Below are 72089 nucleotides of genomic sequence, written 5' to 3'. Positions count from 1 at the left end.
TCGTCAGACACTCCCCCTTCTGGGCGGCGCTTGCGCGCCGCCGGAGGCTCGCTCCCGCTGTTTTCATTCACAGCGGGAGTCGGGCCAGGGGAGGAGCAGCGGCGATCGCCGCTGCTCTGCCCCGATCGCCGGGGATCTAGTGTGGAGATCCGCCCGCCTGTGTAAACACAAGCGGGCGGATCTCCATAGTGACAGGGAGTGACAGATCGGACTGTTCAGCATAGCTGGACATCCGATCTGTCCATGACTCACTCAGTCACCTCCCCCCCTACACGTCAGTAAGCACCAGGCATACATTAACCCCTCCCTCTCCAATAAAATTAACCCCTTCCCTGCCAGTGTCATTTTTACAGTAACAGTGCATATATATAGCACTGATTACTGCAGTAATGTCACTGGTACCCCCAAAAGTGTCAAAAATGTCAGTCAAGGGTCCGATCTGTCCGCCGCAATTTCGCAGTCCCGCAAAAAAAATCGCAGATCGCCGCCATTACGCGTTAAAAAAAAAACACCAAAAATTACAGAAATCTTTTCCTTTGTTAGTAAACGCAATAACTTTTGCGCAAACCAATCAAAATACGCTTATTGCGATTTTTTTTACCAAACCTAGGTAGCAGAAAACAAATTGGCCAAAAATTTTTTAAAAAATTGTTTTTTACATCTTTTTTGGGGGGAATTTCATATAAAAATGTCAAAAATATTGTTATTTTTTTAAAATAAACGCTCTTTTTTTGTTTATAGCGCAAAAAGTAAAAATCGCACAGGTGATCAAATACCACCAAAAGAAAGCTCTGTTTGTGGAAAAAAAAGGACGTAAATTTCGTTTGGGTACGGCGTCGCACGACCGCGCAATTGTCAGTTGAAATCGCACAGCGCCGAATCGCAAAAAGTGGCCTGGACGGAAGACAGCAAAATCCTCCGGTGGTAAAGTGGTTAATGAAGAAATTTGATTTTTTATATTTTTTTATTGGATTTAATTTATAGCAGCAAATAAAAAATCATTGTTTTTTTTTTTCAAAATTGTTGTTTATAGCGCAAACAATAAAAACTGCAGAGGTGATCAAATACCACCAAAAGAAAGCTCTATTTATGGGTAAGAAAGGACATACATTTTATTTGGGCACAGTGTCACAGGACTGCTCATTTGTCAGTTAAAGTAACTTAGTGCCGTATCGCAAAAAATGGCCTGGTCATGAAGGGGGGTATATCTTTTGGAGCTGAAGTGGCTAAAGTGGCAATCCGTGCTCCCATTAGGGTATGTGTTCAACATTTACAAACTGGAGCTTAACAATGCTTTAAAAGCTTTATCAAAGCTTGTTGAAAGCTTTGCAATTACTTTGTAAAAGCTTGATGTTTTCACTGTCCTTACACAAGCTGAAGCCTATGTGAAACATGCCTTAGCATCCAAGGTAGGTCCTGTGGAGCAACGATTAGTGAGGCTAGTCATTGACATTGCTAGAAAACATGGTGGCATGAGTTCTTATTGGCTGTTTGCCTTTATCTTCTGAGTGTCTTTCCTTGCTGTTACTACCCAGTGAGCCTGAGAGCTTTCACTTACTCCCTGCAGCCTTCTTTTATACACAGTATCTCCTATTTTTGTTCTCCCAGGTTTTTTGTTATGGTGGCAGGTTTTTTTATTGTGACATTGTCCTCCTATCCTACATATTCCTTATATTTGTTCCAGTTGCTGATATTCTGTCATTTCATTTTTAGCACAGTCAACCCTCCCATAGCGGTTCAACACAGAAGAGCTGACTTAAATTAGAACTATAGGCAAAACGTATTTTTTTTTGTTTTGGATAAATTAACGAAGGGTTATAACCCCTGTCAGATTTCTTTTTGTTTTGCCATCTTTTTGCAGAGATTTCCCTTTTTTTCCTGTCCCATGGCCAAACAGGAAATGAGAGGGAATCACTGGAAATTAGGAACATTTCTTGGGGTCCCCCAGGCCACCAGAACTTGTGTCCCCTTTAGAAGATTTCCCCCACTATTACTATTCTAGGGACAACCCAAAATCTGGGATTTTATTTTACTTTCTCTTTCAATGATAATGGTAAACAGGACAAATAGAGAGGGTGAATCTCTTTAACCACTTTACCACTGGAGGATTTTGCTGTCTTACGTCTGGGCCACTTTTTGGGATTCGGCACTGTGCGAATTTAACTGACAATTGCACGGTCATGCAACACCGTACCCAAATGAAATTTATGTCCTTTTTTTCCCACAAACAGAGCTTTCTTTTGGTGGTATTTGATCACCTGTGCAATTTTTACTTTTTGGGCTATAAACAAAAAAACAGCGACAATTTTGAAAAAACAACAATATTTTTCACATTTTTTTATATGAAATCCCCCCCCCTAAAATGTGAAAATCAAATTTTTTGATCATTTTAGGCCAATTTATTTTCTGCTACATATTTTTGGTAAAAAAAATCGCAATAAGCGTATTTTGATTGGTTTGCGCAAAAGTTATTGCGTTTACTAACTAAGGGAAAGATTTCTGTCGTTTTTGGTGTTTTTTTTTTTAACGAGTAATGTTTACACAAGCTGGCGGATCTCCAGACTCGATTCCCCGACGATCGGGGAAGAGCAGCGGCGATCGCCGCTGCTCCTCCCCTGGCCCGACTGTGACTGAATACAGCGGGAGCGAGCCTCACCAGAAGGGGGAGTGTCTGGTGAGGTAGGTCTACGTCACCAGACCATAACGAACCACTTTGCCGCAGTAGAGCTCTAGTAAGCAGCGGTAAAGTGGTTAATGGGGGCACAGAGAGCATTAAAAAACAGGTAAGCCTTCATATCCCTCTCCACTCCATCCAAAACTAAAAAAAGTTTTGCCTTTAGTCATACTTTAAGGTTGGATATGCCTTAAAGGGAACTTGTCTTTTCTGTCCTATGAAATTATGCAATGCAATTCTGACAGTATTTTACTTTACTGGTCCTATCTTCCATCAGTGTATTGCAACAACATGTAAATAAGCTTTGCCTTTGCATCTAATAAAAATAGGCCTACTCGGCCTGGGGAGGGAACTCATCAGGTTTTCTGCTCACATTTCAATACCAAAGTGTATAACAGAAGAAAATGCCTAACTTTTCCAAGTACAATTGTGAAGAAATTAAGAATTTCGGCAAGATAACATTCTGTGTTATTGTATACTTTCCATGTTTATCATAAATGGAAAATGTTTAATAATGAAAGGATTTTATTTTGCATTTCTCTAATCACCCCTGGACAAGACTACATGCATCTGTACCTTGTCATACACCATGGAAACTCATAATATATCTTATAATTCAGTGCTGAGACTCATGGCTCCAGAGTATTAGACTGAGCAAAATATTGCCAATAAAATGCTGATTTTGACTTCATGCCCAGACAAATTGTGTTTTTCCACCAAATACACCGAGATAACTGACCCTTTATTGTTTTATAACAAAAAAGTCTGTACAGTTTTCCAGCTGATATATAACGTTAGCTTTAGTAGTAATTAATGATGATCAGAAGGGTTTTACAGTTTATCTCATAATATTATTCTATGTATAATTATTGCTATTACTGACATATTCACTATACATTGATATAATAATATATTTAATACTAAAAATGTTTTACTCTCTAATAGAATGCATGTAATATTTTTGGCAAGGATTTACAGAGTTGACATTTTAAAAGATTTAATTGAAATTCAATTTCTTTCTTTTTTAGTAACATTTACTAATAAGGTAAAAGTAGAGGAAGGATAAAACATGGGTAGAAGATTACACAATATAATGTTTATTTGAAGTTTGTTATTTTTTTTTTACTTTATAATTGCATACATACACTCACCGGCCACTTTATTAGCTACACCTTGCTAGTACCAGGTTGGACCTTTTTGTCTTAAGAAACCAGTGGTGAGAATATTTTAGCTTTGTGACATGGTGCATTATCCTGCTGGAATTAGCCATCAGAAGATGGGTACACTGTAGTCATAAAGGGATGGACATGGTCAGCAAGCATACTCAGGTAGGCTATGGTGTTTAAACGATGATCAACTGTGCCAAGAAAACATCCCCCACACCAATACACCACCAGCCTAAAATGTTGATACAAGGCAGGACGGATCCATGCTTTCATGTTGTTTATGCCAAAACCTGACTCCACCATCTGAATGTCGCAGCTGAAATCGAGACTCATTAGACCACGCAACGTTTTTTCAATCTTCTATTGTCCAATTTTGGTGAGCCTGTGAATTGTAGCCTCAGTTTCCTGTTCTTAGCTGACAGGAATGGCACCCAGTGTGGTCTTCTGCCGCTGTAGCCCATTTGCTTTAAGGTTCGATGTGTTGTGCATTCAGAGATGGTATTCTGTATACCTTGGTTGTAACGGGTGGTTATTTGACTTACTGTTGCTTTTCTATCATCTGCCCATTCGCCTCTGACCTCTGACATCAACAGGGCATTTTCGCCCACACAACTGCTGCTCATTGGATACTTTCTTTTTTTCAGCACATTCTCTGTAAACCCTAGAGATGGTTGTGCGTGAAAATCCCAGTAGATCAGCAGTTTTTTTAAATACTCAGACCAGCCGTCTGGCACCAACAACCATGGCACGTTCAAAGTCACTTAGATCCCCTTTCTTCCCTATTCTGAGGCAAGTAGTCTTCACCGCGTCTAGATGCCTAAATGCATTGAGTTGCTGCCATGTGATTGGCTGATTAGCAATTTGTGTTACCAAGCAATTGAACAGGTGTACCTAATAAAGTAATTTATTAACCTATTCATAAGTGTGGAGCTGCATTCTGCATTTGTTTTCATTTTTTGTAGGTTTTTTTGTCCTCTTATTTTCACCTGGTGATCTGGCCAGTAACACATTTCCTGGCTTATGGTCTCTCTACTCTAAGGAGAAGCAACAGAGCCACCCTTGGACAGCAATATTTTCAACCAATGGAGAAAGTAGTGTTAGATGCACTAGCAAATTTATATGTACTTAGCTAACAAATTAAAGCTGGGGGCGCATGCGCGGCGCGATGCTGGACGGAAGCTAGGAACTTAGCTCCGCTGGAGGGGACAGAGAGAGGCCGCTTCCTCTGGGCTTTAAACACCAAACTTTTTCCTAAAAATACCTCGCACCCCTGTAGGAGATAGTCGTGCATGCCGTCAACTAAGAAAGGACAGCGAGGCCGCCCTCCTAAGCACTCCTTGACTACTTACCTGCTCGGGGCCAAGGAGTCCTCCAGGATGTCCCAAGATGGCGCCGCACCATCCCCCGCGCCAGAGCCGGATCCAGCATCACCACCAGCTACGCCAGCTACGCCTGCGGCACATACGGCTAACCGTGAGTACCCCCAGTCGGTTACAAAAGCCGATTTGGATGCAGGCTTCACCGCTGTATATGAGAAGTTAGCAGAGAAGTTCCAAACCGAGATTGAAAAATCCACAAACACCTTAACGGTCGAGATTGCAGCTCTGGGGGGGCGCACTGATCTGCTTGAGGCCAAACACGATGAACTTGCCATAGCCCATAATGATCTGAGAAAAGACTTTGAACAACTTTCTGATAATTACTCAATCTTATAATCCCAGGTCGAAGACCTAGATAACCGAAATCGCAGAAATAATCTGCGCCTCAGAGGTCTCTCTGAAACCATTGCAGATTTAACCCCTGCAGTACTCAAGCTGTTTGGTGATCTTCTGCCAGACAGACCAGCCTCAGCCTTTACATGTGATAGGATCCGCAGAGCTTTACGTCCAAACCCCCCCCCCCCTAATAAGCCACCGAGGGATGTTGTCCTGTGCCTTAAGGACTTTCTGATAAAGGAAGATATCCTCCGAGCCTCTAGGAATACTCCTAATATTATTTTTGAGGGCACAAGGATTCAGATATACCCGGACATTTCCCAAGCCACCTTGGACAAACGACGCAGAATGTAGGAGGTCACATCTGTCCTGCAAGCTGCCAGGATCCGCTATAGATGGGGGTTTCCTTTTAAATTATCAGTTTCACACAATGGCACGACATATGTTGTCTTTAATCTTGCAGAGGGCAAAGAGCTCCTTATTAAATTGGGCCTCATCACGGCTGAGCCTGTGTCACACCAACACATCACTCCCAGGCCCTCGCCTATTTGGTCTACCCCTGCCTCCAGAAGAGACAGCCGCCTGGGACGCAACCCATTCAGGGATCGGTCTGTTTGATCACGTTCTGGTGGAATCATCTAGATCTACGTTTTTCCAGTTTGTGAACATTTGAAAATCTAGTTCTATCTCATTTTGAAAATTTTTTTTTTCTTTTTTTTCTTCTCTGATAATTCTGGGCTCCTGGTTAGGCGCCATTACGCCCACGTTTGTATTTTATGCCTTATATGGAGTTTACACCAGTGTGACTTTAGGGCAAACTTGTCCTGCCTTCCTTTAGAGGGGGATTTACCCTCCTTTAATGTGCCTGAACGGACTGGATTACAGGTTACAGCGGGCAAATGTTCCTGTGGTTATATGGTGTGCTATAAGATATGCCTAAATTTTACCTCTCTCTCTCCCCTTTCGCTGGTTTGTCCCCACAATTCTGCCTGTGTTGACCCCCACCCTGACTTCATCTGTGCACGCAGTGTTATCTGTGCGACCGGACGGTCTGGCTGCGGTTCTCCATAGGCAGAGGTTGGACGTAACAGTCCATTGTCACTTGATTCTATGGATGGGTTATTTTTTCTTTACCCATCCCCCGGTTTCATTTCACAAATTTTTGTTTTTTTCTCTTCAACTAATTTTTTACATTGTTATGCTGCTTAAGTTTATTTGCACTGAAAAAGGAAAGTCTAATGTTTTGGTCAATGTGTTTTCTCCTGCGATGTTGCTCCGCACAGTGTGGCCCTCCTCGGTTGAGCGGTCGCCTGGGCGGGGTGGCAGCGCTTTAAACCTATCACCAAAAACAGGTAAATTGTTCTATTCAGATTTATCTCAAGCTATTAATAGACTTCATTACTGGTCTTATTTGTTACTGCATGCTGAAGTATATCAAGCACTTAGCGATTTCCTAGGATTTCAATATGGGTCTTAAAGTTATATCGCACAAGGTGCAGGGTTTCAATTCCCCTAATAAGAAACATAAAGCCTTCAGACACTATAAACGGTTGGGAGCGGATGTCATTCTCCTGCAGGAGACACACTTCGCTGAGGCCAATAATCCTAAATACTTTCATAAAGCCTATCAACAGTTCAGATGTTCTACATTTAGCAACAAAACTAGGGGGGTTGCCATCTTCATTCGCAACAACATAATGTTTGACATCACCTCCTCATTCTGCGACCCAGAGAGTAGATTCCTCATCCTGAGGGGTAATTTAAATGGGAAAAAGGTCACCATGGCTTCAATTTATGCCCCAAACAACTCTCCTTCTGCATTTTTTAAGTCATTTTTGGACACCCTGGCGAAATTTGAATCTCCACATATGATAGTTGGTGGGGATTTTAATTTAGTGGCCCACCCGGCACTGGACAGGAATAAGGTTTTACCTTCATCTAAAACTTTTCCCAAAATCCTGACCCGCTCGCTGAGTGACCTACAGTTAGTGGATGCATGGAGGGCGCACAATGTTGGAATCAAATCATACACCTTTTACTCACACCCTCATGACAGCTCAGCAAGGCTTGACTACATTTTCTGCACCCCAGTTATCTTGGCAAGCTCTTCTGATGTTTAAATCCACCCATGCCCATGGTCTGACCACCAGATAGTCTCCTTTGAAACAAAATACATTGGTCTTATGGATTCTACTTATAACTGGAGATTAAACGACTCATTGCTGAAAGACCCCTCCTTCATAACTCAGGTATCCTCCTCCTTGGATGACTACTTTTCTCTTAATGAGAATGGTGAAACTCCGATATCCACCATTTGGACAGCCCATAAGGCGGTTATTAGAGGGAAAATCATTGCCCTGGCTTCTGCCCGTAACAGAACTAGATTAGCAGACATCACACAATTGACAAAGGACTTAGATCGCATTTACTTGCAATTCAATCAATCCTCTTCCCAGGCTCTAAGGGATCAAATTGACACCAAAAGAAAAGCTTTAAACGAGATCCCTTCTAATGACACGGAAAAATCTCTTAGATGGTCCAAGGCCAGATTCACCTTACATAGTAATTCTCCCTCATTCATGTTTGCCAGAAAACTAGCCCAGAACATTAGGTCCACTCATGTATACAAACTAAGGAGACCAGACGGCAAAATAGTTTCCCATCCCAAACAGGTACTTGATGTTTTCACAAAATTTTATAAAGATCTATTATCTAACCCCTCCTCACTCCCAGCAGATAAATTTGACCCTTGGATCAACAAACTACATCTTCCAGTCCTGTCTCAGACAGATAGGGAAAAGATTGATGCTCCATGTTCAGAGGAGGAGATTTCACAAATCATTAAATCCCTTAAAACCTCTACTGCCCCAGGCCCTGATGGCTTTTCAGCATCTTATTATAAAACCTTTGCTCAAACTCTCATCCCCAGGCTAACTAAACTATTCAACTGTGTCCTTCAGGGTGGTAGTTTTCCAAATGAGATGCTCCTAGCGAACATGTCCCTTATCCCAAAACCAGAAAAGGATCATACACTGCCGCAGAATTTCCGACCCATATCGGTCATGAATAATGATCGCAAATTATTTGGTAGACTTCTGGCCAATCGCCTTGCAGAACACATATCTAAATTGATTGCACCTGACCAAACTGGTTTTATACCGGGAAGGCAACTAACGGATAATATAAGTCTTACGTCCAATATCATCCAAGATGCAGACCGTACGAAATCACCGACTTGCCTGGTCAGCTAGGATATACACAAAGCTTTTGATAATGTCAGCTGGGAATATATGGAAAACCTCCTGTCAAGATATGGGTTGGGTGGGAATTTTGTACACGGTTTCAAGGCTTTGTATGATTCTCCCCAAACAAGGGTCCGCATCCCGGGATGCAATTCTGATTTTTTTTCTATAATCAGGGGCACCAGGCAGGGGTGCCCCTTATCCCCCCTGCTATTTGCGCTTGCCATTGAGCCTCTGGCATGCGCAATTAGAAAAAATCAAAAGATTAAGGGTTATAATAAAGATAAGGATGAATATAAACTTAGTCTATATGCGGATGATGTTCTTTTATATCTGTCAGACCCTCATATTTCCCTACCACATGTTCTAATTGAATTAGCTGAATTCCAAACGTTCTCGGGGTTGGGTGTCAACATCTCTAAATGCTCTCTAATGCCACTGCAAATGCCTCCTTGGATGCAGATATCCATTAGAGAGAGTTTTTCTTTCTCGTGGTGCTCTGGATCCTTTAAATATTTGGGCGTATTAATCACCCCCCACTTTGAATCCCTATACATTACTAACATTCCCCCTATTTTTAAGAAACTAGGAGCCCTGCTTCAATTTTGGTCTTCACACCATATCTCGCTGCTGGGCAGAGTGGCGGCGGTGAAGATGGTGATCCTCCCGAAAATCCTTTTTTTTTTTAGAGCACTCACAGTGCTAGTACCTAAATCACACATAATGAGATTCCAGAGGGAGTTATCTAGATTTGTGTGGAATGGTAGAAAACCTAGGTTTGGTAAACAGGTTTCGCACGCACCACAAGAGCGGGGGGGTTGGGTCTACCTGACTTATGGTCCTACTACCTGGCAACAAAGTATATACAGATTGCACATTGGCACTATGATGGGAATGATATTCCCTGGCTTTCATTTGAGAGGTCCTCAATCGCTCCATACTATTTACCAGCATGCCTTTGGACAAAACCTAACATACTTAAAAACCACCTTCAATCTAATAAACTCGTTCATAATCTTCTTCAATTATGGCATAAATATAAAGATTCATGCTCCATGCTCTCACAAATTTCCCCATTGGCAACCTTTATGTCAGAAGTTGACTCACTTTCTTTCCCCATAGACAGGGATCTTCTTAGACCATGGATTCTGAAAGGTCTGGTCTCCCTAAAGGCTCTTTCTACAGGAAACATATTTTATTCCTTTGACCAAATCCTAGTGATACACAAAATACCAGAATCTGAACGTGCCCACTATGAGGTCATTAGAGAATTCTTCAACTCAAACCACCCCTTAACTTTACTCCCCCCCTACACCCCTTTTGAAAGTATTTGTTGCTCCTCCCCTAGGGGGAAGGGCCTAATCTCCCTGATATACAACCATATCAATAATTCCTCTTTGCCGGAGAAACACAAATACATGCATAGGTGGGAGGAGGAATTGAGTAACTCCTTTTCTATTTTGGACTGGAGATGCATGGTCAAAAATATGAGAGCTGGTACCAGATCATCCACAAGCAGAGACTCACCAATTAAATTGATTACTAGGTGGTATCTTACTCCCTCTCTGCTTCATGCATATTATGGTTCGGTTTCTCCTAGGTGTTTCAGAGGCTGCTCTGATGAGGGCACGCTTATGCACATATTTTGGGGTGCAATCATCTTCAGCCTATCTGGAAAAATGTGAGTCGGTTGTTATCACTTATAGCTGACTCTGTTATTTCCCTCATGCCAAGCATGTGCATTCTGTATGCAAACATCATGGGGGTTCCCTCCCATAAAGCCAAATTATTCTACACCTTAATCTCTTCTGTTCAATGGATGGTGGCTTTCAACTGGAGGTCTGATCTGATTTCCTGTAAGCAGGTAGTCTCCAGAATGGAAAACATCAAAATGTCAGAAAAGGTGCTGCATTCTATTCAGGGAAGTATGTCAGCTTTCCATACTAAATGGGATGTGTGGGATAAATCTAATTGTTAGCTACTTCCGTATAAGATCCTCCACCACCTTGGTGGTTAACACTATGAATAGAGATGATCTGATATGCTTGACCTGTCTTCATACACATACATGACTACTTAATGCTCCTTTGTTTTTTATATAATCTATGAAAATATTCTTTTGTATATTGTACTGTAACTACATTGCTCTCTATGTTGTTGTATTGATCTTTTTGTTATTTTAGTATGACTTTCCAATAAAAATATTTTGTAAACAAAAACAAATTAAAGCTGAACTCCAGCCAACACTTTTTAGGCAGTTACAGCAACAGTTTTTTTTTCTTTTGGGGTAAAGATTTTACATAAATTAATAAACAGCAAACCATTGTAAGCCTCCCTTTTAGTGTTAAATGGTTTATCTCAACCCTCTAACTGACAGTTTTCTTGCACATCATTACTGGCCATGAAATAAAAGATAACATCTAAAAAAAAAGAAAAGGAATGCAGCCACCACCTTTAAAGTGTTAGTACACCCTAAAACTAAAATCCCTCCATCAATAGACCTCCATGATCTAACACTAACCTATCTAGCCCTCTAAAGAAGAAATCAGTATACAAACCTTTTTTTAAGCCGATCCGATCCGGTCTCCAGCTGCGGAAGCTCTGCAGAGGACATGGCCATCAACGGCTGTGAAATGAATGGAAAGTGACGTCACCCATATACCTACTATGGGGCTTATGTTGTCGGGTGTGTCCTCTGCACCCACCTCCATGGCTGACAGCTCAGCATGGGATCGGCTTCAAAAAAGGTATGTATACTGATTTTTTCTGTACAGGGCTAGATAGGTTAGTGTTACGGTGGACTTCTACTGTAAGGATTGGTAAGATGCAATACATTACATTTGTTCTTTTGTGGTTAGATGAGCTTTAGGTAGGTATTGCATACATATCACTATCACTTTCGTTGTGATTGGTTCTTTAATATAGTGTAGTGGGATGAGCTATTTTAAAATAAATGTATTTTTATTAAAAAGTGTTCAAAATTCATAACAAAATATGGCTAAGCATCATCTGTAGACCTAGAACATGTAATATTAAGCTCAGCCTTAAAAAAGGTATTTTATAGTATGTACAAGAATGTGACAGGCAGTACCAAGACAGACTACACAGTATAGGGGTCACACCTCCTTCTTCAGAGGAATCATTCAGTTGTAGTATGCATGCCATGCATTTAAACCATTAGCGCTATGCTCTTGTCAACATACCCTGAGATAGATGTTGTCAGTAGACATTGACATCAGCAAACAACAAGATGAACAATTTAACATTATCCTCAGTTTAAATGGGTAGGGAAAGAAATGGAGAGGGTGAAGGGGTGTTGTAAAGTAATGGGATGAGATATTCTAATTGAGCTATTGACTTCTGCTAGTTTCTTAATGCCCACTGTAATTTGGTGGAACTATTTGCCAAATATGTTCCATAACACAGTAAAGAGAAATAAGCTGCACAGAAATGTCCAATAATTGTATATTGTCAATGTGTTTAACAACGACTTTTTGTTATATTAATGTTCTTTATTTATTTCAAGAGCTTGGCGATTTCTGGGACTACTTGTTCTTAATGCTCTCTGCAATGGAATTGTGGATAGAGGATGTCTGGCAACATATAGAGCATTCCATAAGGGATTTTCAATGAGACAGTGACTGCCACTATACCATAACAGGCTGGATACCAGGTTATGGAAGTTAGATCGTTGAAATATTTAGGCTTCATTGTTATGCGCAATATTATACTGCATTTTACAGCCTCACTGCCTCATCTGTGGAATACACCTATGTGTGGTACATTTGTAATATTTTATTGAGCTACTGTCTGGAATTGCAATGGGGATTAGAAATCTTTGGCTTGAGAGGCAAACACAACCAACTGGCGCTTTCCTGGATACACTGTGAATGCAGATCTAAACAGGTTGCTGTAACGTCTAAATGGAGAAATTTCCTAAATCAAGGTCACCAGCCCAACGTATTTTATTGGTACTGGCCCAGGGGCTAAATGGCCCCTTCTTTTCCAGCCTAGTCGTTACTTGTGGGACAGTGTTGAGAAGTAGTCTACTGGAAACCTAAAATACCAGATAAAACTCATTATATTGTCTACAGTTGTGAAATAATATCTATAATGCCAAATATTTTAAGTTTCCCATCTCAAGTGCAAATGAATGCAAATAGAAACCAGCAGTAGGTGTAGATCCTTTACCAGAGCTAAATCTGTGTAAATTGTGTTGTTTTGGTTAGTATTTCTAAAAGGAAGACAACATTTAAATAAGGATATTGCATAGTATAATTTTTTTTTTATCCATGCTTGATATTCGCTGTTTTTCTTCTTTGTATGTAAACATGGCACATTATTAAGCTTCATGTCTTCACGATTTCTGTATTTTGTGTGTAATTCCCAATATCTGTTTTTATTTTGTATGCATACTGCCCAGAACCATTTCTCTCATTCTATATACTTGTGATGTAATTCTCTGTGACTTTTTATGTTTGTATTTATGCTAGCACTTGTCTTGTTCTGTACTCTGGATGTATTTCTATTATGTGTTTATGAATGGTGCACAGTGCCTCGTCTCTTTTTCTGAAATCAGATCAATTCTCAGTATCTGTTATTATGTTATGGATGCTGCACCATACCACTTCTTTTGATTTGTATGGCGGGTGAAATTCTTAGTGCCGGTTCACACTGAAGCCGCACGACATCCGGGGCGACCTGTGAAGTCGCGTGCACCGCAACTTCGACATGACTTGCACGGACTTCATAAAATGAATGTCTATGCAAGTCGCTCCAGGTCACCCGAAGTAGTACAGGACCCTTTTTCTAAGTCGGAGCGACTTGTGTCGCTCCTATTAGAACCGTTCCTGTACCACACAATGGACCGCGACGGTGCGTGACTTGTCAGGCTGACCAAGTCGCCTGACAAGTCGTACTAGTGTGAATGGACACTTAAAGTATGTTATTATTTCTGCCTGCACACTACATGGTTCAATTTTGTAGTAACCTCAAAGTGATTCTTACTATCCCTTCTACTTGCTAAGTGCAGTGGACAACTTACTAGGTCTGAACAGTCTTTACCCAGGATAAACCAGGGAATAGATAGGACTATAAACCAAAACAATCATCTGTCTATCCAGAACCAAAGTAATTACAGGCTACTGTGTGGGAATCACAACTTTTAAACCAATGCGAGAGCTGTGTGTCAATCTCTCTATGTACAGAACTCAATAAGCCCTAAAATATAACTTTTATTCATACATTGCTAAACATATATAACGTATGTTGGCAAAAATGTAAAAATCATGAACCTGCAAGTGGATGCAAGGCATAATAAGTCTGGTAGGGGTATTCAAAATTATTTTTCCATTCCCCTTTTTCACAAAAACTGGACATACTAACAAATGCCTCCCACACAAAACTATTTTTTAATTTTACCTTGCATCCCCTGATAATATAAAGCACATCATGCAGCTCTGCATAAAAAACAATCAGCTTCCAGGTGTTTTTTTTAATTAAAGCTTAACTGAACAAGCTGAAGTTAGAAGCTGATTGGCTGCAATGCACAGGTGCACCAGATTTTGCATTCTCCAGTTTTAGTAAATCAACCCCAAAATGTCCAAGAGAATCTGCTGAAGATGAGTGAAAAGTCATAGCGTTTCCCTAAAAGGCTTTCTCGGGGTGGAGTGGTGGGGGAAAAGGGTTTTGTTATAATGCAAAAATTGAAAAAGAAAAACATAAACAAGAAAACATGCATGGATATGCCAGGATACATGTACAGACTGCATATGCATGCACACTACGAACACAGAACATCCACACCCAGGGGCCACATGAATAGAAACCATCTAGAACCAATGAAATAAAAACTACATTTACCAAAATAGAATAGTGGGAGGTTGATCCAATAGTCACAAAACCAGCTAGTCTGGAAGTCACACTGCCCAAAACACACACGCATGGATCTGTTCAGATTGTCAGAACAGCAAAGAAAAATCTCATTATCTAATAAAGCCTCCATATACAGATAACCATATAAAAAAATAAAAAATAATAGAAAATAGATGAAAATAAAATATGGTCCCTCGATTATATCAATGTAATATTGGGTGATATCTCTAATTTGTAGCCTGGTCCGAGTGTTGAATCCTGGCTCCCTTCTAAGCATTTTTTATATTGACGGTCCCTCCCCGAGCAGGCATTTCTCTCAAGTGGAATGCAAAGAGGGCCCTCATAGTATTGTTATGTGCCAGCATCATCAAGAAAGATGGCACTGCACATGTCCACATCCAAGATGGTTGCAGTATAATATTGTACCCAACCAATCAAAGTCAAGAACCACATCCCAGAAAAGGCATATGGTGTACAGAAGAAAAACAGGGTTTTACCGGTGCTTTGCAACCCCACTTAGTATAAAGAAAAATGAATAAATCTATAAATTAATTATTTATTATTATCAGAAAATGGACTAAAATTCAATACAAAATGGATATAATTCATATATCATAGTAAAATTACTATACAATACATAGAAAAATCACCCCCCCTCAAAAAAAAGGGATCAGTCTCTCCCACAGATTTACTGTGTATACAGTGTACTCATGTACATGTCGGAGGGCTGACGCGTTTTACCTGTATGGCTTCCTCAGGGGTATCAGGGGAAGAGGGTTCAAACAAAGGGGTGAAGAAAACAAAGATTGTGGTTTCAGAGGAGATAATGGGTGTTTGTCTTAACATAGGCTTGATGGTCTACCAAAGTGACCATAAATACAGGTCATATACAACAAAGGGATGGCACCACAGGGTATAGTCACATCCAATATAGAGAGGGAGGGAGGGAGGGAAAGAATTCACCCAAAACCATGCGTCCAACCCAATCAAGGAGGGAAAGGCTATTAATACTTGTATGTATCACCAGGTTCCTTGTCCTCCACACACTGGATCCTAATATCAGAAGTACTCTGTGCTTAAACCCAGCAGAATCCCACATACACCTTATCCTCCTTCAATTGATACACAGCTCCAAATCCACCCCTGAATCCGCAATGTGGTTACAATGACATCCACATCATGTGCACACATGCCCCAGTGGCCACCGTCCAGGCAGCAGTCCATGTGCATGCCCAGTGTGGTGGAACCTGTGGTTGCCTCCCCTAGGATCATCCCCTGGCCCCCGACACCACTAATGCTGTGGGGAAACATTGATGCTGCTATCCTGGATGCATGGCAGTTGGGGTGTACATTATGTATGGGCACATATGACATGGGACTTTACTATTGGGGCCACAAGGTTTTTCAATGATCTATTTATATATTACTTAAACTAATACCCAGGTCTATGTGAGATGGATTTCAGAGGTTATTGGATTGTTTCCTCTTCTTAACTTTAGAACTCTTAGTTCTCCGTTTGATCTTTGGGGACATAGTTGTTGACATATTAGGTCTCTGTCCCTTTTGTTTTTTTTTGAGTGGTAATCATACTGGAACCTGGAGTATGCCCCCTCCTTGCCCTATCCTGCCTTTATGGCTGGCCTGGGTTCATGGATGGGGCTGTAGGTTCCCCTCCCCCCGCTACTGCGGTCTATGCTGGCCAGTATGGTGTCCTCAATTGCTGGGAATTCTTCCCTGCTTTCTGGAGTACTGGGGCCAGGGGTTTAACCTAGGGGAGGTGCCCAATGGTCGCATTGCACTGGGCATATGCTGCCTGGTTGGGGGCTGCTGGTGCGTGTGCAAAATATGATGTGGACATCATTGTTGCCATCTTGGATGTGGTGGGCAGATGTCCTCATGTGGGCATACACGGTGCCATCTTTGTTAAAATCATAGAATAGGTTAAGTTTTGTTCTTGGTTGATTCATAGTGATATGGGGTTCTAAAGCCTTAAGGTTTTTAGCATTATCCATGCTATGCATTAATGCATTCTCCCCCTCACACCCCCCCTTTATACTTACCTGAGCCTGATTTCAATCCAGTGCTGTGCCTGAGAACAGTTTCTCTCTCCGCTCTCTCTCTCCTCCAGGTCAGATTGACAGCAGCGGGAGCCATTGGCTCTTGCTGCTGTCAATCAAATTCTGTAACAAGGGAGTGGGGGTGGGGCTAAGCCATGCTTTATGTGTCTATAGATGCAGACAGGGTGGCTTGTGGTCCAGCCAGAATGAGTGCTCCCACAGAAAGTGGATTTCCATAGGGGCACTCACTGAAGATGAGTAGCCAGGAGCTCCAGCGAGGGACCCCAGAAGAAGAGGATCGGAGTTGCTCTGTGCAAAACCAAAAGGATATGTATGGCTGTGATGGGTTATAAGGGGGTTATGTTCTAATGTTCACGCGTGCAATTGGTTTTTGAATTATGCTACATTTGCCTTGATGGTTTTAAGTACAATTAGTCGTGCCTTCTGTGAATAAAGGTGACTATATGTATATTTCTTTGAAAGGTTATCCACCTTAAATGTCTCACTCATATCTCCCTGGTGAATCCTGGGTAAAGACCGTTCAATGTTAATTGGGGATGTGGTGGCAATTATCTGATCCTATCCCTGACATTGTTCAATAACTTCCTAGGGCTGTTCAACAGTCTCTTTTTTACTATGTGCATTTGTAAAACTGGCCATGGATGAATCAAAATTTGTCCAATTCAACAGGGATTGGCCGAATTTCAATCCATCTTTGGCCATTCCCGCTTGACCCTTCTGTCAAATGAGAATATTGGAAAACTTTTGTTGTTCGACCAGTGGCTGTAGCTGCTGCCAGAGTACAATGGTACAGCAGGGAGGAATCCTCCATCCACCTCGCTTGTGTGGATGGGGGAATACATCCATTTTTATTTTGTTCAGCTTGCTGGCTGAACAACAACAAAAAAAAAAATGATTATTTTATGGGCAGCTTTTGTCCACTTTTTAAGCCATGCACCTAAAAATGTGTATCATGCCAATACTCTACATTTGGTTCACCATGAGCATTGAGTAGGCAGAGTTTGGAACTTCTATGTTCATGGGACCTATTTGATTCCCCAATTCTTCACTGTGATCACAGACAGCTCAGTAACAGTTATATTGGAAGAGGGGAATAATTCATCACAATTAAAATTAATATGTTTAGAATTTTGTAGAATTAGACACACAGGGTGATTTTTTAAAATATTGATTCTACATATAATTAATAACTGTAGCTATGAATGATTCATTAGTAGTGGTGTTGAATACAATGCCAGGTAAAAGATGTGATTATACATAGGTGTAATGTTGAAAATTAGAGCTCATTCACACAAGCATCACAAATTTTTAAATTAAAACATTAAAACAATCATATTGTTAAGAAATGGTGCTGTGTATATGTTCAATGTGCATGTGCAGCAAAAACTTATTTTTAAATTTGGATAGAGTAAGTAAAGGTTAGGAACCCCTGTAAAAAAATGTTTGCTGTCTGTGTCTCTGCTGGGGAGATTTACTATCGATTTGTCCCAAGGAAATATTTGTCACAGGATCAGAAGAAGGGAAATCGCACGGTGAGAACAAATGTTTCTTGTAAAGATTGTTGGATTTCCTCTCACTTTCTTTAATATGTCCAAAAGAGGAAATTAAGAAATATCTCCCCGATAGGACACACACTGTACCAAAATTACTGGGAAGAGTTTTTAACCATTCCCTATTGTTTCCACAGCAAAAATGCATGTAAAAGCATGTAAACTGTAAATTTGTAAAAAAAAAACTGTAAAAAATGTAAATAAAAAGGGTAAAGCTAAGGTAATTAAAAGATTTTGAGGTGATCATTCTTCCTCTGCAGTTTAATGACTAAGTGCAATTCCTTTTCAGATACACCGTCCTTATATAACTCAACTCCATGGTAAGACAGAAGGGGAGCTGGCTTAGCAAATAAAGCTAGCGTAATGTGAATTAGTTTCCATTAGCAATCTATTGGGCCTCATCTCTCTCAGTTTCATTAAAATGTTAACCTTTTCCCATTCACGCTTTAGACGAAAGACAGCTACAGCGCGGACCTTAACTGCCCGGAGGGCGTCCATGTACATTCCCCCATGCATGAGCTGCCTGCGTGCTCCCTGCAGCCTTACCACCTGATCAGCTGTCAGCCAATGACAGGTGATCATGTGATGTAAACAGCAGCCGGAGATCAGTTTTTTTTCTCCTCACACTGTCAGTGTGAGGAGAAAAAAAAGCAGATCGCTGCTGCTGTTAGAGGGACATCGGTCCGGAAGAGGAGAGAAAGGGGCGTCTGTGTCCACCAGAACCACCTACCAGTGCCTTCCTACCAGTGCCCATCAGTGCCACCTATCAGTGTCCACCAGTGCCACCTATTAGTGCCAATCATCCCCCATCATCAGTGCTGCCCGTAAGTGTCACCTATCAGTTCCTATCATTACCCAACAGTGCCACCAATCAGTGCTACTTATCTGTGCCCATGAGTGCCACATATTAGTGCCTATGAGTGCCACCTATCAGTGCAACCTATTAGTGCCATTCAGTGCCACCTACCAAAGCCCTTCAGTGCCACCCATCTGTGCCCATCTGTGCCACCCATCAGTGCCACCTATTAGTGTCCATCAGTGCTGCTTTATCAGTGCCCATCAGTGTCGCCTATCAGTGTCCATCAGGGCAGCCTATCAGGGCCCATCAGTGCCGCCTAATCAGTGCACATCAATGAAGGAGAAAAATTACCTGTTTGCAAAATGTTATAACAAACTATAAAAACTGTTTTTTTTTCAATATTTTTGGCCTTTTTTTGTTTGTTCAGCAAAAAATGGGTACAGTGTCACGCAATTGTCATTCAATGTGTGACAGCGCTGAAAGCTGAGAACTGGCCTGGGCAGGAAGGGTGTTTAAGTGCCCAGTAGGCAAGTGGTTAAACAAGAATTCAATTGTGCAAAACTCCACTTGGTTCAGATTTTCTTTTATCTAATTTTAATGAATCAGACCCAGTGTTGCTCTGTTGTTGTTTTGTAAGGCTATAAACACTTGACTTCTTATTCAGACATGCTCTGTGTCTGTTCTTTTTAAAGTTTTTATTGTATTATGAACTTATTCACTTTTATTAATTTTTATTAGATATGTACAATTCATGGATATATATGAATGTTTGTATATTATTGCCCCTGATTACAGGCTCTCTATTGTCATGTCCCTTTAAGAAATAGAGAGAGGAGGAGCCGCTATATTGTTATATAAATGAGGGCAAAGGATCTCTGGGGTGTTGAGACCTGAAGAAGGAGGCTACGCCTCCGAAACATTGTCCCTAGCAACCCCATGCAAGTCATGCTCTGGGTCCCGATCGGGCAGTCTCCTTCTGCTTAACCGCATTGTCAGTTTCTCTGAGCGGCTACAGCATCCGGCTCTTGGAGAGTGTGCGGCGGCGGCTGGACCGTGCGCAGGCGCACCACATCGAGTCTCCTTGAGTAATCCGAGGCGGTTGGCTTAGCCGTACGATACTCACTGATCAGTGCAGGATGAACAGCTGAGCCGCCGAGGCTAGGAGGAGAGAGCCCTGCAAACATCACTGGGGGATATTTATTTCCATGCATGACTTCCTATCTGTTTGTGAGTACCTGTTTTTATGGCTTCTATTAACTTCAAATAAATGGTGTTACACTAGGGCGGTGTGCGCTCTGTTCCTTTATTTTCTGTGTCTGTTCTTGACCACCTAACTGTCAATTAAATCAATTTGTCACATACATTTTTTAGGTGCTACATAGGTAAACACATTGCTAATGTAGCACCATGTTATCAAACTACATAAAACTTTAATTAAACCATTAAGGATATCACAGCTGAGAAAGCCATTGAAGCCAAAGCAAAACTGTAAGAAGGAGAATATCATACAAAGATTCTGTTTATTCCACAGATACACAGCACTGAGCTACTAATATGAGGCCAAAGTATCCTTTGCCTATCAGACCTATACTATTGTTCCATAGCCCTTCCTTCTCATTTCATATTAATCCACAGTAGGCCACACAGGCCACGCTTGTACAGGCACAGGTACATTCATTGTAACTCAGAAAACATACATTTTACAGCACTGGTGACTAGTGGATTGAGGGATGTAACATCAGAACATATAGGAAGAGCTTGAAGAGAGACTGTAGTATTTTACATTTTTGTTAAGAAATGCTTGAAAAAATGAATTATTATAAATAATCTTATTGATATTTGTTAATTTTTTCTATGTAGTATCTAACGTAGTTTGTAATTACACATATGCTCCAATTATACATATGGAGGCAGCTATACTTGCTCACTACATATATGAACGACCCCTAAAGTGAGCCTTTCCCTCTTTTTTAAAATGAACATCAGCATCTCTGCACGCATGCTGAATCATCTAACACAGAAAAACTATTTTTGGACTTCACATACCTATATTTGTGTTCATTTCCTGGTTTCCCTGAAGGCACCAATGTCATATTCTCGGCTGCACAGATGTTCCCTGGAAAGGCAAGGTTACTAGTGTCTTCACCAGGAATCCTGTACCTAAACTGCGAGATCTTACAGTATCCTCATGACATTATACACATCATATTGTGCATGCGCCATGCAGCATTAAGTGTTACTAGACCCAGGAGCCTGCATTCACTATATCTGGTCTCCCACAGTACACAGAACATGGAAATGCAATTATTTTAGTAAATATAAACTGATAAATACCTTTTCTCATCAGCAGTATATAGCATTTTTATGACTTCTATGAGTGTATGGTTAAAGCTTGTAGGAGGAGTTTTCATTCCACTCTGACTGTCCTATGAGGCTGCAAGACCCCTGATCCTCTGTCTGGAGAGTGCTGATTGGCCCCGTGCTGATCACATGCACCGTCCCAAGAAAGAAAGAGAAAAAAAACTCTCTAGCAATTCACACCAAACATAGCATGTGCAGAGTACCCCCAAGGCTCTGTTTTAACAGCAGATTTATTGGGGACTGTGGAAGAAGAGCAGAATCAGAGAAGACAGGATCAAACAGCCTTTTTACACAATGTAGAGGATTAACCTCTTAGGTTCCGCAGTGAGTATGACAAGCATGCTTTACTGCATATATAGTATGGACTGATTTTACTGTTGTGGGTTTAGTAACACTTTAATGCATTTGCTGTTTAAACACTTCCATACCTAGCCTATTTTGGCACTTCTCTCCTATATGTCAAAATCATCATTCTTTTTGCTAGAAAATTACTCAGAACCCCCAAACTATATATATGTTTATGTTATACCCTATGCCTGGGTCACCCCTCATGTCACCCCATCCCATGCCCACCCCCAACCGTGTCTACTTTTCTTCAGGTTGTGAATGAACAGGAAGCCACTCAGCACAGAGAACTTCCCACTCACTCACTATCTAGTGCAGCTGAGGCTGCAGAGAAAGGGACTGGGGAATCTCTGTCCTCAGTCTCTTTCTCTGTGTCAAAAGCGAGACATCAGGGGTTTGTTTAGATATTTCACCAATCCCCCCAATAGGGCTTCTAAAATAAACTGTAAAAAAATGTTTTAAAAATATTATTGTATTAAAAAAAAAAAAAAAATTGTAAAAGTATATAAAAAAATAAATAATAAAAATAAAAAACTGCTGACACCCTCCACTTCCCTAGTAACACCAATCTCTGCTCCACTGACACTGTCCATTTCTCTACTGACAATGTCCACTGTCTTATTGACACCGTACATTGCCCTACTGACACATCCACTGCTCTACTGACACCATTCACTGTCCTACTTACACCAACCTCTGACCTACTGACACATCCACTGCTCTACTGATTGACACTATCCCCTGTTCTACTGATCTACTTTTAAGAGTGTGTGCCTGTGTGTGTGTGTGTATGTATATATATATATATATATATATATATATATATATATATATATATATATATATATATATATACAGTATACAATATGTGTGTGAGCTTAGGGGTGTACACCCTAATGCAATAGGCTGTGCACACCCATGAATTTCTACATGAAAATTAAAGAAAATTTTAAAAAACCTACAGTGTTATGTCGGCATGTACGGAGTAATAGTTGTATACTTACTGTACATATGCTTCTCTGAATGAAACTGACATGTATGTATACATGCACTCTCAGCTGTCAAATTCCTTTTGGATTACATACCAAACTGCGATGTTTAAAATAAACGCATATTCATTCAAAATCTTCTATGTATACACTGTTCTAAAAAAGGAATCTCTTTTATAGTAGGGATAGATTCAAACACATATGGAATAAGCAAATATACTTTACATCCTAGGGAAATATTCTTGTCTGGTTTAAATAGTTTTACAAATGTGTCTGTTAATCCTTGTCTAATATTTTCCCTGTGGTTAGCTGATTTATAATGTGGTGACACCCGTGTTCCATCACAATTCAAAGATGAGGTTGTTATGGTCTTAACTTCTAACTTTGTGAAATATAAATGAAACTAGTGTGGGAAAACGGAGGTGAACTGTGAACAAAGAATTCCCTTTGGCTCTAGACTTTTGCTATGAGTGCTGTCTTAAGAGGTAAAATAAAATAGGTTAGTCTGTTACTGTCTGTAACACACACACGTCGAAGACCACACACACACAGTTTAGTTCAAAGGCAGATGGAGGTATTCATAAAAAAAAAAAAAATCCACTCTGAGTTAAAGGACATACACTATATTACCAAAACTATTGGGACGCCTGCCTTTACACACACATGAACTTTATTGGCATCCCAGTCTTTCTCTGTGGATGAGAAGACCTAGCTTGCAGTCTCCACTCTAATTCATCCCAAAGGTGTTCTATTGAGTTGAAGTCAGAACTCTGTGCAGCCCAGTCAAGTTCCTCCACCCCAAACTCACTCATCCAATTCTTTATGGACTTTGCTTTGTGCACTGGTTTGCAGTCATTTTGGAACATGAACATGAAGGGCCATCCCCGAACTGTTCCCACAAAGTTGGGAGTATGAAATTGTCCAAAATGTCTTGGTATGCTGACGCCTTAAGAGTTACCTTCACTGGAACTAAGGGACCAAGCCCAACTCCTGAAAGACAAACCCCAAAACCATAATTCACCCTCCACCAAATGATTTGGACCAGTGCACAAAGCAAGGTTCATGAAGACATGGATGAGCAAATTTGGGGTGGAGGAACTAGACTTGTCCTGACCTCAACCCGACAGAACAACCTTTGGGATAAATTAGATATACAAAAATACTTTTCATAGGTTTGTGGGACTTTAAATGAGGCAAATTGATCCTTGGTTATATGAAATAAACATACTATTTTAATAAAAATAGACCATTATTGGCCATCCATGGTAACAAGAGTAGCTTATAAACCAGTAGGAAATGTCTACTTCAATTCATAATAAATAAATATACAAAAAAAATAAAATAGAAAATGATAATGATTATACATTACAAGGAATACAACATAATTTAAGTAGGTCAGATTACAATTAAAACAGGTAGGTATGTCGAGAAGAGCTGACATGTGAGGGAATTCATTCCCGCATCGTACAAAATAAATATTTTTTGATGGTACATAGTATTGTTGGCATCTGATATGGCATTAAAAACATGATATCTTGGCATCCATATAACTCAATGCATTTCGTGGTTCTGTGCCCACATCATCAGGAATAGGATGCAATAGAGATGTCTAAAGATATAAAATAAAAAATATTATAAAAAAAAAAATTAAATATTTACAGGTCAGCTCAGAAAAGCAGCCAGCTTCAGGGAGAAGAACGGGGGTGTCAAGCATATGTTTCACCCGGGGCTGAGGTGGGAGAGACCAGCCCCAGCCACAGAGAAACAAGCAAAGGAAAGGCTAGATCAACGAGATACCATTTCCCAAGTAATAATATATAGAAACTAGTATCATCCACAATTGTCTAAAAATATATAAAGTTATATGAAATGTAAGTCAAACTTTGAATGATGCACTATGAGATAAAGAAAGTAACTGCAAATACCAGGTGAATAATATAAAACACAGTGGTCCAAAGGGGGACCATTAGTAGACATAAACCAAAACTTAAACACCAAAGAGAAACACCAAAACCAAGAATTCAGTGTTGGAAATAAAAAGACAAGAAAGTGAAATGAAACAAAAGAAAAAGTAGTAGAAAAACAAGAAAAAGTAACTAGGTAAGTAAAGTGTAACCTCTGCAATATAAGAAAGGTTGATCGAGCATCCAAGGTTACAGCATAAAAGAGGGGGGGAATCCAAGACCTACTTTGTGAGCCCTATGTGACCCATTTACTGTATGGTAGTTTGGGTCTACAATATCTGGTGAGCGCTTATTTATTTACCTTTGATGGTGTTAGGATCTGGCAAGTACTGTGAGCACACACATCAACCTCGGATATTTCTTTCACTTTTACACATAGGACTTACTTTTTTTATATTCACCTTTTATCATTTATTTGATAATTTTCAGTGGAGTTTTGTGGTTTATTCACTGTTTTAGCGCTGCACATTATTTATATTTTCTTCACACGAAATATGTATATATATATATATATATATATATTTATATATTTATACAGCATATATATATATATATATATATATATATTATATTACATATATTATATATATATATATATATATATATATATATATATATATATATATATATAATATATTTTGTGTGACCTAGAATTTTTTAGGGACACCTCATGCAAGCAGCGCTATAAGGGGGAACAAACGGGGGGCATAGAACCTTTCATTGTTAGAGTAACACAAGGCAAGATAAAATAAGCAGTGTTAATTTGTAAGCCTATGTTCTTTCCTAGACTGAAAAGGAAGTATTATCTTTGGGTTTGAGTTTCTGTTCCCACCATAACATTGATTAATTTGAAAAAAGGAAGCATTTAAAGTGTCACTAAACCCAGAGCCCTGCATTCACTATATCTGGTCGCCCACGATACACAGAACATGGAAATGCAATTATTTTAGTAAATATAAACTGCTGAAAAACTCACCAGCAGTATATGATAGTCTTGTGTCTTTTATGAGTGTCTGGTTAAAGCTTGCAGGAGGAGTTTTCATTATATTCTGACTTTCCTATCAGGATACAGGACTCCTGATCCTATGTCTGGATAGTACTGATTGGCCCTGTGCTGATCACATGCACCCTTGCTAGAAAAAAAAACTCTCTAGCATAACACACCAAACTGAGCATGTGCATATGTAATTTTTGCATTTAGATGTTTTTATAGCTGAATTGTTATCTAGAATTACATTTTTAATGTGGGCTTTAGCAGTATAATGAGCTGATCTCTGTACTTTATTGCCTATTGGATTGGTAATCACTGAGTTATTTACCAATCAGTATATAACACGCTCGCCCAAGCCATTCGGCATACCTTATGAAGAAGTCAGGTGTGACAGTGGTGTAATGCGTAAAAGGGGAGCCAGGTGGCATGTATCATTACTTGATCTGGATGCAGTGAGACTCTGTTACTCTGTTATATCATATTGCTTGTTTTTATCTGAATAAATGTGAGTGCATTTCCTTTAGCCTGGCTGGTATGATCTTATGCATTTTAAAGTGGATGTAAACCTTCACATATACCCAGTGAAGTGAACAGCCTCAGATGTTACACAGAGATCAAACAAATCTCTCTACATAAGTTTTATTTGTACATATTGGACTAGGTGGGACTTTAGATGAGACCCAAGCTGGTGTTGCCCGGCGTCTCCATCCCTATAACGAGAAACAAAATGAGGTTGAGGGATTGTAAGAGGTGCATGAAAGTCAGCCAGCCCCCAGTCTGATGTACTCACCCTCCAGTCTGTCACCAACCAAATAAAACCTGTCTCTTGGTACAAAGAACAGGGGTTTAGTTGACACACATTTGCAAACGCATGTGAAAGCTGCAGAGCCACTTCACGGCACCCTGTTTAAATCTGCAGTCCTACACTCTTAATTTAGTGTCCTCACACTGGAGGCACATGGCCGCTAATGGGTGGATGGGGAACAGGTGAGAGGGAGACAGCCCAACCTCCCCCAACCCATCCCCATGCACGACTGGCTGTTGTCTAAAAAGCTCAAATAATTAGGTTATAATATAACCATGGTGCAAACTGGAAAAGACCAGCTGAAAAGCATTACACCTCCATCCCCTTGGTGGATGCAGTATATGGATAGGAAGGGATTTTATGTATAGGGCATGGCCTGTAAAGCACACTGCCTTTGAAATCCCTAATTTCCTTTGGGACTTTATATGAGACAAGCAGGTCATGCTATTGGTCTCCATCCCTGAATACGGAAAACACTAGGGTCAAATCAAAACTGCATCCACCAAAAACGCACGAAAATCGCACGGTGGGACTTTAGATGAGGCACCAAGCTGTAAGCAAGGCGTCTCCATCCCTGGTTGCTTTAAACATATTGGACTAGGTGGGACTTTGGATGAGACCCAAGCTGGTGTTGCCCTGCGTCTCCATCCCTATAACGAGAAACAAAATGAGGTTGAGGGATTGTAAGAGGTGCATGAAAGTCAGCCAGCCCCCAGTCTGATGTACTCACCCTCCAGTCTGTCACCAACCAAATAAAACCTGTCTCTTGGTACAAAGAACAGGGGTTTAGTTGACACACATTTGCAAACGCATGTGAAAGCTGCAGAGGTTTTATTTGGTTGGTGACAGACTGGAGGGTGAGTACATCAGACTGGGGGCTGGCTGACTTTCATGCACCTCTTACAATCCCTCAACCTCATTTTGTTTCTCGTTATAGGGATGGAGACGCCGGGCAACACCAGCTTGGGTCTCATCTAAAGTCCCACCTAGTCCAATATGTTTAAAGCAACCAGGGATGGAGACGCCTTGCTTACAGCTTGGTGCCTCATCTAAAGTCCCACCGTGCGATTTTCGTGCGTTTTTGGTGGATGCAGTTTTGATTTGACCCTAGTGTTTTCCGTATTCAGGGATGGAGACCAATAGCATGACCTGCTTGTCTCATATAAAGTCCCAAAGGAAATTAGGGATTTCAAAGGCAGTGTGCTTTACAGGCCATGCCCTATACATAAAATCCCTTCCTATCCATATACTGCATCCACCAAGGGGATGGAGGTGTAATGCTTTTCAGCTGGTCTTTTCCAGTTTGCACCATGGTTATATTATAACCTAATTATTTGAGCTTTTTAGACAACAGCCAGTCGTGCATGGGGATGGGTTGGGGGAGGTTGGGCTGTCTCCCTCTCACCTGTTCCCCATCCACCCATTAGCGGCCATGTGCCTCCAGTGTGAGGACACTAAATTAAGAGTGTAGGACTGCAGATTTAAACAGGGTGCCGTGAAGTGGCTCTGCAGCTTTCACATGCGTTTGCAAATGTGTGTCAACTAAACCCCTGTTCTTTGTACCAAGAGACAGGTTTTATTTGGTTGGTGACAGACTGGAGGGTGAGTACATCAGACTGGGGGCTGGCTGACTTTCATGCACCTCTTACAATCCCTCAACCTCATTTTGTTTCTAAGTTTTATTTGTATATCTGCTGTCTTCAGCTTTCTACACTGTTTAGAAAGTAAACATCGAGTTAGAATTCTTTTTACCTGTTCCAGCCATAGGTGTGGAGTCTTGGCATACAGTGTGTGACGGCTGATTGGAAGAAAGCCACAATCTTCATCTGTGATTAAAGTAATGCATGCTTCACTCCAAGTGATCCGTGACAATGGTAAGATTAGCAGCTCACCTCAAAGAAAGACTCATGAGAGTCTAAACACACATAGGGTAAAATCACAGTCGCCTGGTAAGCCCTCCTGCCACCGCCTCCAAACAATCTTTCAAGTTGTATATGGCATCGGTGAAGAGATAAAAAAGGAGATCTAGTGCTCTCTGTCTCAATAAGGGGCTATTTATTACATATGCTGAAATCGCACTTACATTGTATTGCACTTAAGCAGTGCAAGCTATCTCGGCATTCAGACACTTCCTGGTACCTCCGGGATCAGCGTAATGACGTGCAGGCTCCTCCAACGGGGGAGGAGCCTGCACGTCATTACGCTAAAAAAGGCCCTATCAACATATAATTAATCACTGATATGCCCCGTCTAAAAATGAAAACCCCAAAATAATCCCCCTCCCAAGGCAGAACTTTTTGAGTGCATAATGGTTGAAAAAATTGCTTGGGGTTAATGTGCCAAGGCTGTGAATTTCAAATCAGTTTTAAAACAAACCTTTCCTGCATGAACTATACCTGCACTCCTGTATAAGCAGATGTTTTTAGAATGAGGTCAGTACTAGCACAATTTGGGATGGCTAAAGCCACCGAAATATATAGATTTATAAAACAGTTCTTGGTCTTTAAGGAGAAAGCTTCTGTCATCTAGGTATTTTCTTTGTTGTGTGCCATGAACTATATCAGTAGAAACATATTGTTGATTAGTCACATCTGAGCAGTGTTACAATCTCAGCTCAACACACTTCTCTGGTAGACCTGTCATCACTAGCTCTCATCATAAGGAAATCTTTGTCTTGATAGGCCTGTAGGCCGCAGAATCATTAGTATGCGAGGGGTTCAACATATAAAGCCTAAATGAGATGTGAAGCTTGGTATCTTTATTACATTTTTTACAAATATCAAAGGTTCCTGTGAGCTACTACGACCAATATTACTTCAATCAAGCCAGCTGCAAGCACTGATCACCATCTCATTCTGAAGTGTATAGTACCATATTAAAAAACCTTAGTGCTGCTCTAAATAATATCATATAAAACAATCAAAGAAATATATAAATAAAAAAAAAAAAAAAAAAGGATAGCAACTGTTGGAATCTCAGTTGTGACAAGCGTGCTATACTAGAGGTAACATGTGTTAATAATACTTGTGATAAAATCGAATGCTTCTTTTAAAAAACATTAAGTCCACAACTATGCAAATTTTATGTAAATATATTGTGATAATGCCCCCCACCACTGACATCTGTGTTGTACAGGGTGCTTACTCTTCCTTCTCCTTTCGTGCAGTTAAATTAACACGTCCATGTGTCACCACGATGAGTGCTCCCTGTCTTATAGTTGGGTTCTCACCTGAAATGATGTGACCTTGCACCTAAGCTCGGTCTAAGAACGCCTTTTTACCTCTCCCTAGCCTGCGGATGAAAATCCGGTTAGCCCCATTATGTACTGCTTGTCTCCCCACTCCACTCTTCCACAGTACCGTTGCAATGTCACATATGAAGAAAGAATTCAATAGTGCTTATACCCTTAAAAGCATAACTTTATTAAAAACAATAATGTGGGTACTCACATTTTGCTGGTGCTTCCAGTGCACCAGACTAAACATACAAAATATCATCCAACAGCGGTTTCATTCGTGCCTGCAAGACATAAGTCCACACTCCTGGAAGCTGGTTCTACCTAGCCACCGGTTGCTGTCACTGTCCTTGCCCCTCCCATACGTGTATGGACATAGGGTCACATGTCCTCATCAGGGGGAAATTCTATTGGTTTAGTCTGGTGTGCTGGAAGCACCAGCAAAATGGTCCCACATTAATGTTTTTAATAAAGTTATGCTTTTAAGGGTATAAGCACTATTGAATTCTTTCTTCATATGTGACATTGCAACGGTACTGTGGAGGAGTGGAGTGAGGCGACAAGCAGTACATATTGGGGATAGCCGGATACTCATGCCCAGACCGAGGAGAGGTAAAAAGGCATTCTTAGATGAGCTTAGGTGAGAGATCACATAATTTGAGATGAAAACCCAACTATAAGAGGGGGAGCACTCCTCGTGGTGACACATGGATGTTTTCATTTAACTGCATGAAAGGAGAAGGAAGAGTGAGCACCCTGTACAACACGAATGTCGATGGCGGGGAGGATTATCACAATATATTTACATAAACTTTGCATAGCTGTGGATTTTTTTTTTTGTTTTTTAAAAGAAGCATTTGATTATATCACAAGTATTATTAATTGACATGTTACCTCTAGTATAGCACACTTGTCACAACTGAGGTTCCAACAGTTATCATTTTTTTATTTATATATTTCTTTGATTGTTTTATATGATATTATTTAGCATAGCACTAACGTTTGTTTTAGTATGGCTTAATTACATATTTATTGCATTATTCTTACAGGTTGAACCATCTGTTTTCAGGATATGCTTGTTATGTAGAGTAGAGGCATGATTTCTGACTGACATAATATGACTGACCTATTCTAACATAGAAAAAGCAAATAACTGATAAAACCTGCTTGTAAGTTCAAATTCGATTGTGATCTTGTATTTACTTGCGTCATTCAATAAATCATCATCTGCTAGAAAAAAAAAAAATGAAAGTTCATCATTATTAGCTTTCTGAAGGGATTGGAGACACAAACTGTGATGCTTGCTTGCATTATCCCTCAGAATATGCCATATTTGTCAGTCATCCATCTATGAAGTTCTGGTACACAAGAGGATAGAAATGATATAAGTTTATCTTTCTTTACTAAGCTATAATATGTTAGTTTCTGGGATGGTTCCATAGAAGTCTATGTGGATGGCCTGCGTGGGTGTGGGCAGTAAAAAGAAGCTTTCATACACAGGAAGTCATGGGATGCAGGTAAGTATACATCTGTTGTGGGGGAGATTGGCTTACTTCAGCAAGGGGGCATACAGTAAGGATAAATGGTCCTTGACCCCCTTTTTAGTGACTCTTAACCTAATCCCAGTCACTGTCCATTAACCTTAACCTCCTATAACACTTGACCCAATTTCAGTCACCCTAGGGTACATGAACAATTGGAGCTGAAACCCATATGACCATGTAAGAACATACAAATACCATGTAGACAGTGTCCCTGCAGGAAACTGAAGCCAAAACCCTTATGCTCTCAATTCATATAAATTCCGTATATGAAGCATTTATTAGGTTCTCTGAAGAAGACACAATTGTAAAAAATGCATATGGGAATTTGGATGATGTCACAGTGCAGTCACAGAGATTGATTCTAGTGTCTTTGAAAATGTCTTTAATTATAAGTAGGCCTAGGTATGTGCACAAACATTGTGTTTTGCCTATGTAAGCATTTTATTTGTTTGTAAAACAAACTGAGGGTGGGAAATTGGGGAATACAGAGCTCATTTGGGTTACAGCTCTGGGGCTGCTGATATAACATTTAAGATGGAAGTGCCCCGTAGGTTTTTTAGATCTTTACACTATGGAGGCTTTCACAACCTTAAAGAAGGAAAAATCTAATTGTTATTAAAATTAATTTTCTGGCAAAGAGGTTTCTTTAAGTAAGGAGGTCCAACTAAAAGGGTGAGCAAAAGTTAAAGTAGGACTATAGGCATATTTTTTTTTCATTTTATGGATAGAGTAAGGGAGGGTTATAACCCCTGTAAGGTTTATTTTTCCCATATCTGTCCCATGGGACCTTTACATTCTGTCCCATAGCCAAAACATGAAGTGAGAGGAAATTCCTGCAAATTAAGGCAATCCAACAAGTGTCCCCATTGGAAGATTTCCCCTCTATTACTTTTCTGGTGGCAAACCAAAACTTGGGTTTTACTTTCACTTTCAATGATAATGGTAAACAGGACAAACAGAGAGGATGAATATCCATACATGGGACACAGACAGCAATAAAAACCTGACCTCTCCACTTTATCCAAAACTAAAAAAAAGGTATGCCTAGTTATACCTTAAAGAGAGAAAAGGGCACAGTATCGATTGAATTCACAAGTAAAGCGCAAGCCTATTTTTATTCGGTATATTCACTTTGGAATTGAACGGACAAATAATCATCAAATTATTTTACTGTACCACATATTCATTTTATATTACTGGGATTTACTGGATTAATATGACGTGCATTAACTATACTGGTGTTACCTAAATAAAACCAGAGTACAGATTCTAAAATTATCACAGAGCAGAAGCAACAAAACACATTCCCCAATAATCAAGTTTCATTTGCCATAGAGCATATACAGTATACTGTAATCACCTTATTTGAAAAAAAATGTATTCTTATGTCTTATTTTGTAGTCTAAAATGTTTATGTTTAATGATATACATTGACTAAAGTCTTCATCTCGGGATTTGCAAACAGTGTTCAATTTATATGTATATAAATGCCTCTGTTAAAGATATGTAATAAAAGGTTTCCAGTTTCAAGTTAAAATATGCATACATTTAACCAACCCTATGTAACGTAATCTAAGATTGGAATAATGGTATTTTGTATTATCAAAAGGCATCTGGATCTGCTCATATTCTGTAGATTTTGCATGTGGTGACAGCCTGCTGTTTCCTATCAGACAGAAAGATATCACAAGTCGACAGAAGCCGCCTAGAAAGTAGGTGAAAAGTCTTTAGTGGCTGTTATAACAATAAAAATTAATTCTAAGCACTAGCAGACACTTCTGAAGTCATACAGCATTCAATAATCTCACAATGCCTTACAAATTGAACAAGGATCTGGCTTTCCTCATCATCAATTAGTGAACTGATTTTTTAACAATTCAGTTGCTAAGTAATACATGGCGACATTAACAAAACATCCATTTTTTTACCAATACCAATTCTAGAAAAAAAGTATATTTAAAGTGGAGTTCCACCCAAAAGTGGAACTTCCGCTTTAGGGAGTCCTGACCCCCCGACATGCCACATTTGGCATGTCATTTTTGGGGGGGGGGAGCGGGTACCTAGATTTGACAGGTACCCGCTCCCACTTCCGCTCGGAGCGCCGCGGCGCCCTGAGCGGAAGTTCTCCTCTCCCCCTCCCTCCCTGCAATCTTCTGGGACACGTAAGGGGTCCCAGAAGATTGCCGGCCAATCACGGCGCGCAGCGCGACTCGCGCATGCGCAGTGGGTACCCGGCTGTGAAGCCGCAAACTGTAACAGCCGGGTGCCCACAGCAGTGATGCCGGTGCCGAGGGAGAGGATCGAGGCTTCCGGTGGCCGCATCGCTGGACCGTTGGACAGGTGAGTAAATGGCTGGAACTCCGCTTTAAGTCGTTGGTGGAGCCAGGTGATTAGAGCCAGCCCTTTATTAATTATGTGTCTTGGATATTCTAAACCTAATAAGACAGCTAAAAGATGTAGATCTGCAGAGTTTAAAACATTTGTACTATGGGGTTAAAGAATAAGCATGTGCAAAATGATGTACACTATATCTTATAAAAACTCTGATGGTGCTATTAAAGCCCTGGTAAATTAAGATTAATTAGCTAATTCCTTGCACTGCTCCCTCTCTCCTCTTTCCTGACAACTTATATTCACAGCGTAGGTCCTTAATAATGTGTTGACTTTGAACACAACTATCCTGCTACCTACCTTTGATTTAGCCATACAATATTATATGTTCCTCTCTTTTATGTTAGCAGCTTTGGACAAAGTGAATTATCAGGATACATGTTGGGCTTCCTTGTTCAAGTCCTGCTAGAAGCTAATGATTCTATCTTATTTTCAGCTGGCCTGGGGCTTCCACCACAACCCCTCTCCTGCATGAAGTAATTTAGGTTTACTGTATGATGGTCAATTGTCTTCAGCAGTGAGGATTTTTTTTTATTATTTATGATATGCTATACCAGCACTCATGCAGTAAGGTACATGTAGGATTATGCATATACACTATATTACCAAAAGTATTGGAAGGCGTGCCTTTACATGCACATTCATTTTAATGGCATCCCAGTCTAAAGCTGGATACACACTATCCAACTTTTGTTGTTAGATTTCCTTTAGATTTACCTTTTCTATGTAGTGCAAGGGCCTGCCTGATTGCATACACATTGAAAGTGTTTAGGTTTGATCTCATATTATATGGTTTTGGTAAATATAAAGGAAAAAAATCTAAAGATAATTGTATAGTGTGTATGGCCCCTTATGGGCCATACACACTATAAGATTTTCTGAAGACTTTTTCCTTTAGATTTACCAAAACCATATAATATGAGGTCAAACCTAAACACTTTCAATTTGTATGCAATCTGGCAGGCCCTTGCACTACATAGAAAAGGTAAATCTGAAGGAAAAAGTCTTCAGAAAATCTTATAGTGTGTATGGCCATACAGTCCGTAGGGTTCAATATTGAGTTGGCCAACCGTTTGCAGCTATAACAGCTTCAACTCTTCTGGGAAGGCTGTTCACAAGGTTTAGGAGTGTGTCTATGGGAATGTTTGATCATTCTTCCAGAAGTGCATTTGGGAGGTCAGGCACTGATGTTGGCTGAGAAGGCCTGATTCGCAGTCTCCACTCTAAATCATCCCAAAGGTGTTCTTGTGGGTTGAGTTCAGGACTCTGTGCAGGCCTGTAAAGTTCCTGCATCCCAAACTCGCTCATCCATGTCTTTATGGACCTTGCTTTGTGCACTGATCCAAATCATTTTGTGGAGGGGGGATTATGGTGTGGCGCTGATTTTCAGAGGTTAGGCTTGGCCCCTTAGTTCCAGTGAAGGGAACTCTTAAGGTGTCAGCATACCAAGACACTTTGGATAATTTCATGCTCCCAAGTTTGTGGGAACAGTTTGAAGTTGGCTCTTCCGGTTCCTAAATGACTGTGCACCAGTGCACAAACAAGATCCATAAAGACAAGGATGAGCGAGTTTAATGTGGAGGAACTTGATAGGCCTGCACAGAGTCCTGACCTCAACCCGATAAAACACTTTTGGGATAAATTAGAGCGCAGTTTGCGAGCCAGGCCTTCTCTCCAACATTAGAGCCTGACCTCACAAATGCGCTTATGGAAGAATAGTCATACATTCCCATAGCGGAATTTTTTAGGACAGGGCCCAAAGAAGAACAAAAGAAAAAGATAAAAAGAGGAGGCAGAGGTGGTAAAAATAAAAAGAAGAAAAATCAAGAAGAGATTGGCATATTTAATCTAAGTGGGATGGTACTCACAGACAGTGAAAAACACACACTCAGCAAAGGTCTTAAATATGCCCCCAAACAATCTCTCAATAAATTCGAAACCTTCATAGACATTCAAAAATTTGTAAGAAAATTGAATGTCAAAAGACATTTTCTTTCCAAGGCAGGCGAGAGGAATTATGTTTCGTATCAAACCAGTTCTACACAATCTACTAACTTGAGAAATGCTTCTCTCTTCAACCCGTCTGGTGTACAAAGTAGCAAAATCACAGTGTTTAGAGATACCGTGCTGAATGAACTGGATAAAAAGGTGATACAACATAAACCCCAAATAGATTTGAAAAAGGGGATTAAGACTTTGTGTGACAACAAAGATCTTATCATTCGACCAGCCGATAAAGGGGGAGGAATAGTACTGCTGAAAAAAGAAGATTATATAGAGGAAATGAACAACCTCCTAGCAGATACTAACACCTATGAGATTTTAAAGAAGGACCCCACTCATGTATACAAGAGGAAATTGGAAAGAATTATTAAACAAGGTTTTGAAGATGGGTTTCTAAACAAGAAAGAAAAGGAATTTTTAATACCCCTTTCTCCTAGATTGCCCATTATTTACTATCTCCCAAAAGTTCATAAAAACTTGACGAAACCTCCCGGAAGACCCATTGTGAGTGGGATTGATTCCGTCACTTCCAGGATTGGGAAATATATAGACCACTTCTTGCAACCCCTGGTCCAAGAAACTCCAGCTTACCTTAAAGACACCACGCAGTGCATCCAAGAAATGAGACAATTAGACATAGAAGGAGACGTGTTGCTTGTGACTGCCGACGTGGCATCTTTATACACGATAATTCCACACGAGATGGGATATGAAGCGGTAAGCACCTTTTTAGACACCTATCAAGACATATCAGTGGCACACAAAAAGTTTATTTTAAACCTTTTAACCTTTGGTATGGAACATAATTACTTTTATTATAACCAACGATTTTATCTCCAGCGCACTGGAGTAGCGATGGGAGCTAAATTTGCCCCCAGTGTGGCGAATCTCTTTATGGCCCTGTGGGAGGATCGTAATATATTCTCCCACAGGGCCAGGGAGCTTGTGTTTTGGAGACGCTACATTGACGACGCATTTTTTATCTGGAAAGGGAGCAACCAATCGTTAAAAGTATTTATGGACCAGCTTAACTGCAATAATTGGGGAATTAGATTTTCCTACGAATCCAGCCCCACAGCAGTTAATTTTTTAGACTTAGTAATTTTAAGACATGGCTCAGGTTTTATTACAAAAACGTATTTTAAACCGACTGATATAAATGGTTTTATCACCATGGACAGTTGCCACCACCCCAAGTGGCTTAGATCGGTCCCTAAGGGACAATTCAAGCGCATCAGGCGCAACTGTACCAACGAGTCGGATTTTAAGGAACAAGCCAATGTTTTAAAAGATAGGTTTCTAGAAAAAGGTTACATGCCACAGATATTGGACCAGGAAATTGAATTGATAGGTCAACAGACTCAAGAAGATCTTATTTTGCCCAAACCGACCGATATTACTCACAAATCTCAGTCTAGATTCGAATATGCCTTTGTTACACAATTTTCCCAAAACTACAAATGGCTTAATCACGTCTTCAAAAAACATTGGAGTATTTTACAAGGAGACAAAATATTGGGGCCTTCTCTCCCCGACAATCCAAACATGATCTATAGGAAAGCGAGGAATTTAAAGGATATTATTGCCAACAATCCTATTGAAAAACCTATAGTACCGAAATTCTTTCCAGATATGAAAGGCTTCTTCCCATGTAGAAATTGTCAAATTTGTAGAGAAGCAAAGACTATACGCACTAAAAAGTTCTCATCTACTGTTACCAAAAAAGAATACCAGATCAAAGAGTTTATATCCTGCCACACTAAAGGGGTTATTTACCTCCTTCAATGCAGTTGTGGACTGCAATACATTGGGAGGACTATACGCACTGCCAGCATTCGAATAGGGGAACACCTCTCCAACATAAGAAAAGGGTTCACTGGACACAGTGTATCTTTACACTACTCCAAGTGTCATCATAAAAATCCAAAAAATTTACAAATCATTGTGATAGAAAAATATACACCCCACTGGAGAGGTAGTAACCTAAAGAGATCCATCTCAAGAAGGGAAACCTTCTGGATTTACGAGGTGAAGTGTTTTAAACCCTGGGGACACAACATTGAATGGGACATTAACGCCCATATCAACAACAGTTAATTCCTTGTTCCATCTATATTTTATTCAGTAGTTTCATTTTACTCATTTTATTGATTTTAATCACATTTTAATAAATTTTTAAATTTTTTTATTTAACATTATGAGCAAATAAATGAATATAACATATAGGTTTAATGCATTTTAATAATATGTTAATATTTATAATTGTTTTAGATATATATCATTTATATTGCAACATTGTAGCACTGTAGACTTTTATTAGTCCTATGCTCATATTCCCTGCACTTCCAGTATTGGTCCATATATATGGATTGTGTATATTTATACAGGAAGTAAGGCTATTGTTCATTTCCGGAGTCCTTTTGTTCAAAAAGTTTTTCATAAGGATTTGGTATAGATATAATATCATAATTACTCCGTCCGCAGTCAGGATTGAGATATATTCTGATAAATAAAATATTTCCATTAGTAGTGGAAGCGAGGACTTCCGCACATCCTCTGCGGACACCGGAAGTGGTCATACGTCGGAGCTTCATAAGGACGGAGGTGGCGGCGCGCACGTCCCTCCTATCTCAGCAGAAGCCCGTTTGAGAGGAAACGTCGTCAGAGAGGAGGCGTGTCGCGCCGCCACGGACGTCCAGCACTGCTCGGTCTGCAGCCGAGTCAGGCAATTGTCTGTACTGTCGCCACTGTTTTTCCTTACCCGAATGTAAGTGCAATACTTTTTGTTCATTAAATCATCTCGGGGATATTACACTATGGTCTACATGTTTTTTATTACATCCATGTCCACTCTGGAGAGCCAGTAGCAGGAAGGACCTTTAGTGAGAGTGAAACAGTACCGACTGCAGACATACTGAAAAGGCATCGTCCATATTCCTAACGCTCCAATTTACCGGTTATCTGGTAAGAGTCCATTCCTACAGTTATCACAGGGTGGTTATTTGATTCCTCCTTCCCAACAACATTTATAGAGTTTTGCCTTTCAATTTTTACATCTGGTAAGGAGGATATTGTGTTGGTGGTGGGATTTTTCATCACATTTGAGCACCGGAATATATAGTGCACTTTTCAATAGTTTTATCATTTGGTGGAACTTTATGGACTTTTTTGAATACACGGCATTGATGAGTTATTGCACTTATAATTTCCAAGGCCACGAGTTTATTCATGACACTTGGTCGAGTTGTGGACTTTCAATATTGTCACTTTGATTTCACCTTATCACTTTTATGTTACATTGTGTATTTTGCCATTATTCATATATCACATTGTTGACATCTCATTGTTTAGCGCACCTATTATTCACACAATACATTCCCATAGACACACTCCTAAACCTTGTGGACAGTCTTCCCAGAAGAGTTGAAACTGTTATAGCTGCAAAAAGTGGGCCAACTCAACACTGAACCCTATTGACTAAAGATTGGGATGCCATTAAAGTTCTTGTGCATGTAAAGGCAGGCGTCCCAATACTTTTGGTAATATAGTGTACATCACCTATTTAAAATGCCAATCATTTTATTTTTTCACAATATAATCATTTATCTGATCATTTCACTTGTGATTAGGGATGAGTTTATGCACTATTTATTAAGTGTGTGTTTTATATATACACTGATCAGTTATAACATTATGACCAACCACCTAATATTGAGTATGGCCCCCTTTTGCTAAAACAGCCCTGACCCATTGAGGCATGGACACCAAAGTAACATCCACATGAATGGCAGGACCCAAGGTTTCCAGGCAGAACATTGCCCAAAGCATCACACTGCCGACTTGCCTTCTTATACTGCATCCTGGTGCCATCTCTTCCCCAGGTAAGTGACACACATGCACCCAGCCATCCACATGATGTAAAAGATAATGTGATTCATCAGACTAGGCCACCTTCTTCCATTGCTCCGTAGTTCAGTTCTGATGTTCATGTGACCATTGTAGAAGCTTTTGTTTGTGGACACAGGTCACCATAATCTTCACAGCCCCATACACAACAAACTGCGATGCCCATTTTTTTCTGCTTTCACCACATCAACGTCATGGACAACATGTTCACTTGCTGCCTAATATATCCCACCAATTTTCAGATGCCATTGTAACAAGATATTCCCTTTACCTGTCAGTGGTCAAAATGTTATGGCAGATCGGTGTACAGTGGGTACGGAAAGTATTCAGACCCCCTTAAATTTTTCACTCTTTGTTATATTGCAGCCATTTGCTAAAATCATTTAGGTTCATTCTTCTTCCTCATGAATGTACACATAGCACCCCATACTGACAGAAAAACACAGAATTGTTGACATTGTTGCAGATTTATTAAAAAAGAAAAACTGAAATATCACATGGTCCTAAGTATTCAGACCCTTTGCTGTGACACTCATATATTTAACTCAGGTGCTTTCCATTTCTTCTGATCATCCTTGAGATGGTTCTACACCTTCATTTGAGTCCAGCTGTGTTTGATTATACTGATTGGACTTGATTAGGAAAGCCACACACCTGTCTATATAAGACCTTCCAGATCACAATGCATGTCAGAGCAAATGAGAATCATGAGGTCAAAGGAACTGCCTGAAGAGCTCAGAGACAGAATTGTGGCAAGGCACAGATCTGGCCAAGGTTACAAAAAGATTTCTGCTGCACTTAAGGTTCCTAAGAGCACAGTGGCCTCCATAATCCTCAAATGGAAGACGTTTGGGACGACCAGAACCCTTCCTAGAGCTGGCCGTCCAGCCAAACTGAGCTATCGGGGGAGAAGAGCCTTGGTGAGAGAGGTAAAGAAGAACCCAAAGATCACTGTGGCTGAGCTCCAGAGATGCAGTCAGGAGATGGGAGAAAGTTGTAGAAAGTCAACCATCACTGCAGCCCTCCACCAGTCGGGGCTTTATGGCAGAGTGGCCCGACGGAAGCCTCTCCTCAGTGTAAGACACATGAAAGCCCGCATGGAGTTTGCTAAAAAAATACCTGAAGGACTCCAAGATGGTGAGAAATAAGATTCTCTGGTCTGATGAGACCAAAATAGAACTTTTTGGCCTTAATTCTAAGCAGTATGTGTGGAGAAAACCAGTCACTGCTCATCACCTGTCCAATACAGTCCCAACAGTGAAGCATGGTGGTGGCAGCATCATGCTGTGGGGGTGTTTTTTTGCTGCAGGGACAGGACGACTGGTTGCAATCGAGGGAAAGATGAATGCAACCAAGTACAGGGATATCCTGGACAAAAACCTTCTCCAGAGTGCTCTGGACCTCAGCCTGGGCCGAAGGTTTACCTTCCAACAAGACAATGACCCTAAGCACACAGCTAAAATAACGAAGGAGTGGCTTCACAACAACTCCGTGACTGTTCTTGAATGGCCCAGCCAGAGCCCTGACTTAAACCCAATTGAGCATCTCTGGAGAGACCTAAAAATGGCTGTCCACCAACGTTTACCATCCAACCTGACAGAACTGGAGAGGATCTGCAAGGAGGAATGGCAGAGGATCCCCAAATCCAGGTGTGAAAGACTTGTTGCATCTTTCCCAAAAAGACTCCTGGCTGTATTAGATCAAAAGGGGGCTTCTACTAAATACTGAGCAAAGGGTCTGAATACTTAGGACCATGTGATATTTCAGTTTTTCTTTTTTAATAAATCTGCAACAATGTCAACAATTCTGTGTTTTTCTTGTCAGTATGGGGTGCTATGTGTACATTCATGAGGAAGAAGAATGAACCTAAATGATTTTAGCAAATGGCTGCAAAATAACAAAGAGTGAAAAATTTAAGGGGGTCTGAATACTTTCCGTACCCACTGTATATCTTACATGACATGACTATATGTTATACCAGTTTAAGGGCTAAACGGGAGTTATCTTTTTCAGCTGGATATTACTTGGCATATTTGGACTGGAATAATTACAGCGTTTTAGTTATTTTATATGATGTTTTTAGTTTAAAGCATTGATTTTATTTATTTATAAGCAGCAGTGCAGACATATTTCTAGGGACAATTGCAGTTGTAGTAGTTACGTTAGGTTTAGTGACAGTATTGTCACAGATGACAGTGCTATGTGCCACAGAAAGAGGTAATTAGGAGGCCCCCTTCCAAAATGTAGGTTACCTTATGAGCTGTAGACATTCCCTGATTGAGAAACTAAAATCAGAAAAAGTTTGAAAATCTACCTGTGCTTTAATGAGATGTTCCAGTTTAGCACAGCCCTGCAATTTCTAATGATGCTTGAAATTGTGAAGGCTGCTTGTCTTTCTCATTCTGTTTAGGGGGCAACCAAAGGGGCCAATTTAAAAAAAGGGCTGTTCTACCAAGGTTCATAAGGAGTCAACTACTTAGAAAGAAATATTTGCCAGTGTCTGGATTTGTTTTTGTTTATTATAACAATTACCTATTTTTGTAAATTAACTCTAAGGCCCTGTTCACACCTCATCTCTGAAGTCTCAAAACGCCCAACAAGCAAAATCCCATTCATTTCAATGGCCTCCTGTTCACATATGAGCGTTTTGTCACCTGAAGCTAAAAAAAGTACATGAGCTTCTTTTTTGGCAGATTACAATGCCTGCCTCCAAACACCTGCCAAAACACCTGAAAACTGCCCAAAAACACGCCTGAAAACAATATGCTCAGGCGTGAATGTAGCCTTAATTACACCCTTCTCTAATCCACGTTTGTGGCAAATTCTCTGAACACTCACTAACGTTTTGCATGATACATTTTATTACTAAGTTTAGCTAAGAAGCAGTCAAGATACTATTGTGTTTGATTTCTTCCACTAGCGATACAACCCTTCAGTATTGAGAAAGAATAGCAAAGCTGATACAAGCTGATGACTTTGTAGATGCCTCCACTTACCCTGCTGCCCAAGGCTATGCTCCATGAGTAACTTATAATAAACAGGAGTCTGACTCTTTTCAAGCATTTAGTAATTCATTCTAATGTGTCCACATTTCTGGGTGGCCAGAGTGTTATGGAAAGCGGATCATTAGGGAGATTCCAGTTGCATTGTAGGTAGAATTTAGCAGAAGCTGCCTGTTATTTCTCATTGTGATACATTACAGTGAAATATGCCATTTACTTGTTGTACTATCTCATTCTAGCTATGTGCTAATGATAGTGAATGCTGATAAGCTGATCCTGAGACTGAAAAATGAAAGTGTTGGTGCTAAAACTGACCAGCTTGTGAGTGGGGAGACTTTAACATCAGTCAAAGCAATAGATATTTTTAACATTTGCTTTTTTTCCAAATGACATACAGAAAAAAAAAAACAAGCATGACACATATTAAGACCAGAATTCTCATGTAAAATGTTCTATAGTAGGATAGAGTATAAAGTTAATGTTGCTTTATCAATATATATATTTTTTTTTCAGACACAGGGACAGAAAAAAGGTGAGAGAACTTGCCATTGATTGCAGCCAATTACTGAAAGCTTTGTAGGTACACTAGAGTAAATAGGTTTTGGTCAACAAACCCAAAAGGAGACAATGATCTGATGTTTGAAGAAGATGAGTTTACTGAAGGCTGTATGTCTGCACTGTGGTGATCTGTAGGGATATGCTAAACTGCCCTGGGTACGGTTTGAGCAGGGACAGAGGCGTAACTAGAACCTTCAGGGCCCTGGTGCAAGAAACCACAAAGGTTCCCCCAGTCCCCTGGCCGGGGTTCTTCCCTTCAAGCCTGGGGCTCAAAACATTGAAAAGATTTCCCCCAAAATGCATACCAGACACATGACATCCTGGACTTTGAGTGGTGATATCTGGATGATGCCTGCAGCTGCAGGCATCATTCAGATATCATTCTTTTCCTGCCGGCGATTCCCTGCAAAGTAAAAACAATTATAACGGCTGTTCAACCACTTGATTGATTTTACTGGCAGTGGCGAGAGGGGAATCACCCTCCCGCCTCCCTCCTGTGCTTCCCGGCTCGCCCATACGATCAGTGAGCCGGAGAATGAATCTGCTGGTGGGGGAAGTTTACCATAGAGCTGACTCTCAGAGGCAGGGCGCGACGTTATGACGTCACTTCAGATGTAAACACTGCTATGCTTTCAGCTAGAAAGGCTGAGATTGTTTTTTTTTTTTTAACTAATTCCAGCCTAGAGGAGAGATGTGGGGTCTTAAAGACCCCAGATCTTTCTTTAAAGAGGACCTGTCATGACCTATTCCTTGTAATAGGAATAAAAATTTATCAAAAAAGAATTAAAGGGAAAGTGTAGAAATAAAAAAAAATGAATAAAAAATGTAAAGTGCCCCTGTCCCTGCATGCTCGCATGCAGAAGTAAACGCATACGCACATCGTACCCGCATATGTAAATAGCATTTAAACCACACATCTGAAATATTGCCGCAAACGTTAGAGCGAGAGCAATAATTCTAGCACAAGACCTCCTCTGTAACTCCAAACAGGTAACCTGTAAAAAATTGTAAATCATAGAGATCTTTAAGTACCAACGTTTGGCACCATTCCACCAGTGTGTGCAATTTTAAAGTGTGACATGTTATATATCTATTTTCTTGGTGTAACATCATCTTTCACATTATACAAAAAAAATTGGGCTCACTTTAGTCTTTTTTTTTTTTATTCATGAAACAGTTTTTTTTCTAAAAAAAAATAGTGTTTGAAAAATTGATATGCAAATACTGTGTGACAAAAAAGTTGCAACAACTGCCATTTTATTCCCTAGGGTCTCTGCTAAAAAAAAAAAAACATATATAATGTTTGGGGGTTCTGAGTAATTTTCTAGCAAAAAAAATGTTGGGTTTTTTCATGTAGGAGAGGAGTGCTAGAATTGGCTTGGGCCGGAAGTGGTTAAGGGGCAACCTAGCACAAAAAAAAAAACCAACAAAAATTATGTGAGGTCCCCCAGGGAAACCATACCAGGCCCTTTGGATCTAGTATGGATTTTACGGGCGATCCTCATCCATAAAATGAAAAAAAAAATGGAGGCTCCCAGATACTGCCCCCCCCCCCCCCACGTGAATGAGTTAAGGGTACATAGTACCCCTACTCATTTTCAGAAAGAATCAACCATAATGAATTTACCAAAAACATTTAGCAAGTCTTTTGTTTAAAAAAATCCCCAAAAATGTCCCTTGTAAATGCTAACTCACTGGAATGAAAAACGAAACAGACCCAGCCCACACGACCAATCCCCTAGCTGTCATCAACTATTGACAGCTAGGGGATTGATGAAATGTGGCAATGGTCATATTTGGTCATTGTCATTGCCAAAGTATGGGCAGTGACCAAATCTGGGCAGTGATGTCACTGCTATCCTCACTCCTTTGCTTAGATGGCCAGGGGTTTCTGGCCATGTAAGCCAATGTGCTAGTGACACTGGTGGTTGCTAGGGATGCAGAGGGTGCCAGAACCTGCTGCTTCCTTAGAAACCATTGACAGCGGGAAATAGAAGCAGTATATATAATGATCGGCTCCAGTCAAACAGGAGGCTGAATTTGCAAAAGTTTAGGTGTTTGCTCAAACAGCAAAAGTTCAGTCAGGACCTAGGTTTGGAAAGAACTATTGGCTCACCCCTAGTGGCCTGCAAGTGACCTCATCTTTGAGGACCAAAGCTAGAATTCAAAAGAAACTAAGCAAAACTAAACTAAAACTAAAGCAGTTTAATTGTAACAGTTCAATTGTAATTGAAATCAGACAACAAATTAACAGCTACGTTACAGTTTATTGAAAGATCAAATAGAAAATGGAAAACAAAAAACTACTGCAATATATTTTATCAAGTTCTATAAAGGCAATGTCTAACTCATTGAACTCTTATAATAGTTTGAAATCACCATTTTGTCTTCAATATTACCTTGTATATAGCCAGACTATAGACAAATTGAATCTCATGTTATGTATTCGCATGTATTCACATGTTGTCCATCGCCCTATTAAGGATCAAACTAGTTCAATAAGTTGCACAAGTGATAGTCAACAAGAGTTTAGTAACACAAGACTAAAATCGTATGTATAGTTTAGTTCTGACTGAGCAGTCTTGAACATCAAGATCTTGGCTAGTCAGACCAAGACACACCTTCACACAAATAAAGTTTGCTGAAACATCAGTGAATGTTCTGTAAAATATTTTTTTCATTGAGATGTGGATTGTTACATAATAAGGATTAAGTGAAGATAATGGCCTTGTTAAGCAGTGTTTTACAGTTGAGCTGAGAACATCTTGTTCTGGGAGTTGAAAACACAAAAACAAAATTATAAGAGGTGCATACTTTTCCAGTGGGGTTGTAATGTCTTCCAGGTACAGGGAAACAGCAAACTTTTTTAGCTAATCAAATGGCCCCAGCATCCTAAAGTGGAGCTTATACCTTAATAAAGATAGATAGATAGATAGATAGATAGATAGATAGATAGATAGATAGATAGATAGATAGATAACCAAAAGTATTTGTTAGACAGATTACATTACCAAAAGTACTTGTACACTTGCATTTACACGCACATGAACTTTTATGGCATCCCAGTCTTAGTCTGTAGGGTTCAAAATTGAGTTGACCCACCCTTTGCAGCCCTAACAGCTTCAACTCTTCTGGGAAGGCTGTCCACAAGGTTTAGGAGTGTGCCGATGGGAATGTGTGACCATTCTTACAGAAGCGCATTTGTGAGGTCAGACACTGATGTTGGAGAGAAGGCCTGGCTTGAAGTCTGCACTTTAATTCATCCCAAAGGTGTTCTATTGGGTTGAGGTCAGGACTATGTGCAGGCCAGTCAAGTTCCTAAATGCCAAGCTTGCTCATCCATGACTTTAGGGACCTTGCTTTGTGCACTGGTGCATAGCCATGTTGGAACAGTAAGGCCAACCCCAAACTGCTACCACAAAGTTGGGAACATGAAATTGTCCAGAATGTCTTGGTATGCTGATGCCTTAAGTTTTCCCTTAACTGGAACTAAGGGGCCAAGCCCAACCCCTGAAAAACAACCCCACACCATAATCCCACCTCTACCAAATTAATTGAAGCAGTGCACAAAGCAAGGTCCATGAAGATATGGATGAGTGAGTTTGGGGTGGAGGAGCTTGCACCTCAACCTTGATTAAGGGGTTATAGCTGCAAAGGGTGGGCCAACTTAATATTGAACCCTACGGACTAAGACTGGGATGCCATTAAAGTTCATGTGCATGTATAGGCAGGCTTCCCAAAACTTTTGGTATTAGAGTGTATCCTACAAACACACACTACTCTTCTTCTCCTGTCTTTTGCTTTAGATAGGTTGTCTTTGATTCAAGGCCTTTACATCAGTTGTAGTCCTGTTGCCATGAGACAATCCAGCAGTCCTGGCTGGGTTCACATATATGCAAATTGGATGCATTTTACACCGCATCCAATTGGCATAACATGTAAGTGTGACTGGCTTTTAACCGGTTGCTGACTGCGCACAGTATATTTACTGCGGCAGTCAGCCCCGGCCAGGCAGAGTGACGTAGATCTACGTCACTTGCCTGTCACTGCTATTAGAGCCTATAGCGGGCGAGCGCGCCGCGCGCCCGCTGAGGCGCGCGCCCGCTGAGGCGCGCACCCGCCTCGGCTCGTTCAGGGAGGAGTGCAGGCTTGTGACCGACGGACCCGATGTCCGCCGGTCACACTACGATTGCCGGTACAGCGGGAGAAAGACAGAGCGGCTTATGTAAACAAGCCGCCTGTCATTCTCCCTGTGTAAAAATGCAGATCAGACGGTTCTACTATGTAGAACCGTTGATCTTTGTTTTTACACGAATAGCATTGTCCCACTACAGTTAGAATCACGCCCCTAGGACACACTTAACCCCTCCCTGTCCAATACAGTTAACCCCTTCCCTGCCAGTGTCATTTTTGCAATAACAGAGCATATATATATCATTGATTACTGCAGTAATGTCACTGGTACCCCCAAAAGTGTCAAAAATGTCAGTCAAGGGTCCGATCTGTCCGCCGCAATGTCGCAGTACCGCAAAAAAATCGCAGATCGCCGCCATTACTCGTTAAAAAAAAAAAACACCAAAACAATCAAAATACGCTTTTTGCGATTTTTTTTTACCAAACATATGTAGCATAAAACAAATTGGCCGAAAATGTTAAAAAATTTTGATTTTTACATTTTTTTGGGGGGGAATTTCATATAAAAAAAAGTGAAAAATATAGTTATTTTTGCAAAATTTACCCTCTTTTTTTGTTTATAGCGCATGATCAAAAAATCGCACAGGTGATCAAATATCACCAAAAGAAAGCTCTGTTTGTGGGAAAACAAAGACGTGAAATTCGTTTAGGTACAGCGTCGCACGACCGCGCAATTGTCCGTTAAAGTCACGCAGTAAAAAAATCGCAAAAAACCCCCTGGTCAGGAAGGGGGTAAAATCTTCCGGGGCTTAAGTGGATAATGATATCTTTTTTCAGAGTCAACAAATTGAAACAACAGTTGTTAACGCTGTTGGCAAGCTATAGTGGCAAAGCACTGGCAGACATTACAAAGCTCTTGTACCTTGGCAAAGCCTTATGTACATTCTAAAAATAATTCTATTTAAGAATATAGCCCTGTTGTATAAGAAGCTAAAGTACACCAATGGTTGTTTTTGGTTATAGAAAAAGGAGTATAAGGTTTTCTCTGTTGAGATGTTAAATCTGCATTCTTTATTAATGTGAAAAATTGTGCTTGTACCAGTGTGCCATGTACAAATGCCTTTGTAGATACACCATGATACTGAAATCCAAGCAAACACAGTACATGGATTAAAATAGCTAGCAATGAGTCTGCTGAGTGATTACCAGATAAATAAGCTTCTTGGAACTCCTCAGAACTGAAGAAGTGGCTTGGAAAAGCTAAGAAACATTTCCAAAGACAAGTCCAGCCGAATGTCACTAACTACTACTAGGTTCCTGGAACTAATGTGAAAAATCAGAAAATCAGTGTGGCATCTGGCAGGACTGTATTTATATTCTAGGAACATTTATCATGTTACTAAGTACATTTTAGCCATGTCAAGGGAAGCTGTAATGACCTATAAGATTATTATTATTATTTAGTTACTAGCTCATAGATCATTTTGATTTGTTATTTTGGTTTGGTAAGGACATTAATACAGAAGTATTGGAGGTAGGAAAAGACATGGAATGAGTCAGGCACCACAAAGTTACCACATCATGTATAATTATCATCAGCATCCTCATGTAAAGCATTTGCTGTCACTCTAAAACCTACAAATCTATTTTTTCTAATTAAATATTTTTAAGCATGGTTTCTCCAAAGGAATCTGTGGGATTAAAGTTGCAATTAAAGTGTTACTAAACCCACAACAGTAAAATCAGTCTGTATATACAGTAAAGAATGCTTGTTATACTCACTGTGAAACCTAAGGAGTTAATCCTCTGCATTGTGTAAAAAGGCTATTTGATCATATCTTGTCTGATCCTCCCCTTCTTACACTGTCCCCAATCCATCTCCTGATAGAACAGAGGTTAGGGGGCGGGCTGCACATGCTCATTTTGGTTTGTATTTTATTTGTTTTCCTTTGAGAGTGCATGTGATCAGCACAGAGGGCCAGGGATCCTGCAGCCTTATAGGACAGCAAGAGCAGAATGAAAGCATCTCCTACAAGCTTTAACTAGATACTAATAGAAGTCACAAGACTGCTCTAACTGCTGATGAAAAAGGGAATTTAGCAGTTTATGGTTACTAAAACGTTGCATGTTTTCTGTACTGTGGGAGAACAAATATAGTAAATGCAGGGTCCTGGGTTTAGTAACACTTTAAATCATTATAATTGTGATGGCATGCTTATAAAATTGTTATGTTTGCCCTAGGTTTTGGATGAATACACTTTGCCTGAGCCTGATTTGCAGTTTCAGCAAACTGCCTTAGTTCACTAACTAAACAACCAAAACTAGAAAAACTAGCAAAAACGAATGTAAACAAATACAGGTCTTTGTTATTTGGCATTGGCACTAGCAGGAATGTCATTAGGCCTGGGCATCTTGTGTATACTATATGTCCCAAGGCATTAAGGGAGGGATGGAGACGTTTTACCTGGAAAGAGGGGAATGATTCTTGGAAAGTGGAGGGATTTTTGCTTGGGAGAGAGGGATTTGTTTGGGGGTAGTAGAGGTACAATTTTGGCTTGGTGGTGGGTAATCCTGACTACTGGAGTGCAGCAATCGGGAGCATGCATCAAAAGCACAGCGCACAGCGTGCAGCTATCATTATTCTGGGCTCTGTACATTGAACTGTATAGTACATACTCCTGCCCACTGCACTCTGTACACTAAAGTGTATGTTACATACTCCTGACCTGACTCTTATACTTTATACATTGAAATGTGTGCTACATTCTCCTGATCCCTGCACAGTGCTGGAACAAATAAAAAAAAACGTCAAAGTGCACCCCCCCCCCCCCCCCCCATATGAGCTTTTAACTACTTCAGCAGCATAAGCTGCAGGTACTGCTCTTTATGCAATTTTTGTCTCCTGCACTGTTCATGTTACATATTCCTGACCCCTGCACTCTGTGTATTATATAGTCTTGACCCCTGCACTGTACATTATATTTATTGACTACTAAAGTATACACTATGTTGTCCTTACCCCTGCTCTCTCTGCATTGTAGGGAAAGACTGAGAGCCCCTATAGCCTGAGAACAAACACAATCACCTGGCCCTTTCTTGGTAGCAGTAGATTTGTGTGGACTAAATGAAGTGTACAATGTATAGTGTATCACAATGAATTATTGATTGGTGGATATGGAAAAGTGTGTTTGTTTCTAAAGGGCATGGGTCACAGTGACACACCTTTTCACATCTTTCAGTATCACCTTCCTTTGTATTCAGGCACATGATATCTCAAAACCCAGAAAGGAACTTGGTTCTGAAGATTAGAAAAGAGGTTTTGGTTCACTGCTATAATGGGTTTGAGAAAAATATTTTGGGATCAAGATTCAAGGTCCCAGCAAATTTATGTGCAGATTCGCCACATGGCCTTTGAACCATGGCCATCAGGCTAAGATGGGCAAATAAGGGAGCCCCCCTCACTACAAAACACATAGCAGCCATACGTCAGTAAATTAGAAGCAGTTGTAGGGAAAGCTGACAAACTTCACAGGGGAAGATTAGAGCACTAAGGAATTTGTACTTTAATTATGATTATGATTACCAGCTTTTTGAGGAATCACCTCCTTTTCTGCTTTTTTTTTTTTTTCGTTAATATTTGGGGATTTTTAGTCTTTGATTTTATTTTATGATTGATTTGAGGTCAGCAGTTACTTTTAGCTGCTTTCCTGTGCATAGCAAACTACAGTATTTTTTCCTGCAAAGTTTCACTTTTTAGAAAAAAAAATGGGTGTGTGGGGTGTGTCAGTGTGTGTTATTTTGGGGTTTTCATTTATTTTGGTGTTATACTGTTATTTTTTTAGTTTTTTGCTGCAGGGCTTCCATTTAAAAAAAGTGGGCTTATGTTTATTTTTGCCTAAACCACATCACATTATATCACTCACATCACTGCACCCCCTTTCCCTACCAGACATATACTGGTTAGGTCTATTATCTCTAATATTTAAAAATATCTTTTAAAACTGCCCTGCTGCTTGCCAATTTTACACTGCTCTATCCTTTGCAAAATGTTACTTCTAGTAGTAAAATCCACCTCAACTCTCTTGGCTAACCATTGCTCAGTTAAATTGTCCCGTCCCGTTGCTGGATAATTTTTCTGTACTGTATATTTTCTGGTCTCTAAATTTTGTAGTAGAATAACTGCCTGTACTCTTTGTCTATATACTTTTTGTTTATATACTTTTTTTGTATATATACTTTTTGTCCTATTAAAACCTTCCAATTTAACCCTATTGTATCCTCTGCAGTATCTTTTGATATATGTATACAGTATATATATATATATATATAGATAGATAGATAGATAGATAGATAGATATGTATATATATATATATATATATATATATATATATATATATATATATATATATATATATATATATATATACTTAATTTTTTATTGAGTTCTTTTGCATCTAACAAACAAAAACAAAACGTCTGTAGCGTGCAAAAGTCGTAAAATGTTGATATTGGCAAGGACAGAGTACTAATATACAGTAAATTGGTATTGCAACTTCATCATGGTACTATTAAAGGGCCCAGATGAGCAGCTCAGCTCAGATTGATGAACTATCCTACAAGGGAGCTTTCAACCATGTTAGTTATGACCTTTCTATTTATGTAGGAGGTCATGGAACTCCGGTAAGCATCCATACATTCACTTTTGGTGACGGTTTATCACACGGGTGGAGAATGCACTGATTTATTTGATTTCTCAGGCAAGAATGGGATCATCACATGGACTTTGAGTTTTAACGAGACATTTTATTTCACTTTTATACGTTTTGCACTTTTTAATGTTAAATAGCTTCTTTGGTACTTCACTAATCATTGCACTAAAATTACTTTAGTTTTAGCTATTTGTGCCTAAGATATTACTAAACAGCTGATTTTCACAACAATATTTGTTTGGTTTATTTGACCATTTGCACAATATACTATCTCTAGTATTATCCTACAAGGGAGCATGGATGGAGGACCTATAAATACATACTATGTTCCTAGAATGTTCATTGAATGCCCGGTGGTATTGTCCACCTACAAGGGAAACCAGCAGGTTTCACCCACTTCAGGTTACCCCAAAAAGGTTGCAGGTGAGGAGAGCTCAAGTCCTCTAGTATAATACATAAAACCCATGGTAGGTGGATTATAAAATGCCAATGGCTTATAAACTTTAGGAATAATAGAAATTAACATTGCAAAATAAAAGGGGGTTGTCAAGTCAAAGGCAAAAAGGGGCAGCCCCTGAGAGAAGAAAGCTAAGATCTTGTGAGTCCACTTATCCTTCAAATGGTTGTGTTGTGGTTAACAGTGAAAAACTCTATGAAATGAAAAGTGGAGAGTAAGAGTTAACTTCTCCAAAGCAGTGCAAGTCGCTTCTATGAAAGCCTACCATCTATTGTTAAAATGTTGGGGTGACATGCTACTATTGCAAGACCATAACCAGTTTTTCTTTGAATAGCAAGGTTTTTAGCTCCTTTTTGACCTCTGTAATGACAGGTGATGCTGTGGATATCCACTTATTTAGTATTACTCTATGAGCCACGAGTAAACAAACAAGAATTCAAGGTGTGGACCCCTGCAGTGGTATGCCAGAGGCCCCCTTAATAATGTGTGCATGCGTTTCACTCCCGAATAAAAGATGTGGGTTCTTAGTGACCTGTGTGCTTGTTACACCCTGAATGAAGATGATAACTTGGTCCCAAACTCAGCGGGGAGCGGTCGTGGGTGCTTGGCGGCAATTGCGGCTGCCAGCCCCATGGATTCAGCATCCTCGCTGCCTACTGGGGGCAGGGCATGCCGGTGGCGGCGCACAGTTGCCCCCCCCCCCCAGCACCAGGCGCGTGACCGCCGTAAGGCTACGTCAGTTCATGCTGGAGAGCCATCCTGCCACAGTAAATGTGCAGCAGGCGGTCGGGAAGGTATTATTTCGATTTTTGTAATCAGGAATTCGATCTTTGTCTATAATGTTTTCTGATAAGCATGTCATGAGAGAGTTTATCTTATAAAAAATAAATATTGTATGAGGTTTATATGTGTCTTCGAAATTCTTGCTTGTGGCCCAGTAATGTTTTTTTTGTGGGCACAAATACTGTGGCATATGTGTGTAGTGTATACAGCATGTAGGTTTAGGTTGTACTTAACCATGCTATTTTAAGCTCCCTCCATTGTCTCTGCAATGTGCTCACACCCATCATTCACTGTGCCACATCATTGTTTTTCTAATGATGCCCAGTGGTGCCCCAGGTTTTTCAATATCTTTGTAATATCCCTGGGCATTACAATGCATACTCAGAAGCTGACAGACAGCATGTGAGGTCAATAGTAATAGATGACACAAACGTACTTACGTGCAACAATTTCTACAACTTAAATCCACCTTAAATTAAAATAATAAATATAAAGTGCAACAAACATGTACATTCAATGTGCAAATTATTAATCCAATAGTATATGACAAGCATGTAGCCAGTGAAAGTCCTTAATGTTATTCAAAAAAGTGCTTCCGTGCTGAAAATATCTAAATTCCTCATGCAGTGCTCGGTGTTCCATTACCCAAAAGCGCTTGCACTTATCAGATGATGTGGACCCCTTAGCAATATAGCATGTGGGTTTATCAAGCTTGTTCTGGTAAGTGGAGACTGGGTCACTTCCTATAGGCCCTTACAAGACCATGACTCATCAATGGGAAAGAGAGGATCCAAAATAGTGTAATACGTTCTTTTTATTAAATAAGCTTAAACAAAAATACACTTACAATATTGCAAAGATCAATTCACAAACACCAATTCCTTTTTGGTATATTGGACTATTAATTTTCACATTGAATGTACATGTTTGTTGCACTTTATATTTATTATTTTAATTTAAGGTGGATTTAAGTTGTAGTAATTGTTGCACATAAGTACGTGTGTCATCTATTACTATTGGCGCGTTGGTTGCACGATTAACAATATTAAGGTTTTGGTTATTAATATTGTGCTTGCGCTGTGGTTTAAAACGATTTATAATTTTCATCAATTATGTGATGAACAACGGCAGCAGATTTATATTATTTTTTTTTTTTTTTTTTTTACGTAATTAGTGAACACACACATAGAGCAGGTTTATTTCTTTCTCCAGCATGTGAGGTCAGGCATATATCATTAAAGCTTTAACCTTTCTTGACCCCTAACTGTCCAGCTGAATAGTCAGACACAGACAAAGTAACTGAAGCTAAATATATAAAGCCTTTAAAAAGTTTTCCTTAAACATGAGCAGCTGTACATTCTGAATCTCAAAGTACAATATGCAATGTAAAATAACTACTGCAATGCTGCCATCTAGAGATTGCTTTGTAAAACTACATGTGTCATTATTTAATGACACTACCGTAATAAAATGACTAAATAAAATTTAGTATTTAACTAGAAAGATAAGAAAGCGATCAAATGCTCAAAAATATCTTTGAAAGTGTCTCACCAAAGACCCCATACTATGTCTTTTGAATATGCTGGGGAGCCATTCTCAACCTTGTAATGTTAGAAACAGATCCCTTAGTGGATGTTTGTCTGCCTACTAACAGCTTGCAGAGTTTTCCTTAAGGCTCCGTTCACATGTAGGCGTTTTGGGGCGTTTTTGGGGCGTTTTTCTGCTCTAGGATCAGCTCTCAAAACGCCCAACAAGACAAATCCTATTCATTTCAATGGCCCCTGTTCACATCTGAGCGTTTTGAAGCTGTATACAAAACGCCCAACGCTCAAAAAAGTACATGAGCTTCTTTTTGGGCAGATTACAGGCGTTTTCCATTGATCTCTATTGAATCTAAAAACGCCTGCACAAAAATCGCGGTAAAAATCGCGGTAAAATCGCGGTAAAAACGCCGCAAAAATCGCGGTAAAATCGCGGTAAAAAACGCGCGAAAAACGCTACGCTCAGGTGTGAATGTAGCCTTAAGCATGGATGTTGCCTGCTTCTCCATAAGGCTGTGAAGAGAGAGCTTAAATATGGTTGACACCATAGTCCAAAATATTGGGCCTACCAGGCACTTTTTGACCAGATTCGAATCGTTTATGGAGCACTTGTTTTCATCCTCAGAAATAGTAATTGTCATAAAATCAATCTAATAAATGGAATGATAAGCAAAAGCCAATCCCACCAACTCTTTGAGTAGGCTAAAAATGTTTCCATTGTGTCTCTGAGGTATTGGGAATACATGTATGTATGAAGCCCTGATTTCTGGTGTTATTGAAATTTTGGATCTTCTTCTAAGGGGCAAGCTTCAGCCACTCTAGTTTAGGTACGCCCTTGTATATAGTATGAGCTTGCCATCTAGCTATATGTTTGAGACCCATGACTTCAATTCATGTCACTGTATCTCATTGGCCTACAGTTTTCTGTATCTTCTGGATGCCTCTAGGAGATGGTATTGCTTTATGTAGACTGGTACACTTGGTATATGCTCTATTGTTATTTGTATCTGCAAAACTGAAAACCAATAAAAAATTGTATTAAAAAAAAGGAAAAGAAAGAAAGAAAGAAAGAGAACAAATGTGCCTTAGTTAAAGCTTGTTTGTTTCATGTCTAATATATTAGAAGGCCAGTATGGTGGCCTGAATTTCTGGGAAGAGCCTGGGGGAGGGCGGTATTTAAGCAACCCGCTCACCTGTGTTCCTTGTCGGTTCCAGTACACGTTTCTTCACATCACTAAGCCGACTCTCCCCAGCTCATTCCGTGTTCGTGAGTCTGTGCGTCTTCTCAGTTTGTGGTCTTCGTCAACTGTTCAGGTAAGATTCGTACCTTTTTGGTTTCATACGCAATGTTACGATTCGTTATGTTTCCTATCCCACATCCCTTTCATACTTAGCTGCCTCGGAGTTGGTGTCGGTCGATCGTGTCCCGATTCGGCACAGGCGTAGTAGACTTGTAGGTTCCCTCTGCCTTGCTTGTCATCCCATCCACAAACATACGATTTGTTCGTAGATCCAAGCCTTTGATCCGCCGTCAGTCATTGTCCCATATCACTCAACACAGGTTTCACTGGTTAAAGGATTCACTGTCTATCGGCACCATTTGTCATGTTTTTCACTGTCTATGGGGTTGCCGCCTCATCCATTTGGAGATCAGCATGTATTCTGTGGCTGACTGAGGCAGTAATTAGACCCTCCTGGTGCCTGTTATGAACTTTGATTAGCCTGGGGGGCTGGGTGGTTGGTATGTATTTGGGTTTGGGGGAGGGGGTAGCACCCTAACACTCTATGACGGCCTGATTTGAATCCCGGTCATAGTGTTTCAGATCCTCGGCATGACACAAGTCGATTCCTGTTGTCTTACACATCACAGCTTCCTGCACCTTGGTCTCTCTCATGGGGCTCCTGCCACAAGCAACCAGTTGTTATTCAGACCATTCATACGGTCGCACTTACTCAAACACACATAACTCTGACCAGAGTCTACACCATTTGTCATGTTTTCGCCTCCCCTTTGAGGCTACTTTCTTGCAATCCCTGCAAGCAGGTCTCCAGTGGCACACGATCTAACCACTCATTATCTCCAGTGGCACATATTCCGGCCACTCACGTTTTCTTGTCTTTTGTTTCTCCGTTAGGTCAGTTGTGTTCAGGTTGTTCCATCCTGCGCTAGGTTGAACGTGCTTTCTACAAAACAAAAACATATATACAGTGCCTTGCGAAAGTATTCGGCCCCCTTGAACTTTGCGACCTTTTGCCACATTTCAGGCTTCAAACATAAAGATATAAAACTGTAATTTTTTGTGAAGAATCAACAACAAGTGGGACACAATCATGAAGTGGAACAAAATTTATTGGATATTTCAAACTTTTATGGAGTTAGACTCCGTATAGGTAGAACTCCATAGGGAAGGAGAAAAGGGAAAAGTAATTGTGGGGGTTTGCTATAGGCCACCTAAACAAGGGGAGGAGGTAGAGCAGGAATTTTTAGCACTTTTGGGTAAAGTGGCAAAGCTAGGATCAGTCATCATATTGGGGGACTTCAATTATCCCAACATTGACTGGGGAGAGGGGACTACACACTCACATAAGGCCCGTCTATTCACGGAAACCTTACAGGATAATTACATGTCACAGTTGGTGGATTCTCCTACTAGAGAAAACGCAATCCTGGATCTATTGATCACTAATGACCCAGACCTAATCTCGGAGGTAGGGGTCCAGGACAACCTGGGCTCTAGCGATCACAGGATGATCACATTTAGCGTAAATAACAATATAGCAAGGCAAGTGGGGAACATAAGAACCCTTAACTTCAGAAGGGCAGACTTTCCAAAATTGTACTCGTTGATGTAAAGGGTAAACTGGGACCGAACCCTGGGATCCCTGACCACAGAGGAAAAATGGGAATGCTTTAGGAAAATCTTAAGCAAAGGCATCTTGCAGTGCATTCATATGGGAAATAAATTTAGAAGAGACAAAGCCAAACCTGGCTGGCTAAACCTTAGCGTTAAAAAAACTTATTAGGGGAAAAAAATTGGCCTTCAGGAAATATAAATCAGAGGGCACAGTATTGGCTTTCGACCAATACAAGGAGGTAAATAGGAAGTGTAAACACGAAATCAAGATGGCTAAAATAGACTTTGAGAGACAAATAGCGGAGGATAGTAAAAAAAACCCAAAGAAATTCTTTAAGTATATCAACAGCAAAAAAACTAGGGCAGAGCATATTGCACACATAATTAACGATGATGGGAGGATGGTTACAGAGGACACTGAAAAAGCAACTGTGCTGAATGCTTTTTTCTCGTCAGTCTTTACACAGGAAACGGAGGGGTACACTGACCATGACTATATGGTTAGTAGTAATACACAGGACTTGCCACTATGGCTAACAGAGTGTGAAATCAGGGAAAGGCTGGATAAACTTAACACAAACAAAGCACCAGGCCCGGATGGCGTACACCCGAGAGTACTCAAGGAACTCAGTAAGGTTATACCTAGACCACTGTTCCTGATCTTTGCAGACAGTATTAGGACAGGAGATGTACCAGGGGAGTGGAGGAAAGCAAACGTGATTCCGATATTCAAAAAGGGTCAGAGGCATATACCGGGAAATTATAGGCCTGTCAGTCTGACATCAGTAGTATGTAAACTTCTGGAGGGGATGATAAGGGACTATATCGTAGAGTTTGCTAAGGACAACAGCATCATCAGTAGTAACCAGCACGGGTTTACAAATGGGCGTTCTTGTCAAACCAATCTCTTAACATTCTACGAGGAGGTGAGCTGTGAGCTAGATAGGGGCAGACCAGTGGATGTGGTGTACCTAGATTTTGCTAAGGCGTTTGATACAGTTCCCCATAAGCGCTTAATTTATAAAATAAGGTCTGCAGGTATCGACAGCAGGGTTTGCTCTTGGATACGGAACTGGCTAAAAGGGCGTGTCCAAAGGGTGGTAATAAACAGCGCATACTCAGACTGGTCTGAGGTAGTAAGCGGGGTCCCCCAAGGCTCAGTCCTAGGACCAACCTTGTTCAATTTATTCATAAACAGCATTGAGGACGGGATTAGTAGTTCAATATCAGTTTTTGCAGATGACACAAAATTAGGCAGGGCAATAACATGACAGCATGAAGCAGATATCCTACAGAATGACCTGGACAAAATAACGGAGTGGGCAACGACATGGCAAATGATGTTTAACGTGGAGAAATGTAAGGTTTTGCACTTGGCGACTAGAAACATAAAAGCACAATACACGTTAGGAGGGGAACCCTTGGGAGAATCAAAAATGGAGAAGGATCTGGGAGTCTTGGTTGATGATAGACTAGGCAACAGCATGCAATGTCAAGCGGCAGCTGCCAAGGCTAGCAGAATATTAGCATGCATAAAGAAAGGAATGTATTCCAGAGATAAGACTATAATCCTTCCACTTTATAAAACTCTGGTCCGATCTCATCTGGAGTATTCTGTCCAGTTCTGGTCACCAGTCCTCAGAAGGGATGTGTTGGAGCTGGAGAGGGTCCAGAGAAGGGCAACTAAACTAATTAGGGGATTGGAGGACCTTGCTTATGAGGAGCGTCTGCAATCGCTTGATTTATTCTCCCTGGAGAAGAGACGCCTGAGGGGGACATGATAGCAATTTTTAAATATCTCAATGGGGATCTAGGCTTAGAAAAAAAGCTGTTCAGTCGAAGGGATTGTATGAGGACTCGGGGGCATACAATGCGATTAGAGGAGAAGCGTTTTAACCTCAGGCAACGTGGGGGGTTCTTTACTGTTAGGGCTACAAAATTGTGGAATTCTCTACCACAAGAGGTGGTTTCTGCAGGTAGTATGGTGGCTTTCAAAAGACTACTAGGCGTACATCTCAAGGATCAGAACATTCAGGGGTATGCGAGATGATTACAGCCACACACACCTACACAGGTTGAACTGGATGGACTATTGTCTTTATTCAACCTCACCTACTATGTAACTATGTAACTATGTAACAAATAAAAAACTGAAAAATTGGGCATGCAAAATTATTCAGCCCCTTTACTTTCAGTGCAGCAAACTCTCTCCAGAAGTTCAGTGAGGATCTCTGAATGATCCAATGTTGACCAAAATGACTAATGATGATAAATAGAATCCACCTGTGTGTAATCAAGTCTCCGTATAAATGCACCTGCACTGTGATAGTCTCAGAGGTCCGTTTAAAGCGCAGAGAGCATCATGAAGAACAAGGAACACACCAGGCAGGTCCGAGATACTGTTGTGGAGAAGTTTAAAGCCGGATTTGGATACAAAAAGATTTCCCAAGCTTTAAACATCCCAAGGAGCACTGTGCAAGCGATAATATTGAAATGGAAGGAGTATCAGACCACTGCAAATCTACAAAGACCTGGCCGTCCCTCTAAACTTTCAGCTCATACAAGGAGAAGACTGATCAGAGATGCAGCCAAGAGGCCCATGATCACTCTGGATGAACTGCAGAGATCTAAAGCTGAGGTGGGAGACTCTGTCCATAGGACAACAATCAGTCGTATACTGCACAAATCTGGCCTTTATGGAAGAGTGGCAAGAAGAAAGCCATTTCTTAAAGATATCCATAAAAAGTGTTGTTTAAAGTTTGCCACAAGCCACCTGGGAGACACACCAAACATGTGGAAGAAGGTGCTCTGGTCAGATGAAACCAAAATCGAACTTTTTGGCAACAATGCAAAACGTTATGTTTGGTATAAAAGCAACACAGCTCATCACCCTGAACACACCATCCCCACTGTCAAACATGGTGGTGGCAGCATCATGGTTTGGACCTGCTTTTCTTCAGCAGGGACAGGGAAAATGGTTAAAACTGATGGGAAGATGGATGGAGCCAAATACAGGACCATTCTGGAAGAAAACCTGATGGAGTCTGCAAAAAGACCTGAGACTGGGATGGAGATTTGTCTTCCAACAAGACAATGATCCAAAACATAAAGCAAAATCTACAATAGAATGGTTCACAAATAAACATATCCAGGTGTTAGAATGGCCAAGTCAAAGTCCAGACCTGAATCCAATCGAGAATCTGTGGATAGAACTAAAAACTGCTGTTCACAAACGCTCTCCATCCAGCCTCACTGAGCTCGAGCTGTTTTGCAAGGAGGAATGGGCAAAAATTTCAGTCTCCCGATGTGCAAAACTGAAAGAGACATACCCCAAGCAACTTACAGCTGTAATCGCAGCAAAAGGTGGCGCTACAAAGTATTAACTTAAGGGGGCTGAATAATTTTGCACACCCAATTTTTCAGTTTTTTATTTGTTAAAGTTTGAAATATCCAAAAAATTTCATTCCACTTCATGATTGTGTCCCACTTGTTGTTGATTCTTCACAAAAAATTACAGTTTTATATCTTTATGTTTGAAGCCTGAAATGTGGCAAAAGGTCGCAAAGTTCAAGGGGGCCAAATACTGTCACAAGGCACTGTATATATATATATATATATATATATATATATATAAATAATATATATATATATATATATATATGCATATATATATATATATACACACACACACATATATATATATATTTATATATATATATACATGCACACACACACACACACATGTATATATATATATACACACATACACACACAAACACACACACACACATATATATATATACACACACGCGCACACACACACAGACATATATATATATAAAAGGTTTTCCAACAGGCACCATGCTTCTGCAACACGGCCTCCCCCATGAGGTTCCTGCCACAAGCTCTCAGTTACTGCTTATACCCCTCATTACCCATTTATAGGCACCACGAGATTCTGCTACACGGCCTCCTTCTCGAGGTTCTTTGGCACAAGTTCTCAGTCGCCACTCATACCACTCGTTACTCATTTTCAGGCACTAAGAGCTTCTGCAGCACAGCCTCCTCCTTGAGGTTCCTACCAAAAGCTCTCAGTCGCCACCCATACCACTCATTTGCCCGTTCACACTTACAACTCACGCAACTTCTTAGGTCGCAGGCGCCGACATGCTTCAGCACGTCTCTCTTCAGTGTCAGCTCATTTATTTACGTCACTCGGTCAGCATGGCCTTGTTTATCCCCATATATCTTCCACTTTTCTCTACTGCTTGTTTTTGCCTCCTTTTGAGGCTACTTTCTTGCAACATGCGTCGCAAGTTCGTCTCCAGTGACATTAAACCCGGCCACTCATATTTTCTATTTGTCTGTCTTTCTCTATAGGTCAGTGAGGTCAGGTTGTGCCATTCTGCATAAGGTTGGACGTTTTTCTCGCAGTTAATATGACATACACACACACATGTAGGGCTTCGCATGCTTTTACTCAGGGGGGGGTTGTCACGTTTTAGGGGGAGGGGGCGGGCTTAGGGCCCTCCTTCACGCCAGGGTTAACCTGGACCTCCATATTACATTTTTTCGGTTCCCGGTTGCCAGATTAGTGACCTCGATTTTATCAGGGCACGAGTCAGGTGGGTACTACATGGGATACTCTCCCACATCAACCTACAGCACCCTTTATTCATCTTGATAACTCACATACACAAATTGGGCTGCCAGTCTGGCGCTTAGCTACTGTCACATTTTCTTTCTTACCTATTTTCTGAAGGACATCACCTTTAAACTGTGCAGGGGTGGGCTCCCTCTAGTCACCTGTCCTCCATCGATCCCATTAAATGCATGTGCTCTCATTGTAGAGACTCTTTAAATTGTAGAGTTAGGGACTGCAGATTACAGGGTGCCTTGCCGCGGCCTGCAGCTTACGCATGTATTTGCAAATGTGTGCAACCAAACCCCTGTTTTTAACGCATACTGTTAGACAGTGCAATTCAGTTGGTCGCTGGCTGGTTGGTAAGTTGTGACTGGAAATCTCTTCGTTTTTCTTGAGGCTGGCGGCAAGGACTTTATCCATTTGCTGACCGCCTGCTGCAGTTTTACTGCGGCAGGCTGGCTCAGCTGCACAAAATAACGTAGCTCTACGTCGCGTGTGTGGTGCTGGGTGACGAGCGCTCCGCCAGTGCCATGCTCCCACCCCCACTAGGCTGCGGGCATGCCAAATACGGGACCGGTGGCCACGATTTACGTTGGGCACCTGCTATCTCTCCTTGTGAAGAGAGAACGGCAGTCTGCTGTTGTAAACACAGCAGACTGTTGTTCTCTCAGCTATCAACACAGAGCTCCTGTGTTCCTCCTATTTCGGAACACAGGTCTCTGTATTGATTTCACAAGGTCACCCCTCCCCCCACATTTAGAAAACACCCCCTAGGCTCACATTTAACCCTTTGCTCGCCCCTGGGTTAACCTCTTCCCTGCCAATGTCCTTATTAGAGGTACAGTGCATATTTTTAGCACTGATTACTATATTAATGTCACTGTTCCCCCCCAAAAGTGTCAAAAATATCAGTTAGGGGTCCGATCTGTCTGCCGCAATGCCGCAGTCCTGCTAAAAATCACAGATTGCCACCATTACTTGTAAAAAAAAAAAAAAATACGCTTATTGCAAATTTTTTTAACAAAAATGTGTAGCAGAATACAAATTGGCCTAAAAGGGTAAAAAATTTAGATTTTTAAATTTTTGTTTTGGGTAATGTCATATAGCAGAATGTGAAAAATATAATTTTTTTCAGAATTGTCGTGCTTTTTTGTTTAGAGCGCAAAAAAAAAAAAATCGCAGAGGTGATCAAATACCACCAAATGAAAGCTCTATTTGTGCGGAATTTTATTTCAGTACAATGTCGCATGACCGCGCAATTTCTGCTAAAATAACGCAGTGCCGAATCGCAAAAAAATTGGCCTGGTCATTAAGGGGAGAAATCCTTCTGGTCCAGAACTTGCTAAGCAGCGGAGCAGGTGCAGAATGCACTGCACATGCGCCCCAAATTGAGAAAAAAGTTTCTCCACTCCCACCAGCACTTCATCGGAGAGGAGAGGGTCAAGAAAATTGCAATAATATACCCCCCCTAAGCTAGTAATTTAGAAAGCCAGTTTTTACATGTATTTATTCTGTGCTGTTAGGCTACCCCCCCCCCCCCCCCCGTTGAGCTCTTAGAGAATAGGTGCAGGAACTCCCCACCTTTTGAGTGACCCCTTGTCTCTGCCCCCTACCTACCTCCAATCACCGTTCCTTGGTTCCACCCCCTACCCACCTCTCAGTACTGTCCCTTTTCGAGAATACAGAACCAAGTATCATTTTGTGGTGCTAATGATAACAAGAAAAGCAAAAAAAAAAAAGGCCCCCTGCAGCCAGCAACAGTAGTCCCCCCCTGTGAATGCCATTCCTTGTACAACCTGATGTAAGTGGCTCCTAATTTTTCTAATTAAACTGGTATTACATACTACACCATGGAGTTTTTTCTCTTTGTATGATCGGTCTGAGTGTGGTCCGAGGAGAGGCATTGGAGGAATCCTACCAATCGGTTCGAGTGGATAGATCCATACACAAGCTGGGGCCGGTATTCCATCCATACTGGGATTCTGTACACAGCATACCACTTACCAATGCTAGACCCCAAGGGCCCATCTGGCAAGTGTGTGAAACATTTGGTGGTGGATTTCCCTTTCCTCCTTTTCCATCTCGGTTCAAGGAAGCACTCCTTAGTAGGACACTGAGCACTTTAAAAGCACTGAACTGTTTTTTGTGGCATATTTGTACTTGCAATTTTTTTGCACATAAGGACTATATATATATATATATATATATATATATATATATATATTTTTGTTTTTTTTTTGTTTAGAAGTTATCTTACTTATGCATTGTCACTTGTTTGCATTGCGTTTTTGCACTGTGCACTGTCACTTTATTTGAATACGATTTATATAGAATCTATACATTGGTACTTTATTTACATTGCAAATTGCACTGTGCACTTTCATGTTATTTAAATCTGATATTTATCTGATATCCTTATATTTTCACAAAATTTTGAATATTGTTTGAGCGCTGTCCCCCCTTTTCTGTTTAATATAATATTTGTATTATTCAAAAAAAGTGCAATTACATTTACTCATAAAAAGTGCCAATGTGGAAAATAGTGCAATTAAACTTAAGGTGCCCAGACAGATATAAGGTGCTTCTTTTTGATTTTGTGCTGTTAAATAGTCCGTAACTTCAGTATTTTTCAGTATGTAACTTCAGCCTCCTCCTCCTCCGCAAATGGCATGGTTTTGCTTTTCGGCCAATCAGGAAGTGGGTCCCGCCTTCTGATTGGCCAGGAGGAGGATCCGTGTGACAATAGCGAATTTTCATTCGCTATTGTCACACAATGGGTGGGCTCGGGGCACACTGCTCTGCGCCCCGGGTCCACAGAAGAAGAGAAGGATCGGGAGCGTGGGCAGAAGCAGAGCCATAGGAGTGCGCAGCCTATGTCATTAGGGTGTGCACCTCAAACCATAGCTCAAACACATGTGCGTGTGTATATGTGTATATGTGTGTATGTGTGTGTATATATATATATATATATATATATATATATATATATATACTTTTATAAATAAATGTAAACAAACATTTTAAGCGGTATTAGAACCTCCTTTAGAGAAGGGTTCCCATAGATCACCTTTTAGAGCAGGGTCCCCATAGATCCCCCTTTAGAGAAGGGTCCCCATATAATCTATGGAGACACTTCTCTAAAGGGGGAATCTATGGGGACCCTACTTTAAAGGGGGATCTATGGGAACCCTGGCCTGCTCTAAAGGGGATCTATGGGGATCCTGCTCTAAAGGGGGATCTATGGGGATCCTGCTCTAAAGGGGGATCAATGGCATAGATCCCCTTTAGTGCAGGGTCCCCATAGATCCCCATTTAGAGCAGGCAAGGGCAGGTCCCCCATAGGTCCTCCTTTACAGCAGGCCAGGGTGAGGTGAGGTCCCCCATATAGATCCCCCTTACAGCAGGCCAGGGTGAGGTAAGGTCCCCCATATAGATCCCCCATTACAGCAGGCCAGGGTGAGGTGAGGTCCCCCATATAGATCCCGCCTACAGCAGGCCAGGGTGAGGTGAGGTCCCCCATATAGATCCCCCCTACAGCAGGCCAGGGTGAGGTGGGGTCCCCCATATAGATCCCCCCTTACAGCAGGCCAGGGTGAGGTGAGGTCCCATCCCTCCTATAGATCCCCCCTTAATGCAGGCCAGGGTGAGGTCCGAGGACATAGCAATATGTTCATGCATGGACTGTTATGTATGTCTGATTCACATGCAAAGGGAGTGCTTTCTCAGTTAATTATGTATTTTCTGTCTGCCACTCAACCATCTCCGCCTACTGTATGTAATCAAATGGACATGTGACCTGGACCTGGACTAAACGCTGGAAGATTAGTCAGAAATCTGGAAGGCGACGCATAAGGTCTCTCAAAATATAGCTGCTTTAGAAACTTTTTATAAATTACTGTCAATATGGTATTTGGTACCACACCAGATAGCAAAATATATTCTAGGTTACCTAGTCCACCTGTTTCAAAGGTTGCGGCAAGCCTGGTGCATATTTACATACGTGGTGGACTTTTCCCCTAATGTGGTCCTTTTGGGCACAAATCTTTTTAATCCTATCCCACCTGTTCAAAACGACAATCCAACCTGACCCTAAGATAGTGTTACTAAATGTTGCACCCTTAGGCCCCTTTCACACACGCTGTCCGTTTGTCCGTTTTTCATCCATCCGTTGACGGATGAAAAACGGACATCAATGCATCTCTATGTAAAAACGGATGACAACGGATGAAAGATGGATAACAACTGACGAAAAACGGATAACAACTGACGAAAAACGGATGACAACTGACGTTGTGTGAAAGGGGCCTTAGAGCTGACCAGGAACCAATCACCCCTCCTCGTTTATGCAATGACCAATGCAAAACAGACCATCACCAGATCATGGAAGTTGTCAGCTCTCTGTATGGTTACTGCTAAAAACAAAGTCACCCAGGCAATGATACATGCTAAGATTAAGGCAACACTTCAGGAAAAAGTAAGGCAGCATACTAAAATTTGACAGCCCTGGATTGACAAATGATTGTATCCTAATTTTGACACCTCCCTCTTGGAGCCATAAGTCATTTAGCGTCTTTCCAGCTAGTTTTTCTCTTCAGGACTGTCCTTACTGTAACCCCTGTACCACTCCATCTACCCTTTTCCCTCCTTTCCTGCTTTCCCCCTCTTTTTTTTCTCTTTTTATTCTTCTACTTTCCAACATGTACTGCAAATTCATCCAGCACTGTTTGGTTCCTTAAACTTCCTTATTAAGCTGTGCCTGGGGTTGACTGGCAATTTTTCTTCTTCCTTCTCTTCTGCATTTTAAATGTGGTTCATGCCATGCCCCTGAAAATTACAATAGACCTTGATCTGTCTACATCCCTCAGAGGGTATTTTTATGATATGCACTGTACACTGTAAATCTTAATGAGACTCCCCCTGTGTGGTAATAATTGGTTGTCTGTTCTATATGCACATATCTGTATGCAATGGCATATTTTTACCCAATAAAATACTTGAAACAAAAAAAAAATAAAATCTGTGAAGGTTATATGAGGGCATCACAACTTACAGAATTTCAAACACAAAGTCCATTCATTAGCAGAGAAGTCATCACAACACCATTTTGACAAGCCTTTTTTCTACGTAGCAAACTTGTTAATGTGGGGTGGACAGTGACAGTGCCTTTGTTGCCTTTGTTTTCAAGCATCGGGGATTAATATAGTTTCTTCAAAATGTATAAAATCATCCTAAATGACAAAAGCTTAAAATTGTGAGCATTTTTTCTAATTTTGCCTTGCTGTGCTGCTTTACCATATAACAGGACACATTTCTCAAAATTTCAGTGAATACAAAATTGCCAGTTTCACTGCATAATCAAGTTTAAAAACATTCCCAGCTCATTTTAGTCTATATATAGCAGCCATTTTGTTAAAAACAGAATGTGCTCTGCATACAAACTTACCTAACATGCAGTATAAACTCTATGGACTGTTGCAAAGTATGTTATAACTTCAAGTTAACTTTTTGAAAACAGGAATACATTAGAACAAAATAACTAAAAGGCTAATGGAGAGAAATCTAATAGACATACTACCTTTTTGCAAAGGTTTCTGTCCACAGATAAAAGACCAGTATACACAAATAAGGGTTTCAGAAGGTCCAATTAAAAGCTACAGTCTGGCAAAGAACAAATCTAACTGTGTTTGATCATAATAAACAATACAATGATTGGGTGCACGTACTGAAGTCCCAGTAAACATGTTTGTACATTTTAAATTATCGTCTATCAATCACACATCCTATTGCAAACCAGAAATATTGGGAGAATGTTCACACAAGTTACAGATATTCTGTATATCATCAATATAAAAGATTGCACAAGCTATTAGCAAACAATGGGAACTTCGCTCTTTTAGCTATTTACCGGACTCTGAAAGTTTGCAGTTCACATGGAATGTTTGCAAATATATCTGCCTTTCCTTCACTGTTAAGTTCCTTCACCTCTTGACGAGTAAACCTGAAAGAGATAAATGGAGATTTCCCTGTGTATGATAGAATAGTTCACAATGTAATTCCTACCATACTAGTAATTTCATAGGTACCATATATGCAGGTGTATAAGATTACTTTTTAACCTTAAAAACATCCCCCAAAAATTGAGGGGTCTTCTTATACGTGGAGTATAACATGTGAGCCTTAAGAAAACTCCAGGTTTAGGACTACTTTACATAGTTAGTTTGGGCCAAGCTGGCCCAAAGCAAATGTCCCTAATCTGTCAGCCCGCTGGATGTGCGGTAATTCTGTATGTACCGTAGCTTTGGCTACATACAGCATACTGTGTTGAGCCAATCATAGTGAGCAATGTATTTTAGTAATGAATACAAAGCCTGCTCTGATTGGCTGAGTCAGAGAGGCAGTCTGATGATGTTATAACCTCTGACTTAGCCAATCCGTGCTGGCTTTGTATTTATTAATAGAATACATTGCTCACTGTGATTGGCTCAGCACATTACAGTAATAATGCACATCCAGCAGGCTGACAGATTAGTGGGTGTAAACAAAACGTCTGCTAGAAAAGACCCCATCATGGCTTCACCAGCAAAAAGAAGTAAATATGAAGCAAGTTGGCAAGTAAGAAGTAAATATGAAGCAAGGGTAGTCTTATACAGCGAGAACAACCCAAAACCTATGTTATAACTGGAAAATTAGGGGGTCGTCTTATACGCCCAGTTGCCTTATACGCCGGCATATACGGTATACATAGAAACTTTCCAGATCACAGAAGGAAATCCCAGTGTTTTTTCTTTTTTTATGATTCACAATGATTCACACAGTCAGGTGTAATAAGAAACTTGCTTTGAAGTAATGCAGCAACAGCTCACAATAGACATGGTGGGACAGCAGGGCATACTCACAGTTTCCAACAAGGTGAAGAAGCAGGTTCTAGCCGAACCAACTGCGTCTATTGAGAGGGGACAAAATGTGGCCTGGTCATCTTGTGCCTAATCAGAAAGCTATCCCTCCTTGTCAGGAACCTTTCCCTATCACTAGTACTGTCCCTAACAGACAGGGTACCTTTCCCTACACTACCCACTCGCATGAAGTGTGACAAACCCAGGGGCCAGGGTCGTAAACACCTAAGATATCACACGGGTGACCAATACCCTGGTTCCTTAAAAATCAGCCACGCTTCTGCTTGATTAGTAACTGCTGGTGGGGAGGCAGCCTTAGGCTCCATGTACACGAGACGTTGTTAAAAGTCCCTTTGAATGCTGGAATTGTTAGGACGTTTGAAACGTCCCTTCGGTCGCATTTGTACCCGCGTTTAGCGGGCGTTTGCGGGCGTTTGCGTTTAGAACCGTTCCTAGAGGTCAAAAAAATTATTCCCCTTTAAAATGGAAAAACGCAAACGCTAAACGCGGGTCATCGCGTTCGGACGCGTTCGGTCGCGTAACTGTCAAGGTCTTACCTTTCCTTCCTGTTGGCAGCCATCTTGGATGCTATCTCTTATAAACTCTGTTTGCATCATCACTTTTCTGCTGCCTAGACATTGCTCAGTGATGATGCTGCACACCTGACTGACTATATATATATATATATATATATATATATATATATCACCTGATGGCTTTCAGACCTTGCATTTGTGCTCCAAGGTGCATCACTGCTAGCATTTCTCTGGTCTCTGAGGTTTCTCCATGCATGACTTGGCTTGGCTGATGACCTTCCTGGCTCTGGTTTCCGCACCGGCGGGTGACCCCGCATCAGACGACGACCTGGCTTCGGCAGACTACCCGCTCCTGGACTCTATCTCGGCTTGGATGACTACCTGTTCCTGGACTTAATCCCAGTTGGACGACTACCCGCTTCCGAACTTGACCCTGGCTGTTCTTGATTTTGCTCCTCTCTCTTGCTGTGCGATTATTATTGTTGCATAAATAAATCGCTTTATTTTACTTGCATCTTCGTGTGGTCTGGTTTCCTGGCACCCTGACAGTAACAAGAAGTTGCAGGTTGGGATCAAGCAGAAGCATAGTGCAGAAACAAGCCAAAGGTTGGCAACAAGTGGTGGCAAAGATATAGACAGCAGCATAAGTGACAGGAGCGAAATATTGGCTGGAGAGAGAGCACAATAATCTGGCAAATAGGAAGTGCAGAGACATGACTTAAATCAGGAAGTTAATGGCAGAAACAAAAAATTCAAGGTTCTTGAGAAGCAAGACATAAGGCGAGGTTGTCTAAGCAATCAGGTAGGGAGCTGTCCAGCATCTCAGGTGGCTCAGTGAAAAGAGTTCCTGCCAGACACAACAAAGGTCCTGTGTCGAGACCCTGACAAGACCTTTACCAGATCAGATGACTTCATGGCATGTTTAGGAATAAAATGATCTGCCTTAAAGATTGGACAATATTACCCATCCAGTTGTAGATTTTTCCACATGGCATGCATTGCTTCCTCTTTGATATGATAGTAGTTTATTCTAGCTAGTACATCTTGTGGCACCGTGTCAAGAAGGAAGGTTGGTTTAGGAAATCTATGTGCCCTATCTATGATCAATTCAATATCACTAATCCCAGGTACACGCTTGTGGAACAATTGGCACAGAAAACCATTCAGGTCATGTGCAGAAATTGATTCAGGGATACCGCAAAATTTTATATTTCTGCAGGATCAGTCTTCCATATCTGCCAACTTTGCAGCCATTGTTTGTAAATCTTTTTGTTGTTCTTTATATGCATCCACAAGGTTATTATGAGCAGAAAAAGCATTGTCCATTTTATGCTATACATGAGGCATTCTTTGTTTCGGATCCCGTAGCATTAATAGGGCGTAGCATTTTCATCATATCAATGTGCATGGAATCTTTTTAGTGAAATCAGCATTTCCTTCATATTGACTACTGACAAAGGCTGAGATGAGGATGGAAATTGCTCAAGAGCAGGATTGGTGGAATGCTCTGCAGCACTGTCCTCCATATCCTCCCTGTGTGAGTCACCCTGCTTTGCCTTCTTAAATTTAGCAGGACTGCGTGTGGAAGGACTACCAGGGGGAGAGAGGTAAAGGTCTCCAGAAGGAGAACGGCATACAACTGTACATACCGTTGAGGCCAATCTGCTGGAATCTGAACAGGGCTCCTCTGCATCCATGGGCCGCATGGCTGGGTCAGAGCCATCTTGGTATAAAAGGAGCACATGGAACAGGACTTTAAATAGGGCAGGTGCGGGGGGGGGGGTGATCAGTGGCTGTGGACATGGTTTGGGGGTGTGATCACTGGCTGCGGACATGGTGCAGGGGGTGATTGGTGGTTGCAGACATGGTGCAGCTGGTGGTCAGCGGCTGCTGACATGGTGCAGGTGGTGGTCTGGTCAGAGGCAACGGACATGGTGCAGGGGGTGGTATGAGGCTGTGGACATGGTTCAGGTGGTGGTCTGGTCAGAGGCTGCGGACATGGTGCAGGGGGTAGTCAGAGGCGGGTAAGTGATCCAGAGTCTGGTCTTACCTCTTGATGTGACAATGAGGTGCCGTTACTGCGCCAAGACTGAGTGCCTCACTTTTAAAAATGGTGCCAGGTGGCACCATTACATCACTGCTCATGTACCTGCTTTGCCGAGCATGAACGAGCTTTCCCGATCCCGGAAGGCAGTTTCACTGTCTGCCCACAGCCATACTGTTTATGGGCGCCGCTGTGGAAATTTTGCCTTGACAAAAGGGCACTTTGGGCATCAAGGGGCAGGTGCTCTTGCACCCTCCACCCCCTCCCTGCACATGCCTATTCTGTGGTGCAAAACGAA

This window comes from Pelophylax lessonae, assembly GCF_965119305.1.
Source record: "Pelophylax lessonae genome assembly, chromosome: 4".
NCBI classification, from domain to species: Eukaryota; Metazoa; Chordata; class Amphibia; order Anura; family Ranidae; genus Pelophylax; species Pelophylax lessonae.
The sequence above is the reverse complement of the archived record's forward strand: the minus strand, read 5'-3'. Positions refer to the sequence as shown.